This window comes from Berghia stephanieae, chromosome 2 (assembly GCF_034508935.2).
Source record: "Berghia stephanieae isolate SIO BIC M18660-M18661 chromosome 2, UCSD_Bste_1.3, whole genome shotgun sequence".
NCBI classification, from domain to species: domain Eukaryota; kingdom Metazoa; phylum Mollusca; class Gastropoda; order Nudibranchia; family Aeolidiidae; genus Berghia; species Berghia stephanieae.
This window is the reverse complement of record NC_088361.1, coordinates 38,051,925-38,124,013: the sequence shown is the minus strand read 5'-3', so window position 1 is coordinate 38,124,013 and position 72,089 is coordinate 38,051,925. Positions and strand designations below refer to the sequence as shown.

The window sequence follows — 72,089 nt, the reverse complement described above, 5'->3', positions numbered from 1 at the left end:
AAGAGTAAAGAAAAGAGAGTAGAGGCCAGCTGACTTTAAAAACGGAATGCTCCAATGGAATCATTAACCATATCCTTTTTTTTTTTTTAAATTACAGCTCAGAAACGTTATTTGTTGATTTGTTATGGGCAGCATGACTCAGCGGTATGGTCTTTGCTTCGCACCCGAAAGGTACCGAGTTCTATGAGTTCTATCACCCGCCACTGCGCTGTGTGACCTTGAGCAAGTCACCTCGCCCGAGCTCAATTTGCGGCGCTGCACTGCTACTGATGTCTGGGTTAATCCAATCTTCCACTGTCTGACCAGTAATCAGGAGGTCAGAGGTTCGATTCCCAGTCAAAGTCGACTGATTTTTTGGGATGATTTTTTTCTTGCATTTTTCTTTCTTGCTTTGTCTGGCACCATTCATACTCACTTGTTCAGTTCTTTGTGAATTTATTCACGAAAGGTCCTAAGAATTATCCACATTGTTTTGACATCAACAAATTGTCACTCGAGTGATGAAAAAGCTCTCAAACCAATTGTAAATGTAATTTATTTTTTTTACAATTTTTCTCTCAGCAGCACTTCCAGGTTTGTGGTATACCTAATTACTGTCTCTGATCTTCCTATCTAAACATGAGCTTTTTTTAGCTTTTATATTGCGGTATCCACTAAACGTACTCAACACGCTTTACAAAGGGTCCCTGACCACCAACAACACGAGCAACATGTAAAAAAAGGCATGTGCTTATTTGCTTTTTGATAACCCAAATTGTTATAGGCTCTTTGATGTACTCTCAAACTAACGTAAAATATTGTCCATTACAACAATGTTAAATCAAGCCATTTGTGCGGCTATGTGGTCTAGTGGTATGACACGCCTTTGGATCAAAAGGACCTGGGTTCGAGTCTCACTTTGAGCGGTGCATAGTTGAGTTCTTGGAAAAGGCTCTTCACTCACATTCTCTCACCATACTCAGGTGTAAAATGAGTTCCTTGCCGTTAACACAGCATTATCTCTGTCCAACCCCCCCCCCCCCAACCTTCTCCCCCGTAATATCCCCAACAGGTGATGCTGTTGGCTCGGGACCACTTGTAAACCTATGAGCACGTTTAGTGGACATTGTGATATATAAAATCTCAATTTTTTTTTTCTTTTAACTATAATTTTATTAGCGTTTGACAATCAGACGCGCAAATATGTGAATGTGCAAATAATATGTGTCCTATCTGCTCTCTGGAGAGAAGTATTTTCCGTGCTACATTGTCATCGTATTAGTAAAAGATTACGGTCGAAAATTGAAGATCGTAAAAGCGTAAGTCCTGCCTTTTAAAACAGTTTAAATTAAAAGATGCATCTGCTTTATCTCAAGGTGCATTCCAAGGCCCAAACTCTATTCAGTTACTGATGAATTACAAAAGTTTTGGTCACTTACATTTAATTGTAGACGTCGTCTAAAAACTTAACTGTAAATTGATATAAACTTAATATATTGCTGACATAAATAGTGTTAAAGGAACGGATAAAAGATACTTTACATAATTTAAGTAATTGCCGTGAGCTTGCCTCCATGCCTCATAGTCATAGTGTTTGAGAATACTACCGAAAATGGAAACAATAAACCCAAAAATTTAAGAGTAATTCCCCTTATTTCTTAGAAATGGGATATTTCTCGAGATCGACATTATGCTGACGTTGTTACTAATAATATTACTTGGGCTTAATATTCCTGTTCATGTCTTATCATCATCTAGTCAGGTGATCCTGCGTAGGACGTTGCTTCCCGAACTTTCTTGCGAAACAGATTGCGGTTTTCCGCCAGTCTACTTGCTTGAGTTGTTGTCATTCCCAGCCATTCACATATATCTTGTTCCCAGCTTCTTGTTGGTCTACCTCTTCCTCTCTTGCCGTCTACCCTTGTCTGCAGAATGTGCTTTTCTAATGATTCGTGGCGAGTCGTGTGGCCAAAATAGTTCAGTTTCAATTTCTTTACAGTTTGAAGAAGAATTGGTGATTTTATTCCGATCCTTCTCAGGACTTCTTTGTCTTATAACTTATATCTCCTAAAATTTACTTTATATATTTATATATATATGACGAATAATACTTGTTTGCACTGCTGTTGACATGGCTTTCAATCTTGTATGTATATATTATGCATTATTATATTATTATGAACGAAAGGGTGAGGCTTCGTATGGGAACAAAACAGACAATGGACGTTTCGGGTACAAACCCTTCGTCAGCACAACAATACACAAATAAACGTGGAAAACAAATAAAATATAATGAAAAATAACTTGTATCGTCTGTACTCAATGGTGGTTGCAGTATGAATGAAATGTTAGCGTGGCGTGGGTAGAGGATAGGGTGCCCCAGGGGGGTGATCTAATTGATAAGCAAAGGTCAGCGTCAGGGAACAGAACTTTCCAGACTACTACTACTACTACTACTACTACTACTACTACTACTACTACTACTACTACTACTACTACTACTACTACTACTACTACAACTACTACTACTACTGCTGCTACTACTACTACTACTACTATTACTACTACTACTACTACTACTACTACTACTACTACTACTACTACTACTACTACTACTACTACTACTAATATGTCTTTTATCTTCCATTATAGTCTGGAAAGTTCTGTTCCCTGACGCTGACCTTTGCTTATCAATTAGATCACCCCTCTGGGGCACCCTATCCTCTACCCACGCCACGCTAACATTTCATTCATACTGCAAGCACCATTGAGTACAGACGATACAAGTTATTTTTCATTATATTTTATTTGTTTTCCACGTTTAATTGTGTTTTGTTGTGCTGACGAAGGGTTTGTACCCGAAACGCCCATTGTCTGTTTTGTTCCCATACGAAGCCTTTCCATTTTCACTCTTTCGTTAGTATTTTACGATCACCGGCTTCAGGCAGCCCTTACCGTTTTCTATATTATTATGGTTATCTTCCGCGCGCGCGCGCGCGCGCGCGTGTGTGTGTGTGTGTGTGTGTGTGCGTGTGTGTGTGTGCTTTGCATGTCACGGTTAAAGATATATGTTTGTACACCACATATACATGAGTACATTTAAGTTGAAATACTATCTTTACCACGTGTATCATTATTGTAATCTTTAATCAGTACAGTAGAGTTATGGCATGGCATTACTATTAATATTAAGGGCATTCAGGGGATTTTATCCTATGCCCTATACCATATGTTATGTTATGTTATGTTATGTTTGATATATATATATATATATATATATATATATATATATATATATATATATATATAGAGAGAGAGAGAGAGAGAGAGAGAGAGAGAGTGCTCGACACATTCTTGGAGCGAATTATTAATTATTTGTTCTCACCTCGTTTTTTTACATATGAAAATATTTTTTTTTAAAACGAGGTAAGAACAAATAATTAATATAAATGATATAAGCTAGCCACTGTGGCCTAGGTGCACATTTTAGCAGGTCAAATAATCTAACCCAATAATGGGCTTGATTTAACATTGTTGGTGTATATTCGACAATAATTTGCGTTGGTTTGAAAGTATTTCATTTGCAACAATGAGCCCACAACATTGTGGTTTTCAGCTATCAGGCCTGCCAATAAGTACAAGTCGACTGTTGCCAAATCAATCTATTTTTAAAAAATGTTTTAAATTATTTATGTTCAAAAAGCGGCCTTCATATTTATTTTATTCCACTATTATGGGCACGATAGTCATAAACAAATTTTCACAGAAAAGAGGATGACTTTATCTTTGCGGTGAATGCAAAGCCATTTCGTTCAAAGGAAATGTTAGGTGACATTGCTTTTAAAGTATTTCTCACATAATATTTCCCACAAGAAAGAGACATTTACATGATAAATTTGTGTGATTCTCAGTCGCCTGGATGAGTCAATACCAATATTTGGATGTAGTCATCAGAAAACACACTTCATATTTCCGCGAGTAATTCGAAAAAAAAGTGCTTCAGAGCCATTAGGTCCGTGGAACCGGAGCTTATCCCGGTTTCTATAGCGTAAAACGGACAATAGCAATTATTGCTTGCTACCCTCCTGATTAGACTCTAGTCTATTGTAAAGTGCCTTCCATCAGCTCTAACAGGCCCAGCAATCCCTCCCCCCCCCCCCCCCTCCCCAACTTCACCCGTGTGAAGTGAGTGCTTTACCAATTGAGCTATTGGGACTCCCAATGATTCGAATAAGACATCATATTCTAACCTGTATTAAGTGAGATTTCTTTTCCTTTTACTGTCCGTTTTATGAGGATCCAAGTAGCGTTTAGTTTGATTCACGTTGGCACCCACAGCAGGCTATGGCAGAGTTGGGATATTTTTGTTTCCTATGTATTCTGTGGTGTCATGCTGTGTCCTGAATAAATTGGTCTATGGCATTGTTTTCAAGGGACTGCTTGCGTCGATCAATACCTGCTCAGTGGCGTGGCATGCTTACAGTATAAGGTGGTGCCAGAATCAGAGGAAAATCACTTAAAACATGTTATATTTGTAAATACAAAAGAAAGAAAAAAAAGTATAAGTAAGAAGCGGTATATACCATTTCTCAGTTTTATTAATATTTTTTAAAATACTGTAATCCATTTTTAAAAGATGGATGCGGTGCCGGACACCAAATCAACCAATATAGCCACGCCCCAATACCTGCTCATTATAATATACTCCTCCGAATTTGCCATGGATGAATTAGATTGAAGGTGTTATTGTGCACATTATTATGACAATTATTGTAATTTTTATGCATGCCACGTCTGTAAACGAATTTCCATTTTTTTTGGATGAGTAAAGTATATATTATTATTATTATTATTATTATTATTATTATTATTATTATTATTATTATTATTATTACTATTATTATTATTATTATTATTATTATTATTATTATTATTATTATTATTATTATTATCATCATCATCATAAAAGCATTCAACTGTGATAGCACAGAATTCTTTTATCCGCATAGTCAATTTCATCTTTAAAGAGCACATTTCGCCATTACTTTCAAGTCTAATGAATGCGTTGTGCAAATATCATGTTTTCCCTTGTTCATATAACAGGTCTGAATTTCTGATCGTAGCCATCATGATACATATGTATCACGAAAGCTACGGTATGATGCATACTTTTGTGTAATAAAATGGCGCTTCGTTACTTTTATTTTATTTTATTTTTTTTTTGGTCATTTCAGCGCCAATATAAAGGAAGATGGAAAAGTTTTTAAAATGTATATATTTATAATTAAAACTACCTAGGGAAAAAGTAAGACAAAGGGGGCTTGATCAAATAGGGAACAGAGGTGGATAGCAAGTGCCTATTATCAATGTGCTCAGTTTGAGATCATCCAAAAGTTCCATTTAGACTCACGCACAGATACCGAATAAGAGAAATTGGACTCAAATAGTTACAAAATATTATATTAAAAACAAAATAAAATATAACAAAACAAAACTATAACAGGACATAATAGAGAGATGTTTTACAAGGGGAAAATATCATCCCCTAAAACAGATAATATACATTTACTTTTTTCCCTCTCAGCTAAGGACTCGGGCCATGGAAAAAGCAAGTACAGTAATATCATTCCAAGACAAGGACAAGAAGCAAATCGGAAAAGGAAAATATGTAGACACAGAGGGACAGAAGATAACAAAATCTCTCCACCAACTATGGGAAATTAAAAAAAAACCCATCAGTTATTCCTATCAATTTGTTTTAAGCATGTATTGTACTCTACCGTATTTATTTCTTGGTGAAAATGGTAGAACTTAATATCAGGGGGTCAGGGGGTCCAGTTGGTAGAGCATTCGCTTCACATGCAAATGGACTGTTTGTTTTGTTTTTAAGGGTTTTACGGCGCTTGCAACACATTTAGGTTATATGTTGTTGTTGTTGTTTTTTAAGGGTTTTACGACACTTGCAACACATTTAGGTTATATCAGCGCCAGTAAAAAGGAAGGGATAGTTAAAAATTCTAGAATTACAATTAAAGCACACAAGAGAAAGGAAGACAAAGGGGAGCTGGGAACAAATAGGGGTCAGATGCAGATTCCAAGAGCAAACCATCAATGTACTTAGTTTGAGATCACCTATAAGTCTCATCCGGACACAAGCACAAAATCCAACAAAGAGGAATACACTCAAAACCTTATTGTTGTTTGTTGTTGCTTTAGGTCTCTTCCAACACAATTGAGGTTATATGAGAGACCGCTGAGAAACAAAAAAACAAGCAATCCAACAAAAATAGTACAAATGTAAATCAAAATCATAACCTAAAGATATAAGCTAAATTATAAATAACCAAGAACAAACAGGCAGAAGATTTACAGAAAAAAAAAATATCCCCTGTCAAAAATACAATCACAAACCAAAGAAGCAGGATAGGCTAGTAAAAAGAAGAAACGACATCACTATCGGATCGTACACCCATGCGAACATCATAGGTATATGATTCAAGGGTGATGCTCCCATCCAACCACCCGCCAAGTCAAAACCTTACATTATACATTAAAAATAACAAACATAATAATACATAACAGAGAGATGATTTACAAGGAAAAAATATCATCTCCCAAAACAATAATTATGCATTTGACTGTTTCCCTCCCAGCTAGGACTCATGCCAGGGCCAGGACAAAACCAAGTAATCTCATTCCAAGACAAAGACAGAAAGCAAGTTGGAAAACAGATATAGGGGATAGAAGACACAGCAAGTACCTCCCTGCCCACTATGGGAAGTCAGGAACCCCACCCAGTTAGGTTATATCAGCGCCAGTAAAAATGAAGAAAATGGGATAGTAAAATGTTCTAGAATTACAATAAAAGAACCCAAGAGAAAGTAAGACAAAGGGGAACTGGGAACGAATAGGGATCAGATGTAGATTCCAAGAGCATACCACCAATGTACTTAGTTTGTTTTCGTTTGTTTTTAAGGGTTTTACGGCGCTTGCAACACATTAAGGTCATATCAGCGCCAGTAAAAAGGAGGAAAATGGGATAGTAAAAAGTTTCAGAATTACAATTAAAGCACCCAAGAAAAGGTAAGACAAAGGGGAATTGGTTCAAATAGGAAACAGATGTAGATTCCAATAGCACACCATCAAAGTACTTAGTTTGAGATCACCTAAATGTCTCACCCAGACACAAGCACAGGTCCCCACTAAGAAGAATACACTCAAATGTTTACAAATCATACATAACACGTAAAAAAACATTATACAGTACATAACAGAGAGATGATTTACAAGGAAAAAAATATCATCTCCCAAAACTAACTAAACATTTGACTGTTTCCCTCTCAGTCAGGGTACCCGGCCAGGACCAGGACAAAACCAAGAAATCTCATTCCAAGACAAAGACAGAAAGCATGTTGGAAAACAGGTACAGGGGAATAGAAGACATAGTAAGTACCTCCCTGCCCACTATGGCAGGTACTTAGTTTGAGATCACCTACAAGTCTCGTCCGGACACAAGCACAAAATCCAAAAAAAGAGGAATACACTCAAATGCTTACGTTATACATTAAAAATAACAAATAGGATAATACATAACAGAGAGATGATTTACAAGGAAAAAAATATCATCTCCCAAAATAATAACTATGCATTTGACTGTTTCCCTCCCAGCCAGGACTCCGGCCAGGGCCAGGACAAAACCAAGTAATCTCATTCCAAGACAAAGACAGAAAGCATGTTGGAAAACAGATATATGGGGGATAGAAGACACAGTTTGTACCTCCCTGCCCCCTATGGGAGGGCAAATGGACTGTGATTGATCGGGTGCAGTCTAGAATTTTTCAAAAGACTCCACTCAGCATGTAAAGCATTGACTTATGAAGTAAACACAAGACTGTAGAAAAATAAAATGCAAACAATTTTTTTCAATACAATATTTGAATATGCTTTATTGTCTAATGATACCGTCGATCCCAAACAAAAATGACGTACTAATTAGGAAGAGCATACAGATTCCTTTCCTTGAAAATCAATTGTGTTGGATATGATTAAGTGATCAATAATAATATTGTGATTTCTTAAGAGTGAAATAAAGCCTAATTTATTGTAATCAGATCAATTGGTGAACAGAAAAGATATTAAAAATAATGTATCTTGTCTGAAACATCCCAGCCTCAGCCGGAATATGTGTAGTAAATAGTGATTTATTCAACTTGTATATAATTTATGACATTATAATGAATGCACATACAATTCTTCATGAATTATTAATGATTGAATAAAGATAAATCCCTGAAACCTGAACACATGCAGCACCGGATCCACAATGAAAAGAGAACCATTCAAATGATCACAATCGTGCACATATTGTTTACAAAAACAAACATACTATAGAGAAATAACATTTCACAGGAGATGAATATCATCTCCAACAAAATGATACATCCAATCTGAATGTCTTCCTCTTAGCAAAAGATTTGGCAAGATCAAATTGGTTTCATTCAGTCCATCTAGAAAACAAGCGATGCTTCTTACAATGCACTACAATATATATTATTGTGATAGGTATTGTTACTAATACATATTTGGTGATGAAATCTAAATAAAGGTAGAGCTATTTAATCTCAAACAAAGACTAATTCATAACGTTGCTGCAGATCCGTTCCACAGCTAATTCATATAACAAAGATAACTGGTAAAGCTGAAAACGGCTAATTTAATAATGAACTGGGAAGAATTTGAAATGATATAAATAAAATGTTAATCCCTAGATCTAAACTTTATTGGAAAAAATTTTGCTTATTTCACTTTTTATTTATAATTATGGTTAAACAAAAATATATCTAAATTGATATAGATAATACAATCACTTGCATTAAGGTTTGTTTTGTTTGCTTTTAAGGTCATATCAGCGCCAGTACAAAGAAGAAAATGGAATAGTCAAAATATCCTAGATTTACAATTAAAGCACCCAAGAAAAATTAAGAAAAAAAGGTAATTGGTTCAAAGAGGGAACAGATGAAGATTCCAAGAGCATATCATCAATGTACTTAATTTTGAGATCACCTTAAAATCTCAACCCGATACCAGCATAGGATCCCACTAAGAGAAACACACAGAATATATAATTAACAGTACATAACAGAGAGATGATTTAGAAGGAAAAAAAATATCCTCTCCCAAAACTATAACTAAACACTTGACTGTTTCCCTCCCAGTCAAAGACTCCAGCCAGGGCTGGGACAAAACTAAGTAATCCCATCAAGACAAAGACAGAAAGCAACTCGGAAAAAAGATTAGAAGACACATCGTGATCTCCTGCCCACCATGGGAAGTCAAAGGACTCCGCCCAGATGCATTAAGGTTTAATAGTTTTTACAGTATTAACTTAATGGACAAGTTAGGTGTGTATGGAGCATAACAGATTCCTTCTTTTTTTTTTTTTTTGGATAGCAAACCTTGTAAAATGGATGAAACAAAATGTTAGTCAAATGAGTATTAGATAAATATGTAATTATAAGTATGTAATAGCAACAGTATAAAATGTCATTGCAGTCATTATCATTATCATTAGTTTATGGACAAATCATAAATTCCTTGAGATTATATGAATTGAACAAGGCTATACAAATATTATCACCAATTCGGACTGTAGTTTTGTGAGAATTCAAGTGTGTTATGAAAAAAGCTTCAATGTGTGATTCTAACACAAAGACACATGAACATGAGAAAAATCTCACATGATGTCGAAACTGAACGAGACCTTATTATTCCAGATAAAGATATATTTTTAAAAATTTAAACTTGAACTGGCACCATAGTGTGGCTGGATGGCTCAGTGGCTAATGTGACAGCTCGCTGATATCTCACTGTCTCTCTCTCTCTCTCTCTCAGCCAGGCTGAGGTGAGGGTGCAGTATCAGTTGGATCCCAGGTTGGCTCTGACACTATGATATTTTTATTCTCTGACTTCATCTGGCACTTCTCTATACCCTAAATTTCTCATCATTATTGATACAAGTACCCGCTCCACACTTTTTCTAAACATTTAGAAAGTAGAGACGGCTCGAACCTAACCCTATATATGAAGGGATGGTTTATAAGGGTAAAAAAATCACCTTCAAATAATTTTTAAAAAATTATAATATGAATATTTTTAAAAGACATCAATTTGGAAAAGACCAATGGAAGGGCCCGGGCAATATTTCAGAACAAGGACACAGGAAGGGACAAATGAGGATAGAGGGGTTAACAAAATATGGACCGATATTGTTTGTTTTTATGTTTTTAAGGGTTGTACGGCGCTTGCAACACATTTAGGTTATATCAGTGCCAGTAAAAAGGAAGAAAATGGGATAGTAAAAAGTTATAGAATTACAATTAAAGCACCCAAGAGAAAGTAAGACAAAGTGGAACTGGGAACAAATAGGGATCAGATGTAGATTCCAAGAGCATACTACCAAAGTACTTAGTTTGAGATCACCTATAAGTCTCATCCGGACACAAGCACAAAATCCAACACAGAGGAATACACTCAAATGTTTACATTATACATTCAAAATAACAAATATAATAATACACAACAGAGAGATGATTTACAAGGAAAAAAATATCATTTCCCAAAACCATAACTATGCATTTGACTGTTTCCTCCAAGCCAGGACTCCGGCCAGGGCCAGGACAAAACCAAGTAATCTCATTCCAAGACAAAGACGGAAAGCATGTTGGAAAACAGATATAAGGGGATAGAAGACACAGTATGTACCTCCCTGCCCACTATGGGAGGTCAGGAACCCCACACAGGGACCGGTATTGACCACCCACTACCCCCACTCACCTCCAATTGAGAGAATAGCCTACATTTATACCTACAAGAGACACCCATCAACTACCGATGACAAACCTCAAATTGAATTATTTTACAAATATAGACTTAATAAAAACCGTAAATAGATAACTGGTCATCCGACATGTGATATAATTGCATCATTTGTGGTTCAAAGAACACAACCAATTGAATAAATGGTAAAAACGTGGAAGCAACATATGCACTTTTTGTTACTTAAGTACTTCAAGTTAAGAAAAATTAAGAAAGAATTAACAAAATTTGATTGACGATTTGTTTGTGTAAATGAGAGTCTCAGAATAAGTTATGAATGATGCATAAACCTGACTGCATCATCCATAAAAAAGTAGAAGTTTTTAGGAACAAAAGTTAATAAAAATTAAATTACATTATTATTATCATTATTATCATCATCATTATTATTGTCACAGTAAAGATCATTCACATTTATTTTATTAGTTTTATTTTAGTAAAAACTGAATTCATCTCACTCCAGTTATATTTCGATAGGCTTAGAAAAACTTTACCTTCTAAAAATTAGATCATCTTTCCTTTAATAGCCTTCCCTAGATTTAATTTCAAATTAGTGAATACGTTTCGTTCTACATTCTGTCACGTAGTCACTTATTATAAAAGCTGATAGGTCTAATATTCTACACTCACTTCTGTCTACAATCTATGCCGAATGGCCAGCCGCTCCATTCCTCACATTATATATTTGAAGATTTTTATCTTTTGGGACTTTGTGGATACTCTTATCTCCACCATCAAGACGCCGGAGATTTTGCTTTTGACAGTGCAGTCTTTGACAGATCAAGAATCAAACCTGAGCCCGCCGTCGGAGGAATAGATAATTCAACACTTCTCAACTGCCTGGAGTGGAGCCTTACAAACCTGATATTATATATCATAAGTTTCGTAATATCTTCACATTTCTATTTGTAACTGCCATAATCATTATTCATCTCATTTAATTAAATTTCATCTTTCTTTTTATTACATCTTAAACAAATCGTTAATTGTTCTTCATTTTAAAGTAACTGGTAAATTATAGGGCCTTATTCTTTTATGCATAGTCGAGTAGCTCTTTACTCATTTGAGACCATGACAATTATTATTATTATAATTAGTATTATTTACTATCATTATAATAATTACCAATATATAATTCGTATACTAACAATTTTCTTTACCATTATCTGTAATATCATTTGGAAGGAAAAAAATATGGAAAACTTTAGAAGCCTATAATAGCAAGACTATAAATGATGTAAGTCTGAAATTTAACAAAACCATTTTTTGAAATCTAAGTACACAAATTTTAGAGAAATAATGTTGAAAAATGTTGATTCCAGTTGTTTTAATAGATGCAATGCATATTTGCCATATCAAAAATTTGGGATGTGATTCTTAATTTTGATCCCAGATTTTATTTTATGGCAATGCATAACCTTTTTTTCTGTAATCGAATCAAATGTGATTTATGCTTTATATTGAAAATTATGTAACATTGTTAGGAGAAAAGACTTATTCCGGATTCTATCCCAATTGGTTTTTTTTTTTTCAACAAGATGGAGTAATTTTCATTACTAGTGACACAACACTGCTAAAAACAAGACACAAATTTAGAAACATTCAATATTGTTATTTTTCACGGGACTTTGGTATAACCAACATAATTTCTTAACTAATAGAGGATTTTTAATTAAACTTGGCATGTATCAACTGAAAGTTTGTTTTGTTCTTGTTGCTTTTAAATTTACTGCTTCGAATTGAAACGGGGTTATACTCTTTTCCAGTTTTTTTTTCTTGTACAATATAATATTTATATATAGCTGTAGCAACAAAAAGACTGAAAGTCATCGAAAACAAAAGCTATGGAATTAAAAACTCAAATGGATAGAGACAGATAATCATGATACAAAATTTTAGAGATTCATGATAAATATGATAAATTAATGGGGCATTAAAAGCTAAAATAAAGAATGAAAATTATGGCACAAAAAAAATTATAAATAGAGATACCTAAGATCAGGCAAGTAGCAAAACAGGACACGTCAGAAAATTAAGGGGAAAAAATATAAAATAATTTGAAAATCAATAGAAAATAGTATTTCTCTATCAGATTTTAAATCAATATGTAATATTCAAGAAGAATTTTGAAATTATTTGGCCACTCTGTATTTTTTTTTAAATGGAAAAAGAAAACCCTATAAAGCCAAATAATTTATGAAAGCATGATGTCTATATAGAAAAGACAGAATAGAAATTGACAAATGTGCAATTCATATCTGAATTTCCACAGCACCTAAGCTGGAGTATGATATTAAGTCAAATGCTCATTAGTTTTTGCCAGAAAAACAATAACAAATGGTTGTAACTATCGCATAAACACTTAAACATCAATCACTTTTAATCTGAAGTGAAAATTGAGCGATATCTTAAAATTAACTACGAACTATAGGTGTCAATAACATTATGTGCTCTTTGGCACTTTACTATATGAGACTTACAGAGGACAAGTAGACATTTTACAAAATATAATCCATATTGAAAATAAGTCCTAAAAATATTGTTGCTTTCCCTTTTAAAGGGTTTTACAGTGCTTGCGACACATTTAGGTCACTTAAGTGACAGTAGTAGATACTTTTTATATTTTAACTTTACCAAAATATTTGCAATTATTCTGCATCAAATGGACTAAATCAAATTTTGTAAATATATACACGGCTGAGCAGGGATGTTAAAACTTCTTGGCAAAAGATCTGATGTCTGCAAGATGAACTATTTTGTGAAATGTTAAGCTGCTGTTACTATGGAATAAACACGACTTTTTAATTTTTTTTAAACGAGAAAAAAAGTTTATATAGACTATTTATTTGGTTGTGTATGATAAAGATTGCATAGATATGGAAAATTACACATAAAACATAATAGTTTCGTTGATCAAAGACAACATATCAGCAGCAATCATATGTGTCAAGTAGTAACTTTCTCCAGCAGAAGAAAATTAGTTAACAGCAGTAATAACACAGAGATAATCTTTTTTTTTTAATTTTCCACTTTGTAAAAGATTCAAATTCAAACCAACAATAAAGATATAAATTATTCTAGAACTATTCAACATATCATTGTCATGTTTCTACCTTTAAAATACAATAATTTAAGTTGACATATTATAATGAACTTAAATAGCAAACTAACAAATACAATGTAAATCAAAAGCCTTCACACTCAGGATATTGAATCATGAAGTATTCCAAATATAATATATAGCAATCTAAAATTAACAGCAGGGCAACGAATTGGATTTACAAAATAAAATGTCATAAAAACAAACAAAATGTAGTTTAAAGCATTTTTTTTTTTAATGGATACCAAACCATCTGCATAAAATAACAACACAACATGACACTGGCACCAACAATCAAAATGAGAATAGATTGTTAATTAATGCAAATTAAGCATGATCAATTAAACAAAATATTAACGTTTCTTGGGTTTTTTAGATCTCAACTTTAAAACTACATAATTCCCATTTTTGAACACTTCTTCAAAGTGTGGTTCAGGTTTGTCGCGTACAAGGGAACAGAGAGGTGGCTTTCCGTGGTTTTCAAAATCTTCAACATCCCAAATTTCTGGTGTGGAGCAGCCCGGCCTGAAAAGTAGGATAGGATTAATTTAGGAGCATTGATGTAACGGTTTATAAGGACCTCTTTCTGTACAAGAGAAACCATGTCTAAACAATCTTGTAGTACCAAGTTAAGGAGGATAACAAAATAATATATGGAAACAATAGGTTTATATGGTTTAAAAGTTCTCTTTAATTTCTTAAGCACTTATATATATATATATATATATCAACCTTTGTAATGATGATGTGCTTTTTAGATAGGTTACACGAAACCTATTCAAGTGTGAGTCTGTGAGTGTGTTTGTGCGTGTGTATATTTGTGTATGTGTAGTTTTGCACTTTTTGTTTCATTTATGTCTGTTGCGTATATTATGCATATGCTGTAACCAAATGAAAAATTGCCTTCATGTACATTAAAGATACTATCATTATTATTAACACACAGATTTTAATTTGAGTAACCATTTGATGAGTACTCAACTATTGCTACCTGCAACTCAATAATATATTTTTAACAATATTCCTTCAGAGCCGTTAGGCCTCTGGAGCTGGAGTTTATCCCAGTTTCTATAGCGTGAAAATGACAATAACAATTGCTTGCTCTCTTAAGGATAGGATGCTGGATTATAGCAAAGTACTTATCCCAAGATGTAACAGACCCAGCAAACCAATCAATGCTGGGTGGACAGGTGGAAGGTGGGGTGTCAGAAAAAAAAAAAATCTCGACTTCACCTGGGATCGATCTGGGTCCTTTTACATTTGAAGTGAGCGCTCTACCAACTGAGCTATCAGGACCCCCATTCAATTATAAGTCAAGAAAATTATTGCTTGACTATAAATGCTACAGAAAAATATTTGAGGCTAGTTGCCAGATATCCAGGCACCTTATGGGGAACTCTCACTGATCTAAGGAGGAGGAAAGGTAGAGAAGAAAAAGTGTAGGAAAAAGAAAAAGAAAAAAAAAAGTCTTATTAGAGCTAAAGGTTTGACGGGGAAAAAAAACCCAAACAACACACTTACTTATTACTTCGCGAACACCATGAGTTCTCCAGAATAAAATACTGAACCCCCAAGCTGTCAAGGTTCTTTTTCACTTCTACTACTGGTTTCCTGCTGTACATGCCATAGACTAATTTTGTACGATTTCTCAGACCTGCGTCTTCATAATGGGGATGATTTACGATGGGTCGTAGAGTGCATAGCTTCACTGTGGCCATTATAGGCATAGCACCAGCAAATACTGCATCTGAATATGATTTTTTTAAAAACACAATGTGCAAAAAAAAAAAAATGAAAGTAATCCTCAAGTCAGAGTTAATATCTGTCTCTATTACATAAAACAGATTGTAATAATTGTTTGCTATTCATTGGAGAGGTTTGCTATTCATTGGAGAGGACACTAGTCTATCACAAAGTATTTTCTGCGAGATCTTGCAGACCCAGCTCCTCGCCAATCAGTGCCGGGTGGAAGGGGAGGGGGGGGGGGGCAGAAAAAAATTGAATGCATCAGGGATTGACCAACGTTCCCTTTTAGTGTGAAGAGAGCGAGTGCTCTTACAACTGAGCTGTCAAGACCCCTGCAAAATAAATAAATTTCCTTTTATTCATCCTCAAGGCAATTTTTATTTTGGGTCTATCTCCAGAAAAGAATGAGATAACCCAGACATCAGCTCCATGACAGTACCCAGTGGGGCTCAAACGCCTCATCCACTAAACCATCCTGATCCCTTGCAAACAAGGTTCGATCCTTTAAAAAATATTATATAGTATTAGATAAGCTATATTAAATAATCCAGGGAATATAAATTTAAATCTCCCCACTTTGGAAGTTAGATACTGGGATAGCTTATGTTTGATATTTATGAACAGCAGCATTGAAATAAAATCTTTGAGTTTTTATACACCACATTAAAAACTTAATGGTAGGATGATCGGTAGGGGCTGCCTGAAGCCTGGGATCATGAAAATATCAACACAAAAAGTGATAATGGAGAGGCTTCAAATGGGAACAATACAGTCACTACTATTATTACCACTACCACTATTACTATTACTTCTACTACAACTACTATTACTACTACTACTACTTCCACTTCTACTACTATTACTACTACTACTACTTCTTCTTCTATTACTATTACTTCTACTATTACATTTCTATTATGTCTTTCATCTTCCATTAGTTTCTAGAAAGTTCCTGTCTCTCACTGCCCTTATCATTTCTATCAAACCTTGGGACTCTCTACTCACAAACCCACGCCACACTAACAATTCATTCACACTCTAACCACACAGATGATACAATTTATACTCCATTTTATTTTATTTATTTTCAACGTTTATTTGTTTATTGTGCTGACAAAGCGTTTGTACCTGAAACGTCCATTGTCTGTATTATTACCATCCGAAGCCTCTCCATTATAATTCTTTCATTAGTATTAGGATAAGGGTCATTTTAATCAATTGATTTATAGACTAAAAATTTGAAAATGAAAAAATAAAAACTAAGGAAAAAGAAAAGACAATAAAACAAAGCAAATACAAAAATAAAACAAGTTTAGAAAAAAAAAAAACCTGGCCAACCCCCCTCTCCCTCATCAATCAATCAAAGTAGTGTATGAGCAGAGGGCGATTCCTATTTTCCTTACTTGCTGGCGTGCGTGCCTTGATCCACTCCACAAGTTCTTCCTGGTGTATATTACTGAACTCTCCATAAATGCTTCGTTGTTTCTGTATATTCGCCACACCCTTCCAGGCCATCATGCCCACCAAGCCTACCAGAATGGCCAAGTGAACTTCTGACTTGATTGATCCGAATATCTGGTTAAAGCATAAGAGAGGTAATGTTGATGACATGTATGTATTCCTTTTTACTCTTATAATTTCATTATGTAACTCACAGTTAGATCATGATAAATTGCTCATATGACTCATGAAAGATACTGTTGACAATACTGATGTCTCAATGACAGAAATTAAAACTGTTGCTTCTCATTTTTAATATATCTACTTTTCAGATATATGACATTTAAAACCAAGCCACTTCTAATTTTTGACAAAAGAAATTGTAGAATAAAGTAGCATAGTTTTTACCATTTTTTTTATTATTCAAAAATTTGATTAGTTTTGATGACAAATAAAAGGGTTAAAATATTTCAGACATTTATGCTACCTTTTGATTTCAAAAATAACCTTGTATCTTTTATACCTTAGACATAAAAAGGATAACATTATGACTGTAATCATAGACCATCAAAGATTACTCTTGGATCTAGTGATCAATACAAGCATATTCTGTCCTCAGAGCAGTGTTATATTCATGCTAAGACTCAATTAATGGGTTTATTAAAAGTGGCTCAAAGTTTCACTCTGATATCTGTCCTTTTGATCTCTGGCAGTCCTTAAGAGCCATTTGGCCCATAGAGCTAGAATTTATCCCAGTTTCTATACTGTAAAACGGACAATAATACTTGATTGCTACCTGTTGGATAGGATGCTGGTCTATCATATGCCAGATCTAGCAGACCCAATCACTGCTAACTGCAGAAGGGAGGGGACCTAAAAAAAATCTCGACTTCACCGGGATCAATCTTAGTCCCAATGCTGGGTTGCAGCGTGACTCAGAAGTATAGTCTTTAATTTGTAACCGAAAGGTACCAAGTTTAAACTGTGTGGCTATGAGCTGAAGTCACCTCGCCCTAACTCACTATGCGGTGCTGCACTGCTGCTGACACCTGGGATATTGCAGTCTTTCCTTGGAATAGACCCCTAAAGACAAATTTCCAGACCTCAGAGCCATAAGGCCCATGAAGCCAGAGTTTATCCTGGTTTCTAAAGCGTGTAACGGACAATAACAATTGCTTGCTACCCTTCGGATAGGACACTAGTCTATCACAAAGTACTTTCCACCAAATCAAACAGACCCAGCTACCCAATCATTGCTAGATGGACAAAGGGAGTCAGAAAAAAAACAACTCGACTTTCCACCAGATCTAACAGACCCAGCTACTCAATCGCTGTTGGGTGGACAGGGAGGTCAGAAAAAATCTCGACTGCACCTGGGATCCATCAATCTTGGTCCCTTCGTATCTGAAGCGAGTGCTTTACTGACTGAGCCATCAGGACCCCCAAATCATCATCGTTATACTCTTTAATTTTCATCTGCAACAAGACAAAAACTTTGAATAACAAATATAATACCTTTCTGGATGCCAGTAACGACGTGAAAAGGCACAAATGTGGAGTCCAAAATAACTTGAGTCTCATGATGAGAATGGCCATGGCAGTAAAAGCCAAAAGTTGAAAGATGTGGTAAACAATCTGAAAGGTCGGAAAAATGGAATAGTGTGAGGTAGGGATGGGAACTAATATCTTTGAATGTCATTTATAATATAGTACAAAATGATTAAAATGACTATTATCAGGGTTGCCAATTCAGGAAACAAAAATTTACTGAACTTTTAGGCTAACACATTGACCGACCCCCTTTCTGGGCACTGAACTCCAGGAAAAAGACATTTTACTTACTTTTTTCCATTAAGCAGGTGATTGAAAAATATACTGAGGGTTTATATCATGCTGAATTTCGTAAATATACGGAAAAGTGGCAACCTTGTATTTTCATGACAATTCCTTTTATGCTCATGACAAAGTGGTGTTGTCAGTGGCTCAGCCGTACTGTGTCTTGTCTGGTCATAAAAGTCAAGCTATTTTAAGTATTGTTAAAGGCTGGATGGGGGACAGTGATCGTAAAAAATTTTTAAAATCTGGTCCCAGCCTGTGTTATTTTACACAAATTACCTCACTTGCATGAATCGGGTGTAAATGAGTATCTGGTGATCTGCAGTGATGGATATTGGACGAGTTTTAGTACAAAAAGGTTACCTAATAGGTGAATGGTACTGTATGAAATGGAAATGTAATTCAATATGGCCCACTGGTGAAATAAGTGAAACACTGTGAAATGCATTGATCATGGTAAAGCCTTGGAAATGCATTATATAAATGTTCATATCTATTTATTTATTTAAAATAAAATTAAGCACTTGTCCATGGTCCTGATCAAATTGACTACAATATACTTTTCAAGTACTCCCATCTAAAATTTACTCACGGAGACAATACAAAATTTTTATAACATATTCTTCAACAATTTATTCTGCAATTTTTTATTTAATTGTAAGGAAATTTAATACATGAAACATTTTGAAATGTCTAATCAAAGACTCCAAAAGAATAAATCACTTCAAAAAATCAATCAATATGGAGCGCTATAACCTAAAACATAAATTTGATGAATAAGTTTTTAATAGATATATTTTTGATTGTTTATGATGTAACTGATGATCATAGTTATGATTATATCAAGGAATTGTTAACCTGAACCTTGCTTTTTTTCACATGGTAGTTAAAGGATTTGGCCGAAGAATCTTTACCATGATATGTGTTATGTTAATCAATTTTTATGTTTAAAAAAATATTAATTTCACACTGCTTATCCATCCGAGCAACATAAAAATTGGGTTTGGTGGAAAATAAGACAATTTAACAAAGCCAAAACCAGTTTCAACACCACTATCAATCCAGAACCTTGGATGTATTGTCAGTTATCTTGAATTTCAAAATAAAATTGAAATGACGTTCAGTGACAAACGATAAACTTACCTCTGCATTCTCTTTTTCTCTGAAGGAAATACAAAGTATAAAAAAATATGAAAGAAATATTCATCATTTTTTTTTTCTTTAAAATGTTCTTGCCTTTATTGTTTTTTCAACTTTTATCGCATTGTTACACTCTTTAAGACGAAAAACTTAAAAATTGTTTTAATTTTTTTAGAAGAATAATGATGAAATAATTGAATATGCGTCATCAGGAATAAAAAATATAATCATAATGATACTACTACTACTACTTCAAAAAGAAGAAGAAGAAGAAGAAGAAGAAGAAGAGAAGAAGAAGAAGAAGAAGAAGAAGAAGAAGAAGAAGAAGAAGAAGAAGAAGAAGAAGAAGAAGAAAAAGAAGAAGAAGAAGAAGAAGAAGAAGAAGAAGAAGAAGAAGAAGAAGAAGAAGAAGAAGAAGAAGAAGAAGAAGAAGAAGAAGAAGAAGAAGAAGAACAGCAAGAAGAAAAAAAAGAACAAGAAGAACATGAGAAAGAAAAGAAGAGGGAATAAAAATAGTATGTGAATCCTATATGCAACACAAACTTAAGTTAAATCATACTCGGAAATATTCTTCAATTTCCGTCAAATTATAGAAAATATTATTTTTTAAGAATCATAAAATGTCATCAAAAAATAGTCATTGAAAGAATAAAGAAATAAAAAGATGTAGTCTCTGAATATCGTATAATTGATGATATGGTGATCGACAAATACCTTGTTCCATTTTTACTGTCAGAATTCCTTGCAACATTTTTATCATGGCGATCTTGGTCCTTCTTGGATATTTCACCTGTCTTCATCCCAGTCCATTCCAATTTAAGTAACTAAAGAATTACAGAGAGAGAAGAGGAAAACTATTAAAAATTATATTTAAAAATCATATATGGATTCTTTTAATTTCCAAACTATCGAAAAACATATATATAAGTAAATTGTAAACCTTTGAGATAAAATTTAAAAAACAAAAAAACAAAACTGATTGGCCAAGTGGATAAGCCCAGAGGCTCGTATTATAAGAATAAGGCACTGCACTCTCATCCTTGAGGTTAAGGTTAAGGTTAAGTAGATAAGGCTTCCAGCCCTGAAGCTCACTTTAAGTGAATTGCACTTCCAGACCGGGATACTCAGGTTCGAGTCTGCAATGTATCTGATGCCTGGGTTATCATGGTCTTTTCATAAATAGACCTTAAAACTAAAAAGAAAATTTCTCTAAAGATGAATGAAAGGAATTTAATTCTATACTTTTATTGAAATATTCCCATGCTAATGATACAATAGAACTAACATATCTTTATTGTCTTCATATGTAAGTTTATGCTCGCATCTTCTGACAGAGACAATGCTGCTAATGACCAGGTACTCATTTTACACCTGAATACAGTGAGAGAATGTGAGTAAAGAGCCTTAACAGGACTTAACTACGTGCTGAGCAAGGCTCGAACCCAGGACCTTCTGATTCAAAAGTGAGTGTCATATTACTAGACCACGATTATTATCATTATCATAATTATTATTATTATTATTATTATTATTATTATTATTATTATTATTATATTATTACTATTATTAATATTATCCTTATTATTATTATCATTATAATTATTACTATTATTATCATTATTATTATTTTATCTCAAAATCATAAATCCCTCACCGAAAAGTCATTGTCTTACCCTGCCTTCCTATAATGGTTCTAACCCATTATAGGATGTCAGTGAAAATAATTTTTAAGAAAAGAAAAGAAAAGAAAGACATTACTTGAAGCCTTGCTTAGTTGGGAAAAATTATATTAAAATAAATACCACTCAAATATGCAGTATTATCAACAACCATTAATTAATCTTAATGTGTATTAATCTGTATATTAAATCCATTTGCCAAGTCTTTGAGAAAATGAAAATTCCTATGATTATTTTGTTATCTCCAATTTATCATATATTTTGTTTATCTTTACTCAGACAATGCAATGAGACATTGAGCGCCCATCGCATTGAACTCCAAAAACATGTAATTATTCACTCTTGGGTGCTAAATAAACATTAAATTTTTATCTCTGTGGTGAGATGTAATTCTAATTCTAACACCTCAGCAGGTCATCATCTTAATTTTCATCTAAAGAAAAACAAAACCGAGAATGTTAGAGAAACAAGTCTTGAATTTCATTCATCATTCACCTAATTTATATATATATATATATATATATATATATATATATATATATATATATATATATATATATATAAAATATATATATATATATATATATATATATATATCCCATGTCACCATAAGCTGTTGACACTTGTATTTAAGAGATAACTCATGTCCAATCAAAAATTTTGACAAAATCATTAAAATGCCGCACACCTGGTCACAACATCAAAGTTAGCCGAGACATTTATTTTTCTCCAAGACTGAATTTCTTCCAATCCTGATCAATCTGGTTGTCACTAAAGACTGAATCGTTTCAACCAAGACAGCAACACTAGCAATGCAACTCTGAGTTTCATTTGAAACCCAAATGTAAAATGGTGCTGCTCGAAGCATGAAGAAATAAATAACAATATGAAATTGAATGTAAGCTTCAATTTAATATACAAAAACAGATAAAATGGACGTTTCAGGTTTCCCCTTTATCAACAAAACAGGATGAATAACACTACAGACGAATAAGATAATGTGGTAGTGGCGTTAAGATGAATAAACCAAAACATCGATGGACAGATTTTTTTAATAAGAGTGGGCTGTAACTACATAACATTGTTTTGCAACACTGTTTTTAGTTTGATAACCAATGATAGTTTGACTGCACAAGAATATTACGAAAATGACTCAAAGAAAATGAGAGGGAACCAAAAAAAAAAAACCACAGACAAGTATCAAGAAGCACTGAAGGTAATAAATTGAATATATGAATAATTAATTTTAAAAAGCACAAAGATAATAAATAGAGAAGCAAATATATAAACTGAATACAATATTGGAACCCTCTTAAAGACATTTTCTTGATAACATCAGCACAAAGCAAAGTAACATTTAAGTTATATTTAGTACATAAACAAGACTCTATGAAGGTCAAACGGTATGCGGTAGACAAATAAGAAATTTTTACATTTTACCCACACTGGAAAGAGCCAGAAAGACAAAACAAAACGAAATTAGATTAGGCCATGATGCACTGAGACTGTGACAAGAGTTTGGACAGAGTGGAGGGGGGGGGGGGGGGGGTTTTATATTAGCAAGAGCATATCTTGCGCTGTTCATTGTAGAGAAGTGCTAGTTCAAAATATATCTAAAATACATTGAAATCCATTATTGAACAAAGTATCAATTTAAGTTAAAATAATTTTACTTCACTGGAGTTCTTCATAAATGAATCATATACAAACTAAAACTATTAAAAAATTATTGCACACATCCTGCAAAATTAAAAAAATATGTGTTCAATATTTTCCTCATCAGTGTGTGTACTAACTGACTCTGTCTAGCCATCTGTAAACGTCATGAGTGACATTGATGTACTTACACTGATACCATGAAAGCTGTTCTTAAAAACTTACATAGTAAACACTTGCGATTAAAGCCAGAGTGGCTGCAGGGATGAGCAAGGTGAGCAAAAATAACTGGAGTGTCTGTAAGAAATAAAATCAAACAATTGATCATGATGACAAATCATCAATAAAGTATGTTTCATTGTTAAAAAACACTAATTAAAAACTTTTAGATATTTATATGACCCTGTACACCCCTATGTTCATATAGAAATCTAAGATCTAATGGTGATAGAACATGCTTATCTAAACCGAAAACATCCTGCTTTCAAATCTAAATTGAAAACTCACCTGTTTGTCTCACGATTTCTATTTTGTAAATGAATCTTACTTATCATGTGTGTAAAATGAGTGATGAGGTAAATGAAATTGCTATGTTGTTTTTTGTTTGTTTTTTATTCATTGCATTTATTTCATGAATGTAAAGGCCTAGAGCCTGTTGTAATTGGGGTAAGGTGCTTTAGAAAAGTCATTTATTATTATCATTATTATTATTATTATTATTATTATTGCTTCTTTTTTCATCTTCTCATCCACTTTCTATGACACATCATTAAGCATAAAATGCCTGTGTGTTCCATTTCCTGTGGGGCAGGGCACTCAGTCAGAACAATTTTACTATATTATGTTCAACAATGTAATGTTAAAATTGTGACTTATTGTAAGAGAGCAAATATACTTCACATAATACATTTTTAAAATATACATTTTTTACAAGCTGTTCCCTTAGTTACATACATACAGATATAGTTAAAACTATCTTTTTTCGTTTTTTTTTTTGTTTTTTTCATTTTAGAATAATTTTGCAATCCTGGTAACCATAGATTATATCAATGCAATAAGATATAAATACAAAACAAACTATTTCGGGGGGGGGGGGGGGTAATTATTTTTTAAAAAGCACCCGATATATCAATACCAAAAAGATCGGCAAAACAAGCAATAGTTACTTAAGATCAAAAAATCATTTACCTGATATTCAATAAAGTCAAATTCCTTGGCACAAGTGTACAACATTGTGTGAAAGTTTTGAAAATCTGTGAATTTACTTCTGAAAATCTCGCCGATATGAGCCTGGAAAAAATGAGTTAGTAGTTAAAATTTGCAAACAATGATCTATGAAAACTTGGTGAATTTTGCTCAAAACCTTTGAGAAAAAGTTTTACAGCTTTAAATCGACTCATTAAGTGAAATTATATATAATAAAGAGAGAGAAAAAATGGCTTATAGTATTATTAAATATTATTATTTCAACACTTAAACCACCTCATGATCCAAAAGCAGTTTTAAGTCATTATCCTGTGATTCTTGGATTATGCAGTTTTTAATATTAGAATATCTCAAATTATAGTCTGAGTTGAGACAAGAACAGGAACTTCTTTATTAGTCATTACCAAGCATAAAATTTTGTTTGAAAACACATACACTATATCATTCATATTTCACTTACATCATCTTCCAATGGGAATATTTTGGAAATAACTATTTTAGATCCCAAGGTTACTATAACTAGAGTGATACCCTGGGCGATCTGAAAAAAGAAAAAGATGAACACGATGACATTGCTGGCAATGCTGCTATTGCTGCTGCTGCTGCTGCTACGGATGATGATGATAGAAACAATGATGACAATGACAATGACAGTGACAATGACCATCATCAAGAAGAATAAGAACATCAATAACATTAGTTTTAAAGGGGTGGAGAAAACCCTATACATGTAAAAAATGACTCCACTTGTACTTCCTAATCATATCATTTTTTCTCCCTAAAATTAAAGAATGTTAAAGGTCTCTGAATAAAAACATATATAGAGTCACGTCTCATCAATCCGAACACCTCAGTTTGTAGCATTTGTCCGGATTACAGAGACATCTGGAAAGTGGAATTAGTCCATATATATATATATATATATATATATATATATATATATATATATAACCAAAATCATGTAACACACAGTCCTGACGATGGCTGATTAGGCCTGAAACATCCATGAAGACTGACTCAAACATTGTGGTAAATATTAAAATAATAAATATATATATATATATATATATATATATATATATATATATATATATATATATATATATATATATATATATATATATATATAGTTAATGGTGGACATCATGTAGCTCAGACAGTACTCTATAAATAAAATTAACAATTCAGAGCATATTAAAAGAGTAAAAATAACTCACATTTCGACAAAGACGGCCTTTACTACTCACAATGTGTTTCATCAGTTGGAGATCTTGATGAAGGGTAATTCCGTGGTATTCATTATGAGTATTGAGTGGTGCATGAAAGGGTGTAACTGCATATTTACGTTTTTTTCAGGAATTAATTCCCCCCCTCCGCGAAAATAATGTACTCACACAGTTCACACACATACATCCTTTCACATACCATTCATAATGAATACCATGGAATCATCCTTCATCCAAGAAGATCTCAAAGGACGAAATGCATTGTGAGTAGAAACAGCTGTCTTGAACGAAATGTCTTATTTTTTTACTCATATATACATATATATAGTCATAGCTCTCCAATACCTCAGTACCCAGCATTTTGTCTGGCTTACAGAGACATCCAGAAGGTGGAATCAGTCCCTAAAGTATATAGATAAAGAAAAAAATCTGTCCCCGGGCAACATGTCCGAATAATGGAGACATTTGGATTGTGGAGTTCCAGATTAGAGAGAACCGACTACATATATATATATATATATATATATATATATATATATATATATATATATATATATATATATAAGTATCAATCCACTATTAAGGTGACCACTGTGAAATGCACCAATTGGAGGACCAAGCATATGTCTTGTTCAAATTGATTAAACTGTTCAATCTTTGTTCAAATGAGTATAGTTTGATTCCCTACAATGATTTATGAACACAATTCTGATGCTTGATGATCACAATGGTATATAGAAAATTACTCGGTCCCCCTAATGTTTTACTAAGTGTTTCTGTAGCTTTAAGGAGACATTTGGTAAAAACATGTTTTTAGGGAGACCACATTAAAAAACCCTTTTAGGGAGCCCAGTATATGTTTATATATGTGTATACCTAAGAGTGCATTTTCAAGTGAGCTACCACCAAATTGTCTAAAATAAAGTAAGTCCTTAAGATTAAGAGCTTCATGGCCATAGTGTCGAAGCTTATCCCAGTCCCAGTGTGCGTAGAGTGAAGTGGCCGAGCAACGCATTTACTAACTCCTGGGAAGGTCCATCCCTCAGAAGGGGCGCTCAGGGAAATAACCTGGGACTCAAACACGGCAAAAAATATTCCCAGTTGCTCCGTGCGCCATTGTTTTTGCAGTCCCCGACCCTTTAGAAACCTGACGACCCAGGTTAAGATCAGAGATAGAAGGGACCAGGCAGAGGAGTTTATTTGTTGTTGTTGTATACCACTGAATGGACTTGGTTTGTTTTGTTTTGTTTTTAAGGGTTTTACGGCGCTTGCAACACATTAAGGTCATATCAGCGCCAGTAAAAAGGAAGAAAATGGGATAGTAAAAAGTTCTGGAACTACAATTAGAGCACCCAAGAAAAAGTAAGGCAAAGGGGATTTGTTTCAAATAGGAAACAGTAGATTCCAAGAGCCCACTATCAAAGTACTTAGTTTGAGATCACCTAAACGTCTCATTCAGACACAAGCACAGGTCCCAACAAAGAGGGATACACTCAAATGTTTACAAAGCATAAATAATATGTAAACAAAACAATAAAGAGCATAACAGACAGATGATTTACAAGGGAAAAATATAATCTCCCAAAACTCGAACTATACATTTGACTGTTTCCCTCCCAGCCAGGTCCTGGACAAAACCAAGTAATCCCATCCCGAGACAAAGACAGAAAACAAGTTGGAAAACAGACATAGGGGGATAGAAGACGCAACGAGTACGTCCCTGCCCATTATGGGAAGTCGGGAACCCCACCCAGTGAATGGAGTTGGATGGATAGGACAGCAGATCTGATGGACACAATGAACGGCTTCAATCAACATCTCATTCACTTTAACTTGCACAATGCTTGCTTTGGTTTCGTGGTAGACAGTTCGTCTGACGCCCGAGTTGCCAGGGTTCGAATCTATATTTGTGGCGATGCAGAGTCATTGTAAAAGTCTCATTTACAGTCTCACTTGTGTTAATTGGAGTACGTTACTGAATTGTAACAACGTTGTTCTGTTCGTGTCCATATAAATGTACTACCAGCTGCACGTTGAGCTCATTGTGGGTTTTATGATACATCAAGCTCGTGTAAAATTACATTTACATTTGACCGAAAAATGATACATAACGATAGAAGTCTACAAATCATATTGCAGGTTTATTTCAGTTCCAAAAGCCATCACAAACATTCATCCACTGTATCACATAAGTCTTTGGTCACCAAATAAAAGCATGAAGTTTGCTATGTGTACAGTGCAACATAAAAGGATAGAAACAGTTTTACTGATAAAACCCTCAAATGATAACAAACCAATATGTTGTTGCTGGTAAGTTGCTTAATTGCATTTGTTAAAAAGCATAAACTGTGAAGCAAAAGTGTTGAAAATCGTTTGAATAAAGTTTAATGCAAAAAAAAATAATTCTTAAGCACTTTATGCCGTTCTAAGCTGTCGTTGCTGCATTTTTTTCATTATTAATTATTATTATTCTGATTAAGGATGAGGGGATAAAGAAAGAATGAAATTAAATGCACAGAGGTGTCATTTCTTGACAGTCGCCTCTAAAGATTGCAACTCTTAAAATTATCATAAAAAGAATAGTGAAATTTTACATTAGGTATCTAGAAAATGCTGAACATAAAGCTACATTGGCCAATTAAGTTAGGGTTAGTAGAAAGACTTTTTATTCTGCCATATCTGATTCTTTCAGATAGTTCTTCATAGCTGCCAACTTTTCAAAAATAAAATAAGGAACGCTCATTTGGCCCGGGATGAGGGACGATGTGTGCCGAAGCCCCCCCCCCCCCCCCCCCCCCTTCATCGAATCGCAACATATAAAAGTCAGCCTTTTTAATTACTATTACTAACACTAACAAGTTTGAGATGACAGAGGCTAGTCCAAATGTTGCTCAATTATCGGGTTTAGTACCAGCACATTTGAATCGTTAAAATGACACTTTCCACAATGATTGTTGTTTTGTTTTTAAGGGTTTTACGGCGCTTGCAACACATTTAGGTTATATCAGCGCCAGTAAAAAGGAAGAAAATTGGATAGTAAAAAGTTCTAGAATTACAGTTGAAGCATCCAAGAGAAAGTAAGACATAGGGGAACTGGGAACAAATAGGGATCAGATGTAGATTCCAAGAGCGTATCACCAATGTACTTAGTTTGAGATCACCTATAAGTCTTATCCGGACACAAGAACAAAATCCAACAAAGAGGAACACACTCAAATGCTTACATTATACATTAAAAAATAACAAATATAGTAATAATACATAACAGAGAGATGATTTACAAGGAAAAAAATATCATCTCCCAAAACAATAAATATGCATTTGACTGCTTCCCTCCCAGCTAGGACTCCGGCGAGGGCCAGGAAAAAAACAAGTAATCTCATTCCAAGACAAAGACTGAAAGCATGTTGGAAAACAGATATAAGGGGATAGAAGACACAGTGTGTACCTCCCTGCCCGCTATGGGAGCTTTCCACAATGAGATCAAAATTCAGAACGGACAATATAAAGAAAGAATTCAACTGCCTCAACTTTGATAAGGACCAATACACAAGAAGCACAATTGTAAAATAAATGAAATAACTTAAGATGGTTAGAAATGCATAACTACCAACCTGGTACATCACTTGAGAGGGCGTTTTGGGGTAAAAATTAGGTGAGTTCAGATAAAAAGTAGACGATTGCATATATGTTTTCTTTCATGCAACATAATGGTCTGTAAGTAGTATACTATAATAGTAGTTATAGTAAAATGCACCTCTAAATATTAGAGAATTCCTACTTCTTTACTTTGACAAGATAAACACACCTAAAAATGGAGTATACTTATTTTTCTTGAACCTAAACCGTTACAAAAGCTTGCTTGAAAAAAAAAAATTAAAATCAGATGAAGATGTTTTTAAAGGGATTAAATTTATATATTTCATAAATTAATAAAGGGAAATAATCATTGTCATCTTTAATCAATATAAGCAATTGATTTTCTTATTGAATACCTTCCAATCAAAAAGGTGGATTTAATTTTATTCTTAATTAAAATAATATTTGTAACAAATAGTGAAAGTATCAATACTGTCTTAGAATATTCAAAGTATATCGAGGCTAACATCCATATCCTATGCAAATCTCCAATACATTATGAAAGGTTTGAGTAAAATACAGGCGTCATATAAACGAATGGAACTTTTTTAATTGTTGAAAATCATTTATGATAGAGGCATAATTCAAATTAAAGAGCTACACAAATGGAGATTATGCTCTCACTGGACACCAATAATAATGATAATAATAATAACAACAATAGTAGTAATAGTAATAATAATGGATCAATAATAATAATTCATTAGGCTCACATGGCTTTTTTACCACAAATTAGTCAAAAATTACAAAATACGGATTTTGAACTAAAAATAAGCACTTACTGACTCAGGAAGTCAAATACGGAACAAATCCGTTTTTAACAGAACGGTTGACAGCTATGGTTCTACAAAGCATTTGTCTCTCAAGCTGAGCAAATGAATGTTCATATAATATAAAAAAGGATATTGCAATGATGAACAGATTGTACTATATAAAGATAAAACGTTTTTGTAAACCCCCAAAATATGTCAATAACACTATACAATACAATGAATGTAATACAAATCAAATTCATGATTGTCATTACACCGATTGAAACGCTCTTTCCCTTCTATATTTATTTCTTTCATTAAAAATCTTTGTCTTCACCAAACTAATTAGTGTACCTTCAGGGATTCCTTTTTGTGAAAATACCCTGTGGTGTTTTAAGAACAGAATAATTTCAGACTTTCTAGGTAATGATCCCCTTGAACCATGTGCTGAAACATCTTCGACAAAGTTTTTAAAATATGACTTGACTCTATCTGTATCCTCATCTGACCATGACATGTAGCTCCGATTTTTGCTTGAATTCCTCTTGGGTTCAGTTTGTTTTGAAGAACACGTAAGCTGATTTGGCACTCCTGCTTCACCATCAAATATTTCTTCTTGATTTGCAGCTGTTACTATGGATGTTCCAAAATTTGCATTTGAGTCTCTATTCACTACAAAGTCATTTGTTTCAATGTTACAATTTCCTTCCCCAGTGACCGATGCTGAGTTATCAATTTGACCCAAAAAATGACCAACTTCTGTTATTTCTCGTATTGCAAGTGGACACTGATAAATGTTTTGATTGATTGATTCACTGTGTCCCATATGTCGATAGAAGACATCTCTCTCGTGTTGTGGGACATCAAGTAAGGCAAATAATGTCGAAGCTCGGTGCCTGAATTTATCAGCTATTAACAACTGGGGTTTCTCTAAATCCTTTACTAAGGAAGTGACATATTTGATGGCAATGTAACCACTTACATGATCTTTGGATATTCCTGTATTTGGAAAAAGAAATGGGTTGTCTGAAATATCAACAGCTTTACGCTCCTGTGCAAGTTTCCTTAAAGGCTGAATTGTGTCATTGGGTATCAACACAGGGACCAACATCTTGCTTCCCTTTCCAGACTGATAGGCCAGCTTATACTTCTCAAGTAACGCTTTTTCCAGAGGATCAGTGACATGTTGTACAAGCTGGGGATCAACCCATACACCTGAATCTGCATCATTCCAGTCTTTTAACAACATCCTTGCGGGTTCTCCGCCTCTCCTCGCATTAAACATTGTAAGCCTAGCTACGATGACATTGCGAAGCCTAACAAACATATGTGAATCAAATAATTGATAATCATCCTCACAAATACGGACCATCTCTTCAGTAATAAATTGCCGTAGCTTTATATCATTCTCTAATGGCATCTCTTTGGTTTTCTCAAATTTGTTCTCTTTGCTTCACATTGAACTCTGGCTGTAAAAAAAATACTATCCCAATTATAATCCAGGACAGCTTTGAACAAATCTATCTCTGCGGATTCTTCCATTTTGTTTTGCATTATATATTCCCCTTTTAAGAAATTAATTAACTTTTTCAATATAAATCCAATTGAAAGCTTCAAGCCTGCTTTCAATGTCCCATCCTCTTTCAAAGTCATTTCAGAAATGGTTTGCGATATTTCATTAAAGTTACAACGCTTCACCACGTCCTCTCCAGAGAAAGAAGGTTGATTTGTTCTCTTCCTAGTTTTTAAAATCAAATTTCCTAAGATGCGTAAATCACTCATTATAACTTTTCTCTCCTTCTTTGAACTTTTACTCCACAATTTTGTTCCTAACAATACTATAGCTTTGTCTGATCGACACAAATTTCCCACTTCATCATTCCGAAATTTGTCAAGAATATTCTCCTTTATTTCTTTACTTGCATTGGGAGCCACGGGATAAAATTTTACAACCCCAGTACACAGAGCATGCTCAGTACTACATTTCTTTTTGTGTTCATAAACCCTTCGTCCAGAGTAAAACCCCTTACAGCCAGCACACATAACAACTTCATGTGACCCTTGTGCTCTCTCACGCATAACTATTGAATTGTTTCTAGTGTTTGAATAAAAAATGCCCTTTTTCTTGAGATTCTCCATTGTTCTATCCCTTTCCTTTACAGGCTGTTTCATGGCCTCTGTAACTTCTGTCTCATCTTTGTGTTTCCTCATCAAATGCCTTGAGAGTTTTGTTTGCAACTGTCCACAGTATGGACAGGGTCTCCTTGGCTTTTTGTATTTCTCTGGGAAAAAAAAGAAGAAAATAAAGCACATCATGCTATGAACTATGAAAATAAATCGATAGACAGATCGTATGCACATCAGCTACATGACAGCGATAGAGAGGAATAGCATTCCAAATATTTAAGGCCTGGACAAGTAACTGTCATAATTCCTTCTTGTTATATACTTTTCTACCATCTATTCCTTTGGAAGAGGTATGTTAGATTTGTGGAGACCTCTGCCACATAACAAATCCAGTGAAAAGACGCCATATTTTTGTTTTGAAATAGAAATAAATAGATCAATCCACCCACTTCACTGGGTTCAGGGTTCCCTCTTCATTATAATCAAAATATGAACATAAATCGGAATAGTAACACATTGAAGTCTCATCTGAATACATAGATTGTCCTTTGTTGTTTCAGCGAAAAATCAGACAGAATGTCAAAAGAATTTTAGGTTTTTCCCCAACCACCCCTTGGAGGGATCAGTATCAGCGGAATGGTAAGCGTCATGTTTTTTACGTTGAGCAACAGAATTTACTCCAAATGCTTCACTCGACCCATGCGGAAAAGCAATCAAGAATAGACCCAAGTCCTATCCAAAGACTAACATTTCATTTAAGTTTATTGTAGGCCCTTGGCCAATCGACAAAATTCAATTCACATAAATTATTTACAACAATCAGAAATTAATTATATCAATAATAGTAATAGAATGCAATGAAGGCAATATCATAATAATAATAATAATAATAATAATAATAATAATAATAATAATAATAATAATAATAATAATAATAATAACAGTAGCGGCAATAAGTAACAATTAATATAGTAACAAAAGTAATAATAGACTATAGTTCATAGTCATAACAATGACTTTCTTTGTCATTGAGGGAGTGAGAAAACATCACCGGCTGGCAGAACAAACAGCCGACATCAATCAAACGTCCTCCAGACCGGTTGAGCATCGGCTTCATTAATTCCTTAAAGACTTCCCCCAAACTGCCTGAACGATGCTGATGCCCAGACAACTTAATCCTGATTTATATTTTGTGGGAATGAAATATGACATGTATATGCCGGAAATATTTCAATAACAAACACACTGTTCAGATAGAAAATATTTGAGTCTTGCCTTTGTTAATTGACACAGGTAAGTTAGGAAAATAAATGCTAGTAAAAACGATCAGCAAGTTCGTGAACACTGCTTCTCAACTCGAACATATGTTTTCATCAAATCTACACACATCATGTTGTGAGCTGAATTTTAATGATCTCAGTTGTCATTGAAAGGACACCCAAGAATTTTAGAATAAAGAAAAATATTGAACCTGGAAGTCAAAAGGGTTTGTAGCACAGCAGACATTATCAAAGTATAATTTTAGTACCGACAAATTAAAAAGAAAATGTGCTTTTCTTTAAATGCTCCCAATCATCATATACTGTTTAGGTTGCAAGATTAATAAAAATGTTATCTACTCTGATTCTCGTTAAGTTTCCAGCTGGTCTGTGAAAAAAAGCCTTAAGCATCATAGAAATACAAAGAAACAGTTTTAATATATAGATGGGTTGTAACAAAAAAAACCATTTTAACACTTACAATACAAGCAATTTAAGTCTATTACAGACAAAAAAACCCCCAATAAAATAAACATGAACATTTTTATGGCTGGTTTCACTGATATCACTCACACATTGGGGTTTCAGATTCTAAGATGTCCACCCTATCAAATTTGGATTTGTGCTTGTTATGTAAATGGTAGCGTATTTTGCGACGCAGCACTGCCAAAACAGAAAAAAATGCAATAACACAAATGCAGCACCATGGAGGGGGTGGAAGTTTTCTTTTAAAAGGAATGGGTAAATTAAAATTGATCCCACAAATATCAAAGGAGAAGAATGACAAAAAAATGACTCACCATTGCACGTAACACGTTGGTTTGCAAGTGTATAGCATTCGGGTTGAACCTGGGTCCCAGACTGGCAACGAGGTTCAGTCTGTGATAGTTGTGGATGAGGCTCTGACTGAGTTGGGGAATGAGCACTAGGTTCCAGAGACAATGATGTACTCAGCATTGGGTACCTCACAGAGTACGTAGAGGAATCAGACTCGGAGTCAGCAACAAAATCGGGACCCTGTATATTTTGTGGAAAAGATGACAGATCAATCAATTTATTCATGTTGACAATAAACATGAAGAGCCATTGTTTAATAATCCAAATAAATAATTAGCTGGTTAATAATGCAAGTATAATAAAAAAGAGTTGAGAAAGGCAGACATATTGTCTAAGTATTTAATATGTTCAACTGTGCTTGGATAAATATAGATACACCAACCAGGGTTTCAGTAAACCGTTTTTAACCAACTCTTTAAATCCTACACCAGGACCAACAACTACAAAACAATTTTTTATATCACTACGATTCTGGACATATAAACGGTTGTCATTGCAACAATATGAACTTCCTAACCTTGCAACTGCAATATAGTTAACAAAAAAAGTTGATAAACATTACGATGCAAGAGAATTTGGACAAAATGCGAGATCAAAAGTATAATCCCAACAGAAGCTATTTTAATTTTTCCTGGAAACGCATCATTTTCACATTTTGTCAAATAAAAAACAAACGACTTCAAATGTGAATGGCTCATCAATGAATATCACTTCAAAATATAACGAGGAAGGTTTAAAATAGTGTTATTGTTGGCGAAGTCCACTGCAAAGAAAAATTTTTAACAACAAAAAACTAGGAGATCTCACTGGTGTAAAACAGTGTTGTCCTTGTCCTGAAATATTGTATTGCGCCTAACAGACTGCAGGTCTCATCTTTTGTGGCAAATGTGTTTTGTCCACCACAAAATATGGTGATGTGAAGCATTTTGAGCATGGTGCCAACTGTGGATAAACGCTATACAAATGTTATGATTTTATTTTAATGTACATACTTACCACAAATGAATCATGTGATATGGAACTTTGTTCTGCATCACTTTCAGGCTCTGAGTTGGAGTCTATATAGAAAATAAAAACAACAAAAAAAAGCTGAAGACTATCATGTGCAAGTTTTTCTCTAAACTCTTAAACATAAAATCATGCCATCTTATGCTGTAAAAGGATTTTTAAAAAATTATTTACCTTATGACTATTGTCCTTTGGAAAAAAAAGAAAATTAAGTCCGAAACCTTCTGGCTATTTTCTTTTAAATTTCAAGAACGTCAGAGTTGGCAAGGGAGGACGGAAATATAATTCCAGAAACCAATCTGTCTATAATCATATCCATATGATAGTTTTTCGTTCAAGATTCAGGTACAGTCCACTTAGGATAATCGCAATACCTTGGGATCATCGAAAATGTTGGGATTAACCGAAATTCAGTTTCCTGTCCACTATTTCAACATTTTACACATTTATTGTCAACTCAAACCAGTAAATAATATTCTTAGTCAACCACATATAGAGCAATTTGATTGAAACAAAAACCATATGGCAGCCCCGTGTAGATTTGTCAACCAAAAGCAGCTATGAAGCAAGCCGATATCTTATTCAGATTGGAAGAAGTTTCAATCTTTTTTCTCAACAATTCAACATTTGTCAGAGTTAAAGAGATTAGCCTTAATGAGAGACAATAAGCTCTCACCAAACTCATTGGTCACAATGCACAGTTGTTAATCCTAAAACAAAGGATATCGCTCAGTCTCTCTTTATAACTGTCATTTATAACCTGTTGTCAAGATTATGACCAGCCCCACCCCTCTTCTATTTAATGGCCACCGATGACGTCACAAACCCATACTGCAGAGCCCCGCCCTCTTTCGACTCTAACAGAGTGGTGACACACTACTGTAGCATTAAATCCTGCTCACTCTCGATTCTTCAACCTGTCACGATTTCATCCATGATGAAATTTAATCATGATATACTGTTTGATTTCTTGAATTTACCACTTTTTAAAAAACCGAAGTTTGTTGCAATTAACCAGTGACTTTTATATAGAATTATTTCCATTGCTTAGGAAATATTGTGATTAACCGAAAGTTGCGATTAAATGAGTTGCAATTATCCGGAGTGGACTGTAATAGTATTACACATCATGACTCAAAAAAAAAAAAAAAAAAGCAAACTATGTGTACCTAAATGTTATTCATTTCCTCATCAAATTACATTCTTACCATTAACATCATAGATCACATCAAAAGGGTTGTCTGGATTGACAGCAAGACATTTTTCAGGATTTTTAAAGCTCAAATCTCTCTGATCTGAAGTTACAAAAGAAATAGCATATTCTCAACATTAAACTATGATTTTGTGATGGCTGTGATATGGCATACTGTATGCATAAAGCAAGATGCAAAGACAGGTTTAAGTTTAAATTATTTTATATTCTTTTCAAAAATCCATTCTAGTTTTGCCAAAATAAAATAAACACGAGAAGTGTTGAGTTGGATAGCGCTAAAACTAAAAGTAGTAGTGGTAGTAGTAGTAGTATTAGTAGTAAACGACAGATCTTACTCACTAGTGTGAATCTACAGTCTACAGAAGTTCCCGAATTATCTGACTCCACTTCCAAATGACTGACTGACAAGTGACAATCATCAATCGGTGTGTGATGTCTACCCTATTGAAAATCTTAAATCAACTGTGATGTAATAAGAATGGCCAATAACTTACCATTATAATTATCTCGGTGTCTCTTCAATGATGCCTCCAGCATCAATTTACCCCACGATGCCATAGACGTCTAGTTTGGAACTCAGCAAGTGACGAAAAAATACTTGCGGCTATAGAGAGGACGTCCGTCGGCCACTCTCTTTGTAAGTCAGTAGTCAGTGGTTATCAGATATCCTTGGTTCTTGAAAAATATAGAAACACAGCGGTTCATTTAAAAAGACTCTTTTGTAGATCAAGTTATAATGTTAGGTATTGCACTTTAAAATCTCTTCAGACATAGAACGGGTCAACTTGACGTCTAGACCAAATCATTTCGAAGATCGATATGGCAACAGCAACGCCTGGAATGGAGGATTTAAATGCGGCATCTGACGATTCTACTGCTATGACAGAAGATGCTCCAATTCACGACGTCGAGATGGCTTCAACTGGCATCAGGCATCAACATGCTACTCAATAATGGGTTTGATGAAGCGTTTGACTAAGAACTAAAGGCCGAGCTGATAACTGATAACCACCTACTACCGACTTGCAGAGTGAGTGAGTGCCGAGTGCCTCTTTATGCGCGAAATTGACTAAACATACGTTTCACGAAAAAAAGAGTTACTATGTTTGCTTGTCTCTTGTCACCAAGATAAGAATCCGGACCAAGATTCGATAAATCTGTTTCTAAAAATAGATTATAATTCGTATATCTTGTTCATTCCTCAGTTCATCAACTTTCACACAATTTTATATTAGGTTTTCATTACTATAAAAATCCATATAATGCTCTAGAATTTTAGAGAAAATTTCGGAAAGATATATTGCCTCACTATTGAAATATATCGATGAAAACACTGGTACCCCTATTGTACTTTTTTCAGGCGGTCACCTTATTGACCAACGTGAAAATTTAGGCATAACTCTTCTTACTGTGGTGTTTAACAAATAACTTCAATACTATGATTTACAATTATATATCCTTGACGGTTGGGTTGACAACCTTAAACTAAAAATAGAAAAGTGAATGTGCTAGAGGTCAAATCAATAGGGGGACCGGATTTTGGTCTCCCTATTGGTAAAGTACTGTAAAATGAACTAATAGGGGTACCAAAAGTCTCCCTATCCGGTATTAATACATATATATATATATATATATATATATATATATATACATATATATATATATATACATATATATATATATATATATATATATATATATATATATATATATATATATATATATATATATATATATATATATATATATATATATATAAACAGGCTATATACATATAGGCTAATGCCTCAATATAATTAATCACAAGACTTACCCAGATAACTATCCGTATTTTCAAGGCTTCAAATAACCTTTCACAAGTGACAATAATCTGGATATTGGAGAGAAAATTAAATAAAATATGTCTGAGGTACCAAAATGTTTAGACATTAAAAAATCTTAAAAGTAGTTTATGATAAAAGTAGCACACAAAATTAAGAGGCAAACTATATCATATCTTCTCCATATAAACTAGCTGACTTAGCTAACTTAGTATAACAAAATACGCATACTAGATAAACAAAATAACAGATCAAAATAATATTTACTCACTGAAAGTATGTAAAAACATTTTTGAAGCAATAATGACCAATTGATTGTTATTCCTTTTTCCTCTGAAAGCAGTAATATTGAATTTTCTATACATTGCCATTTTGATAGATGATGTAATATGCTATAGCATTGAACCTCAATGTCTTTGACAAGTGACAGTAGGTGTGACCAGTCAGTTGATGGGTGAAAATAAGCAAACTTTTTTTTCAGGCCTTGGCATAAGATCCTTAGTAAAAAAAATTAACAAAATGTTATTCCCCTCGACCCATTTATAAATGTATGCCTGACAAAATGTAGTGATTCAAATGATGTCAATCATGCAACTTGTTCGGTATCAAATCAATATAAATAATACAAATAATGGAAATGTGATCTGCCAGCTCGAAGCCGTTTTAAGTTGATTTTTCAATTTAGATTTTTTTCTTTACCATACTTTCAATATTTTTCAATAAGTTTTCAAAGAGAAAAACAAAGAATGATCGTAGTTTCTGAAACTGTCAAAACCTCAAATTCTACCATTTTGACAAGTACAACTTAAAAACTGATTTTCTCCAATATCAAATATTCTGAAAGAGTACTGCTTCAAGTTGAAAAGCAACTCTTTTAATAAAATATAAAAATTTACATAGTAAATTATCTTTATGAATATAATTGTTTTTCTCACCATAATCATATCACCCCCGCCCCCTCTCCAGAGAAAAAAAGAAAAAAGAAACTAAACACAAAAACAAAACTTGAGCTTTCGTATAGCGCAATACTTTCTAACTGTGGTCAAATCACTTACAAGAGGTCCCAGCTAACAGTAACAATTATCATGTAAAATGAGATATTACGCCAGCAAGGCACGTAAAACATTTTTTATTTCGACAGAGACCATGCTGTTACAGGTCAAGTACTCATTTTACACATGAGTGCATGAGGTGAGAAAATGTGAGTAAAGAGCCTTTTCCATTGACTCATTTTGCACTGCCCAAACAGCTATCAAACCCAGGGACTTCCCAGTCTGATGGGGAGATTCATAACATAAGATCTTAAAGACGCATCATCAGCATTTGTGAAAACAGTATTTGAAATAACTGCCATTATTTGAATACAATATTCTTACCCAAGCACTATTGAGGCAGCAGGCAAATAGAGAGGTGAGCAGCATTTCATTTCCAAATAGTAATACATAACTAACAAGGAGTCCAATCTGAAAAAAAAAAAAATCAAATCAAATCAGATCAAGTAACTTTTAAATCTTTTGTTCAACCCAGTGATTTATAAAATCTCAAACAATAAATTCCATACACTAAAAAGCTTTCCAAAGATTTGTTTTAAGACAATGTTATTCTATTTATAGATCAAACGATCATTGATTACCAAGTCTAAAATAAAAACTTACTTACACAGAAAGCTCTAGACCAATGATTAAAAATAAGATAATGTCAAGGGACAGTGGGACACACTGGTTTGGTCTTTGCTGGGTCATGTAAAGCCTGCCGGGCTGTATGGCCTTCAGCAAGTCACTTTCATAACTCAAAAGGGAGATGTTCTTATACAATCAGGAACAAGAAAAATATCAATTTTTTTTATTTTTTTTGAAAAGGATGGAAATTTTTACAAACGCCTTTAACATACTTATTGAAGAATGAGCTGCAAGACTGTCAGAACTTTGAGACAAAGACATGAGTCCACTTAGTGTCGCCATTTCTTTCAATTCTTGCTATTTACTGGACATTGAAAACTAATACATATAAGAAAAAAAAAAGAAAAAAAAAATGGTTTATGTTGGACATTATAGCCCAACTTGATGACCTTGAAAATGCAGACGATATTCACTCCTCTCATGGTCGCGACCAAATGCAAGACTAGACATCACTTTTAAAGATGAATGTCATAGATTTAGATGATGTGTGAGAAAAAGTAAGTTGGTACTTCAGGTACATACATGCAGCTGTATAAAGGAGGAAAGATTATAACTGCTATTCTTTTTCTTTTCTTTTTTTAAAAAGAGCACGATGCCTACTTTATTGTTCAGCTTAATTCATATAACCATAATATTAATTAGAAGCAAGCAAAACACAGCAACAACCGCCTTTGTGTCATGTTATGTTAAAATGCTTACAGTTTGTCCCATCAGAATGGTCTTCAAAGTGGCCGATGAAATGTACTGTAGAAAGTATGTGGCCAGGACAGCCAAAGTCTGAGTAAGAAGAGCAAACTGTGCAAACTGGAAAAAGAAAATAGTTATATGCACGTAATTTGTCTAAATCTAATAGCAAAGCAAAAAAGATATAGAATGAGACTTAAACAAAATGCTATGGTCAATCTAATTGACTGTGCAATAGCTTGTCATTGTTTGAAATTCTAATGTGCAGATCACCTATCACCACCAAATGGTCTTTGTGCATGATACCCTATTTTTAAGTACTGGTTCAGATCGTGTATGCTATTATCGACTGCAGAGGCTTAATTTTTTCAATAACAAGAATAATTCTATTACATCTACCACTTATCAATACAGGCAGGACGAGATATTTGATATAGTTAAGAAGATGAAATATTGCAGCTTTCTCTGAATTGCGTTTTGTCTCTTTTCTAAAGTCAATGAACGTGACTCTTAAAATAGTTGTCAAAGAAAAAGAACAAAAGACAATCTTGAAGGCTAATCATTCAATAATTACTGATTGTCAACAAATTCACTTTTGATATAACACCTACCTGCCATGAAAGCATAAAAAGGACTTGAACAGCTGCTAGTATCAAAGTTGAAATCATTGAACTTTCTTTTTTCCTGTAAAATGAATTATACACACACACACACATATATAATATAGACATACATATATCAATGATACTGGAGTTAGTTTGTAAAAAATGCAAATATGAAAAGTTGAATGTAAACGTCTCGATATATAATAGGCTTAAATTAAATTAAATAAAAACTGAAATTATGCTTGTAGGAAGTAAGAACAATATTAATAGTAGCAGTAATCAAGATTTTGTTGCAAATTTAAGTGGTAATCTCATCACTCCTGTTTAAAAAAAATAGAAATCTAGGAATATTTCTTGACTGTTCACAGACAATGGAGTTTCAGATAAGCGCAATATGCAACAAGCTGATTTTTTTTTTTGTTGAAAACCATCTCATATTAGGCTATTAATTTCCGAAGCAGAAACGAAGCACACATATGCTTTTGAACTAGATTATTGTAATTCCTCCCCTTTTTTTTTTTTTTTTTTTTGGTCTTTCTGAATAAAAAAAATAAATGACTGCAGACAATACAAAAGCATGTAGCAGGACTGATTTTTTAAAAATAAAAAGAGAGGGAGCCCTCCCCCTTTTAAAAGAACTGCACTGGCTAATAGTAACTAATGGAATTAAAATCAAAGCTGTAGTCCTTGTCTTATCCCTGCCTCGAAGGATCAGCCCCAGCCTTCTTGGTCCCAAATCAGTTGAGAAAATCAAGCAGTTCGGCTGTTTTTAAATCTGAATTAAAGACTATGTTTTTTAGGAAGCATTTCTAAACATTCAAAGTTTTTGTTGTAAATGGGACATTGTGCATATATGGATAAGGCGCTATAATGATACCTGATATCATTTTTATCTAAGATTATTGTTGGCAAAATAAATATGTTCTATGAAGAAATAAATCCGTCCTTAGTTTTCTAAAAAGAAGTATCATCAAGCTGCCATAAACGTGGATAAAAATATCACAGTCCTAAATTATAATATGCTATAATACCAACTAAAGTTTTTTTTGTTTGTTTGTTGCTTTAGGTCTCTTACAACACAATTGAGGTTATATGAGAGACCGCTGAAACAAAAAAACAAGCAATCTAACAAAAATAGTACAAATGTAAATCAAATTCATAACCTAAACATATCATAAGCTAAATTATAAATAACCAAGAACAAACAGGCAGAAGATTTACAGAAAAAAAAATATCCCCTGTCAAAAATACAATCACAAACCAAAGAAGCAGGATAGGCTAGTAAAGAGAAGAAGAAACGACATCACTATCGGATCGCACACCCATGCGAACATCATAGGTATATGATTCAAGGGTGATGCTCCCATCCAACCACCCGCAACTAAAGTTCACGCAAACCTTAGTGTCCTTGTGACCAGAAACATCTGAAAGACAAATAGTGGGTATCCAAAGCTTTCTCTCAGTGGAGGTGTCCACATCACTCTTGTGCACTTGTAAAAGAAAAATGAAAAAAAAATTCGGACCTAAAGTAATTCTTAACAATATTCATTTTCCAAAAGGACAGAAATAGGAGAGCAAAATGATTTCGATGCAAACAACTTAACTTTCAAGTGAATGGGTAAACGACTAAGTGATGCTTTTCTTTATCCAACTAACATGCACATGCTAAGCATGTATAACAGGAAGTGGGGGCTTGCCTGTATAAGTATTATAGTATGATATTGATAAGTAATGTAAACATAATCTTAATATGTATTTACTGATCAGGTTAAATTTTATTTATTAAAAACCATGTTTAAAGACGTAATGTAGCTATAAAACCGAAAGGGTTTATTTACAAACTCTGACAAAAAAAACAAACAATACCTCTCCATGATTGAAGAAAAAACAGATCACAACTAGGAGGCCACCAAAAATACTCTCACTGAAAGGGGGAAAAAAATCACACAATAAAGATTTCTCTACAAACTAAGCCATGTGTTGGATACCAACAAAAAAGACAGAAATGTTTGTGTAATTAGTTGTCTCAAAAGGTTGTCCATTTCATATGAAGAATAAAACTCGAGTTTGAAAAAAAAAAGGTTTTTTTCATATATGGCATCCCAAAGACCTTCAGAATTTGATGATTACTTGATATATCTAACATGATATTGTTACCAAAAAAAATTCATTACGGAAGAAAATGATTAGTGAAATTGAAAAAAACTTGAGCTTTTATATAGCGCATCTGGTTAAAACTATATTTGCCAAAAAGTTGTACTTTTTTAATTTTAAAAAGGAACAAATGCGAGATTGTTTACCTGAGGTATGTTCCAAACAGAAAAAAGGCTGACATCATCATGCCTTGCAATATGAAAATGAACTCCACATAAAAGTAAGAAGGCTCGCCCATACCTAAATTGAATAAGAATAAAAAATGAATGGAATAACCATGCTTAAGGAATTATTTAATAATACTAAGAGTATGTTTTAATATGTCAGATGAAAACAAGGAAAATATTATTTTGATTTCTTTTTTTATTTGAGTGAGACCCAATACCTAAATATAGTAGAATATCGACACAAACAAGATGCTGAAAGCTAAATTAAAAGTCAGAATAAATAGAATGACAAAAGTTGACTTTTACACTGTTTTAAGAAATTACTTTCATTCTCAGTAATAAAAGTGATTCAATTTAAATCAAATTCTATAGTAATTTAGATATTAACTATCGTAATTTAGACATTGAATACAATAATTTAGACATTGTATATAGTAATTTAGACATTGACTATAGTAATTGAGACATTGAATAAAGTAATTTAGACATTAACTATAGCAATTCACAGATTGAATTCATTTTTCAACATCTGGTTCACCCTCATATTATTCCATATTGAATTGGTGGATCATATTTTTAAGAATTTATAATAAACATCATAGATTAAGTATTATGGGGGTCCTGATAATTCAATTGGTAGAGCATTTGCTTCACAGGCAAAAGGACCAGGATCAATTCCAGGTGGTCTACCTGATTTTCTGACTCCCCTGTCCACGGAGCAGTTACTGGGTAGCTGGGTCTGCTCGATCTGGTGGAAAGTACTTTGTGATAGAGTAGCATCCTATCTAAAGGGTAGCAAGCAGTTGATATACTGCTATTGTCCGTTCATGCTATAAAAACTGGGATAAACTCAAATTCCATGTGCCTAATGGCTCCGAAGGACTATTTTGTCCACATAGCAGTGATTGGGTAGCTGGGTCTGTTAGATCTTGCATTAAGTACTTTGTAACAGACTAGCATCCTATCCAAAAGGTAGCAGGCAATTGTTATTGTCCGTTTAACGCTATAGAAACCTAGACATTCTCCACCTCCATGGGCCTAGTGACTATTAAGCGGACTACTTTTTTTCTTAAAAGCTGAATGAAATAAGAACATCATGCAGTTATGAATATTACATTCATCATAATAATAATGGTAAAAACAAAGTTTTTTTCCTATGCATCATAAAAATAATACTGGAAATAATTTTTAGCATTTATAATGTGTCGTTTGCCTTTGACAACAGCTCTTGAGCCTTGTCTCTATATATAGCTAACTTTTGAGCAATAATAATACATTTCAAACCAGATCAGTCAAATAAACTAAGATAGATGAAATGATGAGATACAGTACTTGTCTATCATGAAATAAGTTTTGATTTATCACAGTATTTTATAAAATGAGAAAAGAATAAAATTGGAAGGCAAAAAGACAATTTGCAAAATTAGTCTTTCGCATCTATCAGGCCAATGTTGTTTGATGTGTGTCTAGAGCATCAAGTAAGCAAGTATGAATTATTCGATACCCCCTTTCTAACATGTCTAAACAAGCTAGCCAATCTGGTTGGATATAGAGGCAAGAACAAAATTCCAGACAATCAGTACAGGTTGGCTAATTAGACATTCTACCACTTGAAACTGCCTTCAAAATATGTGATGAGCTTCAATAAATATAAATTTAGAAATAAAAAATCTAAAGAAAACAAAAAAAAAAAGAAAAGAAAAGCAACTAACCTTCGCAGCTTTGCACAGGACTGAGACCCTCTCCACGATTAACTCGCCAGCATTGTGTAGTTGGGTGGTCCATCCACTGACTTATTCTATCGTAGATTCTGTAAGCACCACCAAGAATCACCTGTGCATGAAATTATTTTTGATTTATAAATTAGTTCATTTTCAATCAATACTGGAATATTGAGACAGGGTTCAAATCTTTCTATGAACAGAACTGACGGTATGAAATGGAAGAAAAAAAGTTCCTGTTCTATCAATATAAATAACATCAACAAAATCCCTCAATGATAATAAAAAAGATAATAAGATAAGCAGTTTGTCACGATGTGCAGGTTTTCCTAGAGTATGAATAAAGATGAATTTCAAGACAAGCAAATATTTTCCACTCAAGAAAAAAATGTTGCCAAACACCTGCACTTTTTTTCGTGTTAACAAGCAGCATAAATATACAAAAGTAAATGAAATAGAGACAAGAGATGTCTGAGTATTTAAATGACTCACTTCTGGGTATAGGTTAAACCTTTTCAGCGTGTTAATAGTTGAAGGATACTCAGTCACATTGTCCCACATGATCTGCTGTAGTCCATCCACAAAAGACGGAGCTGATATGACTGTTTTAAAGTAAGAGAAGTACAGTCCCTGAAATTAAAAAAATAAATAAAAGGTACAAATAAACACTCCATTTCTTTCAAATATTCTTTTGTTTTCTTAATGATAGGTGATGCATTATTCTATAAAAAGATAGGAATGAATAAAAGTATAACTGCAAGCGTTAAGACACGATTACAATTTCCTCTCGACATGGTTATCCACCAGATACTAATTTTACACCTGAGTATGGTGAGAAAATGTGAATAAAGAGCCTTTTTCTAAGGACTCAAATTTACATCACCGAAAGCGGGATTCAAACCTTTGACCAACATGTCACAAGACGATTGTTATGCACTTAGATTACAAAGCCAAACCAAGCTAGAGATGTTAAGGAAATTCATACATACCATTTCTGTCCTGAAGGCAAGTTCTCTTTCAAGTGTAGAAAGGTGAGAGAAGTGTTTGTCATTCTCAAAGAGGGTGTACACATAATTCCTTTAGGGAGAGAAGTGCACAATAAATAAATATACTAATTGCCCAACAAGAAGTAACGAATGAAAATAAATCTTTAAAAGACCTAAAAGTATAACAAAAGTTATTTAATTCCTAAGAACAAAAACAAAACAAAAAAACAAATTATTTATAAACAACATGGTCCTGGATTGAAAATCAGCATCTGACAAAAATTACTATCAGGTTTGGAGAATTACTTTTAATTAATGGAAGCGTCACAGTCTAATTTCATAGATTAATTGAAACCTAACACTAACACATATACAGAAGAATCTCTCTAATCCGGAACTCCACAATCCGGATGTCTACATTATATGGACAGGTTGCCTGGGGATGGACTTTTTTCTTCTTTATTTGTTCACTTTAGGGACTGAACCCACTGTCCGTATATCTCTGTTATCCAGACAAAAAGCAAAATGCTGGGACTGGAAGTGTTCGGATTAGAGAAACACGATTGTATATAATTTCAAAAAAAATAATAATAATAGTAATGTCTATGGTTTTCCTGTCATCTAAAAGTAAAGACAGGTTGGCTGCCACTGATAACACACTTACCTATGTCCAAATCCAACCAAGATTGCTGAAATTGAAAAAAAAAATCATCTTTATCATAGTCATTGGACATGTGACCCATCACAGTAATCTCAATCGACTTTTATTATACGGGTTTAATCACACACCGAAAGCTAAAATCTGATTTGAATCAAATGCTTTCTTAAACTTAAATATAAAGTTTCAAAACTGTGTTCTCTTTGACTTAAATCATGTTTATGTTAAGCGCTTTGCATGTGAGAAGCAGATATTGCTCTATATGAATGCTCATATTTTAAATTTTCTTTATTTTCTTAATTGATTCACCCACCATACTTTCTCAATACTTGAGTCAATGTTTGAAATAGGGGGTGGGGTTATGGCTCAAATCTTAACAGCCATCTAAAGTAAGAAAAGTATAGATAACATTTTTTTTTTCATTTATTTTAAGGAACAAATCCCAGATGGGTGGGGAGAAAATATTTGCGAGGTGAAAACGTCAATTTTCACCTGGCAAATATTCTCTCAATACAAAACAAGACGTCTTGGGTTAGTTGTTCAAGATTTCCCACCATTGATTGATCAAACCAAGTTTTTTTTGAAAAATTAAAAAGTAGAAAAGTGAAGGAAAAAGAGAGACATAGGTACAGTGGCATGGTCATGGTCCCTGCCCCCATCTTGCTCTGCTTATTCTGAGACCATGGCTATATGATTTTAAGTGTAGTAAGGCTAAAACTGTGGCAAATTTTTTTTACGCCCTTTTGTTTTCATTATTAACCAACCATTATGCATAAAGGTGTGTGTCAAATATTGTTCTATCTATTAAGATTTTAAGACAAAACAAGTTCTCAATCTTGGAAGTGGAAAACTCATTCTGCTAAACAAACCAAATAAAAAGAAAGGCCCTTTAGAAAATTTGCGACCCATCGTTTTATTATCCACCCTAAGAAAAGTTTTAAGCACAATCACGCTCAACAGAATTAGAGAAAAGGTAGAGGAATAGCTTGCACCTTCACAAAGCGGGTTTAGAAGAGATAGAAGAACTGCAGACATAGTATGGGCCCATCGATAGCTGAAAGACAGAATGGAGAAATATAAGGAAGAATTTACCATACTTGGAATCTACATGAGTTCAGCTTTCGACACGATATGTAGAACCAAGTTATTATCAATCCTTGACTCATTCTTGGACAAAGATCAAACGAAGCTCATAAGATACCTTATCAAATACTACACTACAATTTGAATCCGGCAGAGAATTAACAACAATATCAACCTCAATTGGATCCCCTCAAGGAGACAGCTTGAGTCCAATTCTATTCATGATATACCTCTAATCAAATATCAAAGACCAAAATTACCACAAATAGAGCTCACTTGTGAATTGATATACGCAGATGATACACACCTAATCTTTGAATCAGAACATCAAGCAAAAATATACTTGCCGATAATATCAATGACCCTAGAAGCATGGAATCTGAAATTGAATCAATCCAAAATAGAATATACAAAAATCAACAGAAATTTAAATGAATGGAAAAGGGTACGTAAACTAGGCAATTTGATCAACGAAAATGAAGTCATCAGAAAACAAAAGCAGCTGGTCACCAATGCATTCAACCAACTCCAAAATAATGGAATAGAAATAACATAATCAGTGAGAATAAACGAATACAGTTTTACAAGGCATTGATTATTCCGATATTGACATATAATTGTGGAACCTGGGGCCTCACAAAAAAAGAACTTAGAAAGTCTTGATTCATACCACAGCAAACAATTACGTCGCGTAATCGGAATCTATTGGCCAGAGACAATAACAAATACTGATCTCTATGAAAAAACCAGGGTCCAACGCCTAAGTACAATAATAAAAGAACAGCGATGGAGGCTATTTGGTCACATCTTATGTAGAGAAAATAACATCCCAGCCCAAACTGCAATGACAGAATATTTCCTTCATGGCAACAAATATGTAGGGAGACCACCAACATCAATAGTGACTACCCTGAACCAGGATCTCTCTACATATCAGAAATTTCTGGATTCAGATGAGGCCGAATTAATCCATGAAGAAGTAAGAGATACTGCAGTGCCCTCCGTACTAAAGTCACAACAAGATCTTGACAAAACTCTGGCCCAGGGCCGAGACCAATGGAAACAATTAACAACATGGATGGAGAGAGCAGCTATACTTATCAACTATGACTGAATCACACAATTCTCAGCAAGCGTCATTCAGACTGCGAAGCTTACTACTACTACTAATAAGAAACGAACTGGTTTTCTTAAGCCTAAATCTGCCTCAGATTATTATTATTTTCACTGTGACATTTTGAAAGAGGACATTTTTTCCCAAAAGTAAATCAATTCAAAACAGAAGGCTAATCTTGAAATTTAAGTGTTCCCTTCAAGATAAATTCTTTGAAATGTTTCCAGAACATTTTTAAATGACAAGTGACAGGATAATCTAATTAAACCACACATAAAAAAAAAATCAAATAAAACCGTGCCCTAAAACACATAATTTTTCACAATAAAATCCAAAAGAAGTCCAAGAAATACACAGGTAAAATTCAAACGATTCAATTGTAAGAATAGCAAAAATTAACAACTGCACTTACGGTTCAAGTCTACAAGATGCAAAAGGCACGGTGAACCCATCACCATAAATCTTGTAACAAATTATAAAACCTATCCCACAACACAAAGTCCTTTGAAAAAGTTCCATTTATGAAAGAATTAATCTCACAGCACCTATCAATCAGAGAACACACACCCACACTCACACACTCTCTATCTCACCTGCCTGATAAGAAATTGGTTATCAGACCTGCAAATAAGTACATGTCGGTAAAGTGCCATTGAACACATCATGTGGATATTGGCGCTTTATAAATTTTATTTATTATACTATTATTATATTCAAATGTGGTGTGCTAAACACGATTATGAATTTGAAATCCATCACAAATCAATTGATTTTTTAAAAATGCTTTTATTGTATAGAATCTTTTGTTATTTTTTGCAGACTATTTCCTATTGGCCATAATTTTCTCTTATTCTCCCTCTCTCTCTAGTTTTGTAACATTTAATGGATAGAATGACTGAAGGGGAGGGGGAAGGGAGGAGTGGAGGTTCAGGGAGTCTTCCCCTTGAATATAATTTAACGAAGTAGCAATTCGGACTCGAGTCTGAAAAATCTCCTGTGGCTATTCGGACTTAAACTCTAACTCTAATGTTCTTTCGCATACAGAGGGGAGGACGACACAATGTGGGCAGTAGGCAGAGGGTGGTAAAACCAAAAACTAGAGGTGCCTAAATGAGCCAATAAAATGGAGAGAAAGATAAAGTGAGTGAATGTGATATATAATATAAGGGAACAACACAAAACAAACGATTCAGCCCATGGCCTTCATCAGGAGACAAACAACAAAACACAAATATGTAAGATTGGGAGTTCTTTAAAAAGAGCTCGCCCATATCACACTGACTCAGCTCACACCCTTACTTTGGACTGTTGTTGCCCGTCTCAACTATCAGAATATGTAACTTTATATTTATTTATTTTTGTCCTGATTGTGTTATGCTGTTAGAAAAGCTTTTCATTTATACCACAGTTACTTTGACTGACTTCGTTACTTTTAATCTTCTCATTTTAATTTCTGTCTGGACTTCCATGATTTTGTCTTTCTCGTTAAATAAAGCGGTTTTAGACTATATGTTGATCGTTACTACAACCGTAATTTTGATTTGCATTAATTTTATGCAATTATCAATTATTAACATACTAAAAAAAAAAAAAAAAAAAAAAAAAAAACTATACTCCACGGAAGACTATTCAGACTGAGTCCAAATAATCGGTTGATTGCACATGCGCAAAAGAATTTGAATCCAAATTGCCACGGGAGACTATTCAGACTCGAGTCCGAATAGCTGCAGGCTTAATTTAAATTAAGAAAACTGAGAGGAGATTCGGGGACCTCCCCTCCCCCCTCCCCGCAGGCTAATAAAGTGGTGCACCACCATTCCGAAACGACCGACGGATATCAAATTAAACGAATGGATGAAAATGTAAAAAAAAAAAATCGGATTTTAAAAAAGGGGAAGGGAGTATAGGCATGGGAGTCCCCCCCCCCCCCCCCCCCCCCCCCCCAAAAAAAAATATAGTAATTCCACATTTGAGTATGAGTTCATCGTAGAGGGCCGGTGGCCCGTTGATGGTCTTTGAATCGGTCTCCACCAACTTGTGGAGGTCGAAAGGCTGGCTTCAATGGGAAATCGGTGCTGTATTTTAGATCCTGCAGGAAACTGTCAATTTGGCTTTTAAAGCTGTTTATGCTTGGCGCTGTAACTATTTTTTCAGGCAGGCTATTCCATGTCTCAACAATTCGCTGACTAAAGAAATGTTTTCGGATATTTAAACGGCAATTTTGTTTGGCAAGTTTATAACAGTGGCCTCTTGTTCTTTTGTCCTTGTTAAATGTGAGGTAATCTTCTACGTTTACTTTATAGAGACTGTTGGTCAATTTATAAGTTTCAATTAGATCTCCTCTGAGTCTTCTGTACATGAGGCTAGGGAGGTCTAATGCTCTGAGTCTATCTTCGTAGCTGAGGTTTGAAATTTCGGGAACAAGTTTGGTGGCTCGGCGTTTGACATTTTCAATAAGTAAAGCATCTGATTTATTGATGGGGGACCATACACAGTCTCCATATTCCAAGTGTGATCGTATTAGACTTTTAAAAAGAGTGGTTAATATGGGTTTGTCTATATAGTCGAAAGATCTTCTGACAAGTGACAGGATTCTATTTGCTTTGTTAACAGTCTTTTCACAGTGCTGGCTAAAATTCAATTTGGGGTCCACATATACACCAAGGTCTTTTTCACATAAAGTACTTTCCAAATTGATTTCAACTCCCTTACTATCCTTCATCCTGTAGACATATTGGCTGTTGTTGTTTCCTAGGTGCATAACCTTGCATTTATTTGCATTGAAACGGAGTTGCCAATCTTTAGACCACAACTGAAGTGTGTCTAGGTCATCTTGCAGTCGGCCAGCTTCTTTGACATTATTTACAGATGAAAAAACGTTGGCATCGTCTGCAAACATTTTTATGAAGGAGTTTACTGCTTCGGGCATATCGTTTACATAGCATATAAATACATTTACATGAGTACATTTAAGTTGAAATACTATCTTTACCTGTGTATCATTATTGTAATCTTTAATCAATAGATGTATGGCATTACTATTAATATTAAGGGCATTCAAGGTATTTTATCCTATTTTGCCCTATACCATATGTTATGTTAATTCAAAGCACCATTTCTTTGCTCAAACCCAAAGACAGGAATGCATAAAAACAGTTATTTAGCGGGAAATGAGGTTGGCCTTAATAGGAAATATCTTAAAATATCTAGCAATCTCGCCTTTAATGGATTATATTGTATTGTTTGATTTTTTTTTAAAATACACACACACACACACACAGTGCCACATACACACACACACACACACATACAGAGCGAGGTCCATCCATTGCTTGTATTGTAGCGGCAAACCAGTTGCCGGAGTTACCGTGTACGTAGATCCTGAGGCTAGGTGCCCGGTTACCGTGTACGTAGACCCTGCCTTCAACAAAAGTGTATGGACACGTAATCGTAAAATCAGGATAGGAAACAAGGTTTATTTTCTGCACATCTGTTTGATGAAGGATGCTTACCTAAAAATATGGTACCAAACGTAAGAAGTATTAGTTTCGGATCTGTTTGATTTTTTTTGTTGCGCTTGGAGCTACTTTTACTTGGTGATGAGTTGTCATTTCTTTGAATTTTTGAGTCGGATTTTACCGACTTCGGCTTTCTTGTGGAGGATGCCATGTTGACAAGAAAAAGGTCGCTACTGCTCGGGGTCATGGGGTCAAAGAACAGAGGTCAGAGGTGATTGGCTTTGAATTATATTATGTAATTTTCTTTCAAATACATGTCTGCTGGCGATTTGGATTTGGTATCTTTGAGAACATGTTTCCTTCAAGTCAGAAGTCCCATCAGTATTTGTAAATATTAATTGGATTGAATTCACTGCAAACAAAGACCCAAAATAATGCATTAATTAATGGCATAGATAGACAGCGAAAGTAGTTTCAAACGACATGCCACACCATGGCAACGAGGAAGTTGACTTCGTGCAACATGGCTACTCGTTAAGTTTGTGTAGTGGACTTTCAATGTTTTAGATTAATATAGTTCGTTTGTGTCCTTTTGATAAAAATGGCTGAAGTAATGAATGATAGGACGACTCTAGCAGATTCCAACTTTAAGTCTAGACCAAACTTCAAAACATACCTCCTAACTGACTCAAATGCAAGAGGCCATGCAGTCCATCAGATCGAGGAGAAAAGGAGGCATAGGCACATGAAATTTCCATCATTACTGGGAAGACATGATGTGGATTCATTCCAAGAAGATATTAAAGAAAACATTGGTTACAAAAGATGGAATGATGAAGGTGAATATAGGGCTAATGCACCTTATCGCACCTATGACAATACCATTGATCCGTCATCTGGCTTTGTTAGCGCTGGGGGTGATGTTGAGAGGCAAACAGGTCATACCATGATTAGATCAATGGTCCCTTTAAACAAAACACCTCAGTCTATGACACCGAAAGCTCAGGACAGTGTTAGAAAAGAAGTTGCAGCTCCTCCTGAACTCAAAAGAGAAGCTACTTGGTCTCCCGGAACACCAACAGCATGGAACAGCCGAAAAACTTCTGACATTTGGATAAGGTCAAAATTAGGAGGTATTGTTACTTTTTTATACACTCTTATTTGATGTATTAGTTCAGTTTCTTTATACATATAATAATTTAAACTATGATTACACCAAAATCCAAAGTTCATGCTGTCGATTTCAGTTCATTTTTATTAAAAGAGCTGAAAGTTAATAGACAACCGAGGAATTAACGTGTTATAGAGTACTATAGCCTTCCTTATTTCACTAAGTGAAAAGATTATTCTTTATTGACTATCTCTATTCAATGTGAGTCCACGTGTGAGATTATCACTAATTATTAGTTAGCAATCATTGCTGTCAGTTTATTGCTACAGAAATTGGGATACAATCATCCTGAATGCCTGAGCTTGTGGCTCTGAGGTGCTTCTTGGAAGACAAGGGAGAAAATGAGATTCCATTTTCATTTTCCTTTCATCTTGTGTCAGCTAACAATGTCATCATTGAAGTATTTAATTGAGAAAATATCTACTCTTCAATAGACTCGCCCTTTAACCCAAGTACAACATAATGCTTCAATATATGCTTTAGTAAAACCAACTCACATTACATAAGGAGATTTTCTCCTCATCTCATCTACCCAGATTAGAGAATTCCAGATAATTAAGACAAAACTGCAAACTCAGCCACGGCATGTTCATATTCTATATGCTTCGCATAAATGTGTAAAAAGACACAGTAAACTTACAAGACGGCATTAACGAAAAAATATTAAAACATGTTTTCTCTCTCTCCCTCCCTCCCCCCCCCTTCTCTCTCTCTCTCTCTCTCTCTCTCTCTCTCTCTTTCTCTCTCTCTCTCTCTCTCTTTCTCTCTCTCTCTCTCTCTCTCTCTCTCTCTCTCTCTCTCTCTCTCTCTCTCTGTGTGTGTGTGTGTGTGTGTGTGTGTGTGTCTCTTGTCCATGTATCTCCCGCTGATTTTTTTACTGCCTCTTGTAAGACCATAGATGTTATGTTATACGTCATTTATTACATAGGATTCTACTATTATCTCAATTTTATAGACAATGCTATGTCGTCCTATTATAAAACCACATAATATTATGAACTAAATTGAGATATGTTAATATTTTTCACTTATCACTAGTATTTTGTTTGCCCAGGTTGGACAAGTGATGAAGATCCCCGAAAAGCAAAAGCGGGTCCTGCATTTGCCAGACCACAGGTAATACATTTTCAAAGACTGCCTTTCAACCCATCAAGATTAAGAGTGTAATGACTAATGTGACAATGTATTTATAGTATTTCAATGTGGTCTTTGTGATGGTAAGGAAGTTGATTTTTATGATGTCGATATTTATGCAAGTTGCCTGTGCAATTGATATTTATTTGTCTAATATAAGTTTGTAAAAATATTTGATATAAGGCCGCCCTCTCGATAAGACAATTTATTGATACTACCTTTGTGATAGTTTATTCTCAACAGAGTATAAAAGAGTGTGTACAATAACCAAATTGTATTTAAGTTAACTAATGTTTTACTAATCTTTAAGCAGATGCCTCTCTTCAATATAGGTTGTAGCTCCAAAATCAATAGAGATAATGCTAAAAAATATATATTAATCTTTGCTACAATAAAACACTTAATCTTTGCTACACTATCCTCTCCATACACATCAAACTTATTTACAACCAACTTTTTTACCTGTATCGGATTTTTCATTATATTAAGACATCTAAAACTTTTTTTAATGCTTCGGACACACTGCTTTCATAGATTTAACAGTGTTGTGTATTATATTAATAAGGTTATGAGATTTTGTATCCATTAAATATGCTCAAAGTGCTTTACATGGAGTTCCAAGCTAAGAGCAACACTTAACATGTAGGATGAGACGTATGTAAGGCATGGTCATTAGTATCAAACTATTTCTGCTGCTAAGTATAATGGTTGATTTCAAACCAAGCAGTATAACTAAATCCGTGGTCATTTTCCTTAGGTTTGCAATCAAAATTGAGGGAGAATATAATATTTAATAGCAATTTTTAAAAAAATATAGGTTACAGCAACAAGCTAGATAATGATGATGCTTGTTGATTTCATGCATTTCCTTTCACTGTGTTATCTTGCATTGTTTTCTCCAGACATCATCATCAACTGATGATTATGCTCGAAGCAGCAGGGATAAATTAGCTTTAAAGTACATGTATGGTTCATCCGCTCAAAGGTAAGTTCCAAAGAAAAAAGACATGTAGTCAACTAAATTCAATTCCACAGTTATCCCTACATTTAGTTGTCAAACATTGATCAATTAATAAGGGCTTTCTTCAAATATCAAAGAGCATTGTTCATTTAGTCAATGTCTTTTGATCATAAACCCAATTTACGTACAACTGATACATTGCTCCTTATTATTAATGGACTGGAATACAATGAAATGGGAGAATTTCTGATCCAATTTATCAACAGAGAGAAATTATATGGACGTTTCGAGTTTCCCCTTTATCGGTGGACAGGATGATCAATAAGACACAAATCACAAAACACCAGTTAATGGTGATTATTAAGACAGCCAAAATGAATACATGGCTTCTGATGCCAAGTAATATTTACATGGATGATATCTCAACATTGTGGGTTATTGTTACCGACAAGTAATTATCAAGCCCAATTAAATACTCACACGTGAGTGACCCTTATAATAGGATATCCTTTTAGATAAAAACAGCTTAGGCATGCCATGGATGACAGTAGCATACCACCTCCACCCCCTTCCCCTTACTACTAAACAAAACAATGATGGGATAAGAAATAAAATTCCCCTTTGTTATATGAAATTATAAAATATATTTGTAAAGAAAATAAATGAAGAGTTATTATCACTGGAGGCACTCCATTGACAATACAATTTGAGGAATTCCTTATTTTAATTTTTTTTTGGGGGGAGAGGGGGGGGGGGGGGGGGTTGAATTGCTTTTTTTTCTATTTATTCTCTTACTTTTTTTCCTGGTGTAATGGATGGTGCGGGGGGGGGGGGGGATTCTTTTCCTGAAAATAGGTTCGACACACCATTTACATTTGGGTGTATCTTATTATATTTTTTTCAAAATAAATCTTCTGTTAATGAAAGTACTTTATACAACAATTTGTGTTCATCGTTTTCAGGGGTTATGAAGACGTTCCATGGGATAATTTCCTACCCCCAAAACAGTGGCCACCTTGCTCAACTATGGAGGAAAAGCCAGACAATATATCTCATCGATGGCAAAACAAACGTTATGATCCAGCTGCCCAGGAATGGCAGGTAGCTATTTACTTAGATTGAACTTGTATGAAACTTTAATAGGCTATAGCTGAGGCTGCCACGAAATTGATATTGGTGGATGTAATATTCTTTCCTATTAATTTGTTTTTTTGTATGTTTATTCCTTTTTTGCCTCTTTTCCAAAGCTATAACAATCTGGAAAATCTATGAATATGCATGGTTTAAAAAAAAGTTGTCCTTCAGAGCCATTAGGACCCCAAACTATATCTGATAAAGAAAATAGATAATTCATTAAAAACCCATTCTTCCCCCCAAGTATTCTCAGTCCTTCAGAGCCTTTAGGCTAATGGAACCGGAGTTTATCTCAGTCCCTGTGGGCATGAAATGAACAATGCTTGCTAGTTTTTTTTATAGGACACCTGTCTATCGGAAAGTACTTTCCACCAGATCTAACATATCTAGCTACACAATCACTGCTAGGTGGACAGGGGGGAAGTCATAAAAAAACTTCACCCCAAATCGATCTCGGTTCCTTTGCTTGTGAAGAGAGTGCTCTAGGAACTGAGCTATTGGGACCCCAAACTGTGTCAGATAAAGAGATAATTCCTTTAGAAACTACTAATGGTAATAAAGAATCTGCCCTGGTTCTAATTTCAGGCTGTGGGTCGTGGTTTGGATTGGTTCCTGCCAAGAAAAGGATATTACAAAGATTCTCCTATTAAATTGTAAGTAGCCGCAATTGTTGTCAGTGAAATTGAGATGGACCCTTCACAAAAAACAACAACAACAAAGCACAACAACAAAACCAAACTTGAGCTTTTAATTGGCGCAATATCTACTAAACATGGTCAAAGCCTCTACAATGGGTCTCTAGCCAACAGCAACACTTAACATGTAGGACAAGACAAGATGCCTATTAGGCGATATTACAATTTTTCCGACAGAGACAAGGCTTTTAACGGCCAGATACTCATTTTACACATGAGTACAGTGACAGAATGTGAGTAAAGAGCCTTTTCCATGGACTCAGCTGTGCACCGCTCAGAGAAGGACTCGAACCCAGGAACTTCCAATCCGAGGGTGAGTGTGATACATAACCCACATGGGGTAAACAGATGCTGGAGATGGAATTCAATCTGAATTATTAAACAAATCACTCACATCAATATTCTATAACTTGGTTCAAGTCGGAATGAGGTCTTTGCTGTATGCAGTGACTAGGTTCAAAAAGTGCATCCTACAGGTCACTTGTACTCCATGGGGTGGGAATTTGGTTGTATTGCCTGCTGGGGAAGGAGGGCAATCTAAAGCCGCTGAACATGGTGAAACAATGGAAATATGCTAACCTACACGGGATCATCATCTTAATCATCATCCTCATCATGATCATCATCATCATCATCATCATCATCATCATCATCATCATCATCATCATTACTATTATTATTATTATTATTATTATTATTATTATTATTATTATTATTATTATTATTATTATTATTATTATTATTATTATTATTGTTATTATTATTATTATTATTATTATTAGCATCATCATCATCGTCACCATCATCATCATCATCATCATCATCATCATCATCATCATCATCATCATCATCATCCTTATTATTATTATTATTATTATTATTATTATTATTATTATTATTATTATTATTGTTGTTGTTGTTGTTGTTGTTATTGTTGTTGTTGTTATTATTATTATTATTATATTAATTAATTTCATTAATTGAAATTTCAGTTGCAGCCCATGCCATAGAACTCAACAAATCCCACTCTACAGGTAAGTTGATTCACTCATTCATATACAATAGCCCCAGTCTATGACACAATACTTTATCAATGTTATTCAATTAATTTTGCATTTTCAATGTAAGAAACACTTTTAAAATTGCGTAGAATCAAATGAGATTCCATTCATTTAAAAATTATTCAAGTTGAGTTATAGTTGATAATGACTGATTGTTATTTTGATATACTGTTTCATTACCAAAAACCATCGATAGGTTTTTTACAATAACATTGTGCACCAGACAATCCATATGTGCCATGAGATGGCATTTGTTCCACATCTCTAAATTTGTAGATGGCCTGTAATTGTAAAAGTACATCTAGCAAAGTGAGAATCTTAAATACATGAAGTACAGAAATGGGCAATTCAAAAATAATTCGTTACGTGTATCCTAAAAATGATTCAAAGTTTATCATCAATAATACTCTCTTCACACTGTTAATATTCTTATTTTATGCGTTTCGCATCACGATGTTTTCTTTATCCCTCAAAAGTGGTTGCATAGGAGCTGAAAATCTGGATGAGATTGACAATGCCAAGGAGCCATTCACTCCATACACTGTTAAGAGAGTACCTATCCCAAGGCCAAGTGATACAGCTCAGTATGTATCTAAGTTTAAGTCCTTTTCCAAAAAAAACACAAATAACTTTTATTTATAAGTATATTCATGTCGAAATAAGTATCATGTTTTTAAAAATTATTTCTAAGTTTGGATGGGATCGTTTTATGTTGGTGTTTTTGTTGTTGTTTTTTGAGGTGGTTGTGTTATTTTGTCTTGTATTTTGGTGTATTTCTTTTTCCACTCACATATTTGTTGTCTTTAATTGTTGTCAATTACATGACGACTTACAAGAACCTGGATCATCTTACTCATCTGATTTGATCTAACCCTTCCATTTCATTAGAAGATTACCGCTGAGCTTTACGAAACCACTGTTTTACACATCCACTTCATCTTTGCCTCTTGTATTCGTCTTGTCTTTCCACATCATGTCTGATATCAAATGAATGGTGGATTGGAGAAGTAACTGTTAATGATTTGATCAACACAATGACATAGACACATAGTTGTCTGAATAATCATATTTCTCTTAGCCTGCCATACTCCCGAAAGACATGTATTTAATAATTTGGCCTGAAAACTCGTCCTTCAAATATCGATCGATTTAAATGACCCTAATCTTGGGAACATCTCTCAAACCTGGGACCTGTGACTTTTTAAAACATCATGCCAACACTGTGTGGTACTAAGTGGTTCAAAATGTCCAAATGCTTTTGTATTTTTTTTAAACAACATATTATTACAATTTCCTTTTTTCTATCCCAATCAGTCGCCCAAATATTCCACTTTATACTGGTTGCACCTTATGGCAAGGATACTATGCCCCTGCCCACTCTAAACCATCAGAACGAGAATACTTCCAACCCACAACAACGACAATGCATAAGTAAGAATCCTTTGTTTATCTACCACGTTCTCACATGTCACTAGCATAATGGATTCATGTCAACCATTGTAACATGAATAAAAATAAATGTTCATCATCCAAAATGTAAGATGAAGAATTACTTTAAACATGCTAGAATTTGAGTCAAAGAATTAATTATCTCAGTCTTCCTTGAAATAAACCATAAAATATTTATCCTTATTTTTTTCGACATTTATTCATGTAACACTAACTGACATTACTAAGATAATTTATAAGAAACACGTTTGTCAGCTTGAAAAGTTAATACGTTTACATGATTTTCATTTCAAATGAGAAACAAAAATTTTGATTAAAGAAAAAAAAGAAAATCACCAACCAACGCAATTTATTAAATAGTTAGATTTAAAAAAACAAAAAACATTGGAGCTCTCTTAATTTACCAAATATTTATTTATCCAAATTGACTTGATGGATGAAACAGTCCTGATTACCAACCAAATATTGGCCTTGATTTCTCTCCCCCCCCCCCCCCCCCCCCCCCCCCCACACACACTTTTTAACAACAAAAAAACAACCAAAAAAAAAACAACCCTACGCCAGAAAGGATTAATTTTAAAATTGTCTATTTTTAGAAACATCCCTGAACCCACTCTTCCCCTCCCTCCAAAAAAAAAAAAAAAAATTAAATAAAAAAACCAACCCTACGCCTGGGAGGATTAGTTGTAGGCCACATTTAACATGATTTTAATGGAACTATTTTCTGTTTTTGATGTATTTTAAAATTGTCTATTTTTAGAAACATTCCTGAGCCACCGAGTCCTCCAGAACACAAGAGAAACGCCCAAATGTCCAGGATGGTCACCTTGGTTCCTCCCTGCAATCCATTCAACAAGGTGGATAGAATGGACGACATGCCAGCATAAAGTCTATATTATCAATTAATCCTCAACATTTTTAGATTCTCTCATGGCATATTTAATTCACATTTTGATACATTTATTTTACTCCAGATTTTGAGCAAACAGTATTCTTTACTTCTGTTCTTTTTTTTTTTTTTTTTTCTTTTGACTATTTAACTCTATCACGTTTGAAAGAATGAAAAGGTTGGGGTTTTATGTTTTGTTTTCTTTTCATTGTTATGTTAGAAAATGTAAATAAACATTTACGTTTAATTTCTTTTTTTTCTTTTTTAAAGATATCTTTACACACACACACACACACACACACACACACACACAGACATATATACTAACACCACATATGCATACATGCATAAACACACACTAACACACTCATGTACAAAATGAATTATACCTTTTTCTCCGACTGTGATATTATATTTTGAAATGTGCTTTATTTTAAGAATCACCAGTGTGCTTGATTAAAGGCAAAAGATGCGGTTAATCTGAATTGGCAGCGAAAAGCCTGCATTTCAAATACATTGACAGGAAATAACCCCTGAAATAGTCCATATTTGACTACTACGTATGTCATCTATATTTACATGTTAAATTAAATTATTAATCCTCTGCATACATTTTTCACAGACTTGAAAGTCTGGATGAAAACTTATTGATAATGCAAAATAATATTGGACTACTATTTCTATTGCCCTTAAGAATGAAAAATGGTTAAGAAAAAGAAATTGCAAAGACTTAAAAGACTTAAGACTTAAAGACTTACTTCAACGAGTTATTTCATAACAAATGAGTACTATGAAATGCTTGGTCAATGAGGAAACCTCCAGTTAACCTATTCTATTTCTACATTATCAGTGTAAAATAAAAGAAAGTGGCATCTATTTTTAATTATGCTATTAGACATGAATGAGAAAAAAAAAATTAAGTTACTTTATCGGAATATGACAATCGCTCCGGCATAATTTTATCCCAACACATGCCTTTACAATAAGTCAGAGGATACGTCTTGGTTTTAGCTGTGTTGTGGATTGAATCAAATGATGTGAAATATTCAATGCCTGTATAATTGTTTGTATGAAGTAGTTTATACTTTCCCCCCCAAAGATAGTCAGCCTTTAAGGTGTTTTCCACAGTATTATTTATACTTGATTGTATTTATTGACATGACGCGTGATTTATGTGATTTGCTACTATGCACCTTTACATTTCCATTGTGCACTTACTATGTACGTGAAAATTTTTTCATATTGTATTAACTAATTTTTTCTTTAAAATTGTTTATGTCAAAATTTAATTGTCAATCAAGAGATCACAATTACAAGTCATAATTTCCCTCTCCCCTCTCTCCCCCTTGAATATTCATCAAATTTCTTAAGTAAAAATGTAAAAGTTTCATTTATACTTTGTATTTAATTTGAAGTGTACAGAAAAAAAGTTAATAAATAGAATAGGAAGAAAGTAGAAATCCTAGTAAAGTAGATTTTTCCTTTTTCATGATTTGTTTTCAATATTTTTTTATTTTTTTTGGTTATCTATATTTTTTTTTAAATTTTTATTTTGTTTTTGTTTTTCCACTAGGAGTTTTAAAAGAAGGCACTTCCAACTCTGCTGTGCCCTATCAGTTGCTAAAAAAAAGCTGTAATAAGCACAAGCATGATGTTATCAAATATTGGATTAAATGAATGGATGGAATATATGATTTATATTATGGTAACAATTAATTATTTATCCCACATACTTAACATTACTACTTAATTCTCAGGTAACATCGGAATTATTTCAATAGTAATATCAGCAAGAGATGAAAATGAAACCAATTGTTGTTCTATGTTATTTTAAGGCAATTTGAGAAATGAGATTTATGATTTACATCAGCATTATTTTTTATTACTATTTCTGGTCTTTAGAGGATTTTACCTAATTTACTTTACTTTCCAGCATTGTGATGGATATCAGCTGTCATAAAATTTTACTGAAACTGTAAATAAAATCATAATGTAAAGATCTTCTCCTTGTTGACTCGCTCAATCAAATCGGTGCAAGTTCAATAAAGTCATTCAGGCTACATGGTTTCATCATACATTAAGTATTAAGCATTGTTGCTGGCTTAAGACTCCTTGTAAAGTGCTTTAAGTAGATTTATCAGATTTTGTAGCATATAATAGTGCCGCACGGGTTTTGGTTATCGAGAACAGTAACACCAGGAACATAAATCAACCAGGAACATTTACCAGGAACAAGTTCCTGGTCATGTTACTGTTACTGTGTGTGTGTGTGTGTGTGTGTGTAGAGAGAGAGAGAGAGCGCGCGCGCAAACCAGCCTACGTCCCTCCCTCCAGTCTGAACCTCTCGTCTGTCTGTGGTTGGTACCACAAACACGAGTACACGCCGTACCCGTGTCATCTATGCGCCGTACTACTTAGGACATGACTGATACGAAACTCTCTTCGACCGGAACAATCGCTCCAATTTCGACCAGGAACAACGCCAACAGGAACACAATCGTACCAGGAACATGAAAATGTTCCAAATGCCCGCCGCTAGCATATAAAAGCTGACATAGTCTTTTTTTTTCCAACTGCTCTCCCCCTCCCCCCACCTCTCCCGCCCAAAAAAAAAGGTACTAAGTCACATTTTCATCATTCAGAGAAAACTGCAATTCTTGTAAAGTGCTTTGAGCAATGTCTGGTGGATAACTGCTCTATCTATATAAATGCAATCTCTCAAAAAAAAGGTAATATACATTTGATGGTTTCCCTCCCAGTTTGGGATCCCAGCCAGAACCAGGGGCATAAAACGAGCAATCTCAATCCAGACCAAAGACAAAAAGCAACAAATGGAAAGAAAAACAAGAACAAATGGGGGATAGAATACAAAGGAAGTGACCTCACTACTCACCATGGGAGGTCATAGGACCCCACCCAGGTAGAATAATTGGCTCATCATCAGAGTACCCAAAATCTCACTTACACATTGGCACAGATAACTTATCGAAACGACTCAGATATTTCTGCATAGAGGTATCGTACAAGAAAAGAAACATTGTTTTTCATCTGAATAAATATATCTGGCTGCCCTCTTCATGGCAAATGATAGCCAAGCAAACAAGTACATCTTCAAGGATAAGGACAATTTGTTTTGTTTTGTTTTTAAGGGTTTTACGGTGCTTGCAACACATTTAGGCCATTTCAGCATCAGTAAAAAGGAAGAATTGGATAGTAAAAAAAATATAGATTAGCGATTAAAAGGTCATTAGAAAAAGTAAGACAAAGGGGACCAGTGGTAGATTCCAAGAGCATACTATCTGTGTACTTTGAGATCACCAAAAAGTCTCATCCAGACACAAACACAGGTCTTCACTAAAAGGAGCAAACTCAACTGTTTACAAATCATGATATCTATTCAAAACAAAAAATAAATACCAGTACAAGAGAGACGATTTACAAGGAAAAAAACAACAAAACATAATTTCCCAAAACTACTTTACATTTGACTATTTCCTTCCCAGTCAAGGACTCAGGCCAGGGTCAAGACAAAACTAAGTAATCGCATTCCAAGACAAAAACAGAAAGCAATTGGAAAACAGATGTAGAGGGATAGAAAACACATCAAGCACCTCCCTGCCCACTATGGGAGGTAAAAAAAAAAACACACACCCAGGGATAAGGCAGACCTGCCAATCCTTCATATTCCAAAAGTGGAATGAGAAAGTCAGAAAATAGGAATTTGAGACAAAAAAAATAGGAATTTCTTAACAATGGATAATTCTGTGTCGGAATGACCACTAACTTTTCCACCGAACACATAAAGACAGTTGGCTCAGTTGGTATAACTACATATCACATGTCTTCGGTAATAGAATGGGAAAGGAGTGCAACTAATTTTCTTAATTAGCTCCCTTTTGACAATCATTGTTAAAAAATCACCTTTCTTAACACCAGCCCCCCCCCCCCACCCCACCCCTTCCGAATTTTTGAAAATCGAAAATTTAGAGACATTGCGGGAATTGTAGAAAAGGAAGAGTGAAAATAGGAATGATTCCACCAAAAGTGGAAGGGTTGGCATGTATGGACAAAGACAAAGAGCCACATACATTGAGCCAACATGGTTAGTGGAGGTCAAAGAGACAACAGCATTTAACCAACCCTACAACATCCCATTCATGAGGCGCATGTTTAAAAAGACAAAAACCCAGTTAGCGTTTCTGGCAGCTTATGGCGTGAGATTGCTTTTTAAAAATAAAGAGCAAACATATTCAGCAACCCAACTTGAAATCACATTCCTTCGCCTTAGCCAATAAAAAAAAAAAGAAAGAAAAAAAGGATGAGAACCATTTTTTTAAATCCTTATATCAATAAGCAGATAAAGTTCAAAGAATAAACTTACAAATAAAACCATACTTTCTACATGAATTTATTGGTACAAAAAAAAAAAAATACAAACGAACATGTATCATCCAACAATACATGTATCAGTTAATGGTGTAAATGGATGCAAACTTAAAAAAAAAAATATTCACAAATATCTAAAATATTTATTATTCAATATTATTTTCCTCTTTTATCTTCAGGAGGGTTTCAAATCCAATCACACTGCCACGCAAACACGTCATTGAATTGAAATGCACATCAACTTACAATACAATTCCCCCCATTAATTTATTTAATATCTGCTTATTGTCAGCAATCCATACAAACTTATTTGTCACGCAAACTGATTAGCGTTCAATCTGATAAATACATAATTACTACTTCTGCCTCAGTCCTTGCAATTGTGATGATGAAACTAAACTCTTACTCATATGCATTATCTACCACTGTGACTTCCTTTCCTGATATTTAACTTTCTAAATTTTGAGAACAGTTGTCTCAGATAAAAATAAATGTGAGAAGTCCTGGATTTGGAGACAGTTTGTTTGTGAGAAATGGTCCCCAACAGTTACTTGAAATTGTTTAATGTCAGACATCACAAAACGAACCATAACAATTGATTGAAATTGTTCAATGTTAGACACAGAATAATTGCTTGGAAGTGAAGTGTTCTATGTAAGACGCAAATCAATTGATTGAAATTGTTCTATGTCAAACAGAGAATAATTGCGTGAAATTGTTCTATTCAGATACAGAATAATTGCTTGAAAGTGTCCGATGTCAGACACAGAATAATTACTCGAAATTGTTCTATGTCAGAATAAAAACAATTGCTTGAAATTGTTCAATGTCAGACATAAAACAATTGCTTGAAATTGTTCAATGATAGACTGTCACAAAGTACTTTTTAAAAAAATAAAAAAAAGGTCAAATTCAAACCACCCAATCACTGTCGTATGGACTAAAGGAAAAGAAAGATGAAAACAAAAATGACAGTGGATCATTTGTATTAGTCTGCTACTTTATCTCACAAATCACATAATTTGACTACCTTCTTTCTTCAAAGAAACTAAATGATATTTCTGTAAGAGTAATTCAATGGAACATGGAACTTGGACATAAAGTAACGTATTTAAAATGTGAGAGAGATGGCAATTAACCATAGTATGGTATGCCACCATAGAGTGTCAAAACCGAATTAAAATATTCAAATATATTTAACAGGCAAGACTAACTGACCTTAAAAAATGGAATTGCATTTTTACGAAAATCACTCAACCCAGGCAAATGCTCATGAACACGCGAGCAACCACACGCACACTCACACACACACACTCACACACACACACACACACACACATATATATATATATATATATATATATATATATAAAAATATAAATATATATATATATATATATATATATATATATATATATATATATATATATATATATGCACACATTCTCTCCTCTCTCTCTCTCTCTCTCTCTCTCTTCTCTCTCTCTCTCTCTCTCTCTCTCTCTCTCTCTCTCTCTCTCTCTCTCTCTCTCTCTCTCTCTCTCTCTCTCTCTCTCTCTCCCTCTCAATAAAAAGTTTTACTACAAACAGTATGTAATATAATATAATATATAGATTTATATATATAAAATAAATGCAAATCTAAAAGAGGAAAACAAGTAAAAATGTTTTCTTTTAGATTAAAATAACACTGGTAAAAACCCAAAACCACTTAGAGATAATGAAAGAAAAAAAAATTCTAGTTGGGATGTTGGATTTTGGAGAACTTTCTTAGTTAGGTACAGATGTTCTTTTCTCAAATTAGACAATCTTTTCATGAGAATACTTCACCAATGTGTTATGGTATAAATATTTCTTGAAAACTATCTCAGAGGAAAGCGCAAGTCATTTGGGGATTAACAATAAGATTTTAAAACGTTTCAACTTTCAAATTTCTAATTTTCCATATATCAATATAATTTAAAAAGTGGTACCTATATTTCAATGTAAAAATTATGTTATCAGTGTATATATTCCATGTTTCAAAGTGGAAACTAAGTGATGAATGTATATATAATTTGATAACAGTTTAACTTGATGAGTTTAATGCCTTTTGCAATAATTATTAAACATATCAATGCCAAATAAATAAAGGATGGCAAGCACGACACAGGACAATTAAATATAGGCCTAGTGACTGCAGAACTCTTGGGTCGTAGACACCTAAGAAAAATAAGACGGATAAGAATAGATCCCATCAGCAATCGCCTCATGTGCCCGATCTGATGCAAAACAACACATTTGATTCTGACACTAGAATTTTATCGAAAGGGAGACACCTCAACACACTCATTCGTGAGGTAATTTACACAAAAGAAAGAGGGAAAAAGAACACATTTTAACATCCAACTGCTTTCCTCGTGACATAAGACTTATGTGAGAACCTTGGCAAAACCATGTCATCTCCTTCCAGGATGAGGACAGAATCCACATAGAAAGGAATAAACGATATAGGAGGGTTGTAGGCCTTTAAACTAGCGGCAGTGTGATAGAAAAAAAAAAAATAATAATGAATTGTCGTGATACCAAGAATCAAAAATCTTTTCTTGAAGCAATTAAAAGAGTATGAAAACAAATAGAAGTTCATCAATATCATTGTTATGGAAGCATTACATGTATAAAATCTTATTAGTAATGAGTTAATATGATGAGTGCTACAGTGACAGCTTTTCCTGGTTCGGTATCATATGACATTCCTTTACCATTTGACATTGATTAACCTTTTATCTCAACTGATATAATTTATTTTTATTTCAATATTCATTAGTGATGAGTTAACAAAAGCATAATCTTGAATCATATTTTCTTTCTTTGTCATATGTTTTGCAGTGTTTAGGACACATAAAAGTCACATGTTTGTTGTATTTAAAAAAAATAATTTTTAAGTTTTTACGGCGCTTGCAACACATTTAGGTCATATCAGCACCAGTAATAAGTAAGAAAATTGGATAGTACATATATTCTAGATGTACAATTAAAGGACTTGAGGAAAAAGTGAGACAAAGGGGAATGGTTCATAAAGGGAAAAGATGTAGATTCCAAGAGCACAGTGTACTTAGTTTGAGATCACCTAAAAGTCTCACCCAGACACCAGCACAAGATCCATCTAAGATGAATACACTCAAATGTTTACAAATCATATGTTAAAAATGAAAACATTACAGTACATAACAGAGAGATTATTTACAAAGAAAAAAATATCATCTCCCAAAACTATAACTATACATTTGACTGTTTCCCTCCCAGCCAAGGACTCCGGCCAGGGTCAGGAAAAAAAACCAAGTGATCTCATTCGAAGACAAAGACAGAAAGCAATTGGAAAACGTTCACATGGCGATAGTAGACACAGCAAGGACCTCCCTGCCCACTATGGGGAGGTCGGGAACCCCACCCAGTAAAAGTCACATCTACACCCATTAAAAGGAAGATGATACACATGGTTTGAAGCAGAAATCTCATAGATTTAGCCCCTGCAACACACTTGAGTTACTGTTACAAGTAATACATGAGTGAAAGGATAAAGGCAACTATTTCAATAAAACTTGAAACAGACACCCCAAAAGTCTATCTCATACACTGTCGCAAAATCATGAAGAAAGGAGACATAATAATATATGGATGACTTCCAACAAACACTAATACACCAAAGTGAGATGATTTATCAAGGAAAAGATACAAGAATAATCTGACTTCTATTCGTGTAAAGGATCCCTGCTCGGGTCTAGGTTTAAAGATATTATCCTTTTCGAGGGTGACATGGATGGGGACAGCTCAAGCAAAGAGGATGAAAGGGACAGTGAAAATTTACCTCCCAAAAGCCAGTCAAACACGCATAAATTATCAATTTATTTCCTATTCGGAAAGGATCTATTATTACTTCGCACAAATACCTACTCATTCATTCAGATGAAGTATGAGTGAGGTAGCTCTTTTCGGAATTGATGTAAAACACAATAAAACAAAAAACAAACGCCCAATTTAGACTACCAACTTTTACAGAATACCTTTTCCAACAATGGCTCTGTGTCCAAAATAAACAAAGAAAAAAATGTTTCAAACATTTACAGTTTGTGTAAAAAATCATCGGCAATGGGTTTACAAGTTTCTAATGTTTCTAATGACAGTAAATGATTTACTTTTAACAATTTCAGATTTCAAAAAGTAACTTGGTAGTTTTGCAAATCCCCCTTCTAATAAAAGAGAAAGTGGGATTTTCCAAAACAAATCAATAAATAAATATACATTTTTGAGCTTCATACAAGGAATAACCTTTGCAACAAATTTCTGAGCTATTCAACCTTAGGTAAATATCTTGGTTGTGGAATATCATAAAATGAATGCGAATGATTACCTCTGTGTCTAGTTTAAAATGTAAATGACATTTTTGGGGGTTAAAATGGCCTCCTTTAATCTATATCAACTAAGCTAAAGACATGTTAACATGCTGACGAGTAACTGTTTGTTTCAAGATGCCAGCAAATTCTAACTCTCAAAGTCAACAATCAATTATCAAAATTTCTTACAAACATAGTGAGGACATTTATATATAAAAAGCACATGCAATAATAATTTTCTTTAGGCTCTTTAAATCTGCATACCAAGTAAAATAGGGCCAAAATATTGTCAATTTAACCCCGACATGCCTACACATATTTTCTAAATTTATTCTATATGTAGTTCTAAGAGAAAAATTTTTGCTACCAATATAACTAGCTTAATTTTTTTTAAACCAAAACAATTTGCACCATGCAAAATGAAATAATGCCTCGAAAGACATCAAAAATAAGTGCTCAAATATCCGACTTTTCTGTTCAATAAAATCTGTTCAATTTAAAATTATTGTGAAGTTCTGCAGGTGGAGCCAAAATCTGATTCTAAAAATGTTCATGGTAGTAGACAAGTCTGACTTAAACTATTCATAAAACATCACCATTATAATTACCTAACACTGGACTAAGAAATTAAGTGAATGAATACTCATAAAATCAGGTGATTAAACAGACACAAATACAGTTGTCGTAAATTACAAAAGCCTTCCTTGCTTTTGTTTGTCAACTTTGGTTTTTAAGTTTACAGGCTGCTTATCTTTTATTCTATGAAAGCAGCCATTTTGTTGTTGATTTCAAAGACTATTGTAAGCTAAAAGTTTCACAGACACAGTGCAAAGTAATGAAGGATTTTACATCTTATCGTATGTGGTAAAATTATGATCCCAAACCACTTGTTATTTCTAGTCATTTTCTAAAAATACATGCAAAATGTATAATATACTGCATATTTTATCAATCATTAAAATCAACAAATGTCGCTTACAATAGTACTTGAAATCAACAACAATTTACGCAAAGTAAAAGAGAAAAATGTGAGCTAATTAGCAGAAGAAAAAGAAAATTCTTCCTCCACTATTAACCTAAAACATTACGTGTCTTGGCAGTCTGAACAGTGAATAACATTGAATCAAAAATATTTTCGAAATGATATTTTCGAAATGACACATCAAATTTAAAATCTGCTCCCCTCTCCCCTAGCCTCTACTCTTTACCAGGTTTATCTTTCCAAATTGAAATCACAGGGTTAATGTAAGAGTCAATCTATACTTACAATAGAATTTCATAACACAGCAAACAATTACAATTTTTGCTAGGGGGAAAAAAATTAATGGCAAAACAACAGGAATAAAAAATAACAGCAGTTTGTGTTGACAATTTTAATGGACGGTAACATTGTATGCAATATTCATGATGGTCACTGGGTTTTCAAAAGTACCTTTACAAATTTTGGGGCAACTACAGTCATGATGAATCATGTTCTTAAAAATAAGATACATTATTTATTATTCTGACATTTTTGTGGAAAATCCGCCTCACAAAAATGTGACATGAAATCAAATGTTATCTACTTTTCTTTCAAATGGGGAAAAAGACAACATTTTTAAAAACTACAACAACAAAAAAATTCCAAGGTAAGTTTAGAAGATCAGATTTGCTTGTGTCTGTCGATAAATGTTTATTTTGAGGACTTCCGATTGTAAAAAGGAATATATCTAACCAACACCCCCCTCCCCCTTCCTCTCCATTAAAATTAAAGGTGAAAATTGATAACATTTGAGTAAATATTCTTTAGGCTAGCATTCTGATTTCAAAGGCCAAAAATTAACTTGCAGGAGCACACAAAAAAACAAAGAAAGAAAGAAAGCAATGAACACAACAATAATTGGGTTCAGGTTGAAATTCAAGACTGTTGCCTCCTTTACTTATATTAAGCCAGAATCAAAGCAGAGCTACACAACTCACAATAGAGATATTTGTTGAAACGAAACACGA

The 72,089-nt window shown here is 33.9% G+C and overlaps 3 protein-coding genes across 4 annotated transcripts in view; 1 reads left to right on the top strand and 2 right to left on the bottom strand.

Moving 5' to 3' along the window:
* LOC144964831 (kelch-like protein 40) overlaps positions 1-1,578 on the bottom strand; it is an 11,069-nt gene extending 9,491 nt beyond the window's left edge. The window contains exon 1 of the mRNA XM_078899488.1: positions 1,522-1,578. The gene's annotated coding sequence lies outside the window, so the exon portion shown is untranslated. The remainder of the gene's footprint in view (positions 1-1,521) is intronic.
* Positions 1,579-12,612: 11,034 nt separating this feature from the next.
* On the bottom strand, positions 12,613-53,086 carry LOC144964828 (protein C-mannosyl-transferase DPY19L1-like). 2 transcript variants are annotated; one of them, XM_078899485.1, is made up of 21 exons: positions 52,902-53,086; positions 47,199-47,223; positions 46,538-46,625; positions 46,041-46,178; positions 45,540-45,660; positions 43,807-43,900; positions 43,373-43,430; positions 42,905-42,996; positions 41,513-41,585; positions 40,917-41,021; positions 39,915-40,001; positions 38,532-38,588; positions 25,118-25,198; positions 24,640-24,741; positions 23,677-23,748; positions 20,831-20,940; positions 20,120-20,138; positions 18,656-18,775; positions 17,104-17,275; positions 15,476-15,701; positions 12,613-14,479 (listed from the first exon to the last, which is right to left on the bottom strand). In XM_078899485.1, exons 1-21 carry the CDS (start codon positions 53,056-53,058, stop codon positions 14,308-14,310), a joined length of 2,169 nt encoding a protein of 722 aa, XP_078755611.1. In that variant the 5' UTR covers positions 53,059-53,086; the 3' UTR covers positions 12,613-14,307. The 2 variants fall into 2 exon arrangements, with proteins under 2 accessions (XP_078755611.1, XP_078755612.1); XM_078899486.1 differs by lacking the exon at positions 52,902-53,086 and adding an exon at positions 49,802-49,891 and having other exon boundaries at positions 13,865-14,479.
* Positions 53,086-63,342, top strand: LOC144964829 (protein SPMIP7-like). Its single transcript, XM_078899487.1, has 9 exons — positions 53,086-53,980; positions 55,073-55,134; positions 56,055-56,137; positions 57,076-57,214; positions 57,833-57,900; positions 58,935-58,976; positions 59,480-59,587; positions 60,318-60,434; positions 61,213-63,342. Exons 1-9 carry the CDS (start codon positions 53,449-53,451, stop codon positions 61,337-61,339), a joined length of 1,278 nt encoding a protein of 425 aa, XP_078755613.1. The 5' UTR covers positions 53,086-53,448; the 3' UTR covers positions 61,340-63,342.
* The last annotated feature ends 8,747 nt before the right edge of the window (positions 63,343-72,089 follow it).

Excerpts from the sequence above, each read along its gene's own strand:
- LOC144964829 (XM_078899487.1), top strand. The coding sequence starts at position 53,449 with ATGGCTGAAGTAATGAATGATAGGACGACTCTAGCAGATTCCAACTTT. Across the intron at positions 59,588-60,317 it reads AGGCCAAGTGATACAGCTCA|TCGCCCAAATATTCCACTTT; the intron begins GTATGTATCTAA and ends TATCCCAATCAG. Across the intron at positions 60,435-61,212 it reads ACAACAACGACAATGCATAA|AAACATTCCTGAGCCACCGA; the intron begins GTAAGAATCCTT and ends GTCTATTTTTAG.
- LOC144964828 (XM_078899485.1), bottom strand. The coding sequence starts at position 53,058 with ATGGCATCCTCCACAAGAAAGCCGAAGTCGGTAAAATCCGACTCAAAA. Across the intron at positions 40,002-40,916 it reads CCATTCTGATGGGACAAACT|ATTGGACTCCTTGTTAGTTA; the intron begins GTAAGCATTTTA and ends TTTTTTTTTCAG. Across the intron at positions 25,199-38,531 it reads AAATACGGATAGTTATCTGG|ATCGCCCAGGGTATCACTCT; the intron begins GTAAGTCTTGTG and ends TTCTTTTTTCAG.